Here is a 72,089-nt window from a genome sequence, read left to right on the forward strand (position 1 = left end):
CAAAGCCTACGGATTCTGCAATAAATTCAAATCTCTCCTGCACCGGTTGAAAGTACGTTCAGGCTCAGGATCGAATTCCTCAAGATTGTTTTGACTCGCAGTCCTTCGCATTCGATTTAAAGTACGTGCAATCAAGTAGCAGCTAAGATCAAGACGTTAATACTTGGATAAATAAAGCAATACAATTTACTTTGGCAAAAATAATTGATTTTTAAGTCCCCGGCAACAACGCCAAAAACTTGTTGCGTCCAAATGCACACGCAAGTGTACGTAGTCGTACAAGTAATATAGTGATTATATAAAATCGGATGTCGAACCCACAGAGACTTATGACCAATACTTTCACGAAAATAAACTATTGCTACCAATTATGCAAGTAATGAGTAAAAGCTTTGATTGTTTTGTAACTTAATGCTGAAAACTAAATAACTAACAATGTAAACTAGAATTGTACTACGAACGTCTTTGAGAGTTGCTTTTATCAAGATTTTAGAGATATTCTAGGGTCGTGGTTGGTTCACCAATCCTATTGAGTCATTCAAGCATCTTACCTTAGTAATTTTGTTCACAATTGCTAATTAACAGGATTATTAATCTCGTAGTATTCTTCCGAATCACTACTCGTCAATTTAAGATAATTCGCCTCCTATATTCCTATGGCCTTGACTTATCAAGAACGCAATAAAAGCACGATAAGTAATTGATTGCGGTAACTAATTTTGGCTCGACGTGCTTAAAATTAACGTATTGGGGGGCCCTGATTCGTTAAACAGATCAAAATACATTTTTTACACATTTTTACATTTTTTGACAATTTATTGATGATTATCCTTATTTTAGGAATTTTATCAATTTATTGTCATTTTTCAAGAATCATTATTTTGCTCATGTACAGCGTAATACTACTATTTTTTGTGCAATTAATAATTGTTTCTTAATTTTATAGCAATACATTTTCATATCTTACACATTAATATTATATTTTTATACTCACGTTATTATTTATACATTTATTAATTAACTATATTTTAGTACAGCCCGACAGTGCAGAGAAAATTGGAGCAATTAATTTTTAAATGCAGAGTAAAATTTAATCAAGTAAAGGTCTCGTCACCTTTTTTAAAAGTTGACATTTTGAGGTGATGGGTTGGGGACAAAGGGGTATGGCTTCATTTTTTTTTTTTGGACAATACATCACGCCACTTTGTTTTATAAAGAAAGAGAAGGGGGTTATTTTTTTATATAAACACATATTTACACACACACACAACACAAATTTTTTTCAAAACCTTTTTTTTGTTTTCTCCCCTCACCTTCTCTCTGCTCCTTCACCCCGCCGCCCCCAGCCCCTCCACGCCGGAGCTCGGAGCTCCGGTGAACCCCAACAATAGCTACCACACCACCACATCACCCCCCACGACACTCCAAACCACCCCCGCTGCCCCCACTTTGTCTCCCTCTCTCTATTCCCATCGCCGCCGCCCACCACCCAGTACCACCAGCCAACAACAGCCACCACCGCAACACCAACGTCCCTTCATTTTCCACCAACAACCACGAAACCAGCCCACTACGCCCTCCGTTCTTCATCCCCCACAAAACCGCCGCCTCTCCGGCGAACTCACGTCGCCGGAGCAGCCAGCAACCAAACGACACCACCAGTCGCTGCTACACCTCATTCCTTTCTCCTCGTATTTTCATTTTTGTGTTTATAATTTTTTAAAGTTTCCACCGGAAAACGTGCAATTCCGATCGGAATCAATACATGGCCGACGACTACTGTTCGTTCCATGCATTTTGTATATATGTGTTTGTGTTTTTTATGTCATTTTTTTCTCCACTGATTTACACAAAAAATGATATGGCTGGCCATAAACTCAGATCTGGTCGGAAAATGCAAAACTCCATTGTTGTTGCTCCGTATTTACCATTTTTAGCCCACCTCATATTTACGTGATTGTGATTGGTGGTTTTTGCTTTGTGGTGCTCTCCGAATTGGTTGATCTTTAGCTTCTGTGAGTATTCTGTTTGTTAGTTCCTAGAGTAGTTTGTTGTCCAAGTGATTATTTTTTTTTTTGTATGCCTTGCATTCTGCCAGTTGTATTCTTGGTTGAAAACGTGGGGTGTATGCTTGTTTGGAATGATTGACATTTTTGTGACCTGGTTGTAAAGTTTGCTTAATTTCCAATGAGTTCTGTTAGTATATGCTTGCTCAGTCATTTATCTGATTTTGCTAATGGGCTGCTTCGACATCGTTTGATTAATATTTTGTTAGTATTGCTTTTTTGGGGCTGTTTTAACATCACTTTTTCTAATAATATGATTTTATGCCCGGAAAACACTATTCTGACGGCCAACGTTACCATGTGTCGTTGACACTTTTACCCTTTTACCATTTATTTAAACTCATTTGGGCGAATACTAAACCCAAATGGCCGATGAAGAAATTTTCGTCGATTTCCAAGGCCTTCCATGTACAAAAGACGGGTTTTTTATTTTTTTATTTTTAAGTTTATTCATTGTTTATATCACATATGTTTTAAATCTTTTTTTTAATTCAAAAGCAAATCGTTCGTTAAGTGAATACCTTTATATTATATTCATTTAAAGCTAAAATTGTTAGTCATTGTAATTGTGCACTTTATTTACTTGTAAATAATCATGTAATACTTATTTTTATACATATGCAACTTACACCTTTTATTACACAAACATTCATGTTAGTTATTCTTTAGTTTAAATTCTGTTAATATTTTTATAACTAATAATCAAGCCTTTTTACACATCCCTCGTATAGTTAAAATTGGTCCAGCCGGGAACCACATTTGTGGATTCTGAAGGATGTTTAATACCTTCCCTTCGGAATAATTTGACCACTTACCTAGAATCTCACTTATTTTCGTAGACCATTTTAAGCTGCATATATTAATAACTTACAGGTACCCTAGTATACCTTAAATGCTAGGTGGCGACTCTATACATAATTAATCATTTTAGAGCTCCATAAGTTGTGCTTTGTTTAGCCTTGGTAAAAATAAGGTGCAACAACTAAGTATATTCATATCCTAGTCACAAATCCTAGCTCAACTTTAGGGATAATCAGATCACAATCTCTTTACTCCTTCTCTAACCTAACAACGTCTTTCCCAAGCACGTATATAAATTAGTAAATAGAACTCAACTGTTGCGCAGACAATCAAGTACTCAAGCACAGAAGTAAAGAAACAATAGCATACGAACAAGCTACTAAGATTAAAATACTTGTCAAACGTCAATATTCATGGCTAAACCACAACCCCAGAATTAAGGTGTTTAGTTACACATGAGTCGAGAATAGAAGCTAGAATTCATGAATAACATAGGGTTTCAACGTAAAGAAAAATAATAGAAGAGGAATAAAACCTAGAAAGAGTTTCACAAGTCTCAAAAATCGTCTTAGCCGCCTCTGTAATGTTTAAAACGACTATAGCTAGGGCAAAATATGAGATAAGTTGGCCCAATTCCAATCAAATTAGGATTACTGACGTCGCTTGTGTCGCATAGCCAACGCATGACCTTCGTTGTGTTTTGCTTGTGCGGCGCATGCTCAGCGCATGGCCTGTCTGAGATTCAGAGATGGGGTTTTTGTGTGCTGGCTGTGCAACGTATGGCCAGCGCATGAGACCCTTCAGTGGTCAGATTCTGCCTTCAAGTGCTAGAACTTCCTTCCCAACGTTCGACCAACATGCACAGCCTCGGAATCAATCAAAAACTGCTCGGAATACCCTTCATTGATCCTTGTTGTACCTATTCATACAAGCATACCAACATAAGCTCATATAACAATTTACATTAAAAACTGCGATTAAAGTGCTAAGAAGTAAAGTGCAAATGACATTAAATCTAGATATTTGTGCCAAATATCATACAGTATGTGCAATTGTCTTTTTTTATTTTATATTATCAATCTTTACATCAACATCTCCAGCAAGATACTTTCACCATTTGAACCCCTCTCGAGTTCATGACAATTTCATTATTATTTTCACTTTCAATCTTTGCTCCATATAGACTATCTCCTTCTTTAATCATTTCTTTGGCCTCCATTAAACTTTCTTTGCTATGTTCATAGCCCTCTAAACCAAATCCAAATTTAAGATCTCCAAATCTCTTCTTCTCCTCCCATTTCGAAGCCCAAGCACGAGACGAGACGAAGGGTGCCACAAACAGGTATTCCATGGTAGTTCTTGCATGTATAAATTGAGTTGGGAAAATAACTTCAATTGATTCTAACAAGGCTTGAAAATGAGCAATATTTGTTTCCAAGAATTCATTGTAGCTGCTAGTGCTTACAAATTTTTCCCAGGCATCTCCATCGCCTAAAGTAATAATGCCCTTTTCACTAGCACAACACGTTGTAGCATGTTCTAAGAAATTCTTTGCAATTGTTAGGAACTCGAAAACATCCTTTCTCCTCCTTATCCTCCCCAGATGGGGCAATGCCACCATGCAATTAAAGGCAAACCATTGTTTTTTCGCGTTCTGTTTCTTCAGGTTTTTCATTTCAATCATTAGATCATTCAATTCCTGCTCCTCCACCTTCAATTTTACACCATAAAACATTGCATGATTGATAAGTCTTCTTTTAGTATCCTCAAAACTCAACCTAGTATGAGTTGTGCAAGGATCATCGATCATGTCCTCATTAGGCCTGATTGATATTAGTCGTACTTCCCTTTGTTCGTTTCCAAGGGCATCAATCATAGTAGCCCATTGAATTCCTTCACCAATATCGAAATCAAATATGTTGATGACATCTACTTCAGCAGGCATGGCATCAAGAATTGCCTTATTAGCAACAAAATGTGCAACTATTCCATTTGGCAAAAATTGGTAAATTGCTTTGAAGGCTGAATAAAAGATTTTATGAGACTCTTGTCTAAGGTAGGCTGTTGATTGCTTGTCTAGAGATTGGAATAAATAGTACAATAAACGCTTCAAGATATTATCTGAAACAGGACTAACTTGTTCACTAATTCTCTTTGCAATAACCAATGTCAACTCCTCCAATTTGTTTCCCATGGCTTCTGCATAAAACATGAGGAGATGAATTATTCCAATTTGTGGATCGATTTGCATGTCCTGAGTTGGAAGGACAAGTGAAGCTTGAAATGAATAAGACATATCCAGGGCCGTGTCACTTGAGTTCAAAGATCGGCTCTGGTTCTGGCTCTGGCTCCATTCACCTAATTCTGTTTCAATTGGTGATTGTTGAGATTTGAGAATGAAGATTTTCTTGGTCATATTTCTCCATGGATTGTGACATGGTATTGTTTGATTCTACATTCATTAAATCCTGGATTTCACATATAAGATCATTAGGTGGTAATGAAAAATCTAGGTCATCAACAAGACTTGGAAGTTGATCCATATAATCTTCACATGACAAGTTTTCAGGACGTTTAGTACATGGAAATGAATTATCACAAGTCCATTCACTCAAATGTAAAGTAGGAGAAAGATCACAGCTTGTAATATCGATGTCCTCTATAGGGGAAGGTGAATATATGTTGTTATAAAGTAACCATGAAGATTGATATAATTCAGATTCAGTCATCTTCATGCTGTGGGCCTAGAAGAAGGCTTGAGACTTTTGCAGTTCATGTGGTTATGGTCTTAATTTAGGTGATGTCATACTTATATAAGGGAAATAGTGAGAAACTCAATAGTAAGACAAAATTACTCAGCCAGCATATTCTAATGTTCAATTTCCTCTAGGAAATTATATTGAAATTGTGCCGTTGACATAGTCGTCATGTTCACACATTATTTTTGTATGTTAAGCACATTATTTTTGTATGTTAAGAACTTACTGCTCCTTACTAATGATTAGTTGAGAGTAGAAACTATTTGCTAGACTAGAAATTTACCACTTGAGATAGAGACTATTAAGATAAGAGTTTAACTATTATGCGCGACATTATAAAAGAGAATTTATACTACCATATTACATAAAAGATAATTACACGTAATTATTTGTAAAAATAAAATTGGTAACCTAAATATAAGATACTTTGCCTGCAATAACAGATTAAAATACATTAATAAGATAAAAGAATTTACACTAGAATTTTGGGTATTAAATATCTCATCATTTGAATTAAGTAGAAGACTGTGAAATTAACTAGAATTTTGTTTATTATAACATTCCTTAATTAATTTAGAACTTAAGATTCAAAGATATTAAGTACCTTAGATAAATCATTGTCTTATTTGAACTAGGTAACATAATGGGTTGTTCCCAGGTTATGTGTGAATCATATATATTTGAACTATATAACTTCATACTGTATTTAAACTATTTTTTTACTCAAATATTTTTTGTCTATTCATTGTTCTTTTGTATAATATTTGAAAATTACACTGAATAATTAGAACAATTAACTAAAAAATTATTTGAGAGAGAGAGGTGATTTGCAAGTCACTAACACCAATGATGTGCAAACATAAAGATCCAAAAGTGAAAAGTTAAATCAAGAAAAGTTAAATCAATCTTTCTATCCTTTGAAAATAGAATCTTTTAAAGTATAGAATTATAATTATATTTAAATATTTTAAACTTGGCGCAAGAGCTAATATTAAGAATGAATAAACAAAAGTTAAATTATTTTCTTCAATATTGGGAACAAATAATTAAGTCTTTGAATGAACTATTTAGCAAAAGAATCCAAGTTAATTCTTTCCTAAATTCATTATATATGTAAAGTATTTATTACGTTGACAAAATTTAGGGTACATAAATTCAATTTCATACGAAGAGCATTAACTCATAAAATATAGCAAATTCGGTTATATTATAATATTAAGAGTCAAATTGGTAAAATTACTAAGGATAAAACAATAGAAAAGCGAAATGTATTCTAGGTAAGTTGTCATTAATTAGTTTTAATTCTTTTGCATTCATTCTAACAAATGACATGTATTTATATTTTTTATATCTTCGTCGTAAAATTTATAGAAATTTATATTGTTTTTTATCAACTTCTTCTGGAGCTAGCTGGCCAACCTTCATTTACAAATCTATAAAAGATCAAAAGATTCAAATTTTCATTTGTGTTATTTCATAAATCCATGAGGAATCATGATAAAAGTAATTTTGTGTTACTTAATTGTTTTCAATATTAGATCTATACTAACAATTTTCATAAGATATTCATATAGAATCCTTCAGAAATTATAATAAGACACCTGAAAACTTTTGTGTGGCATGATTCTCTTGAGTTAGGTATATGGATCTACATTCATCATTTTTGGGATAGTATACTTTTTTAAACAATAAATTATTTTATGTAACTCAAACACATTGTTCAATAATGTTTGTGTGATTTAAAAAAATATTTAGATGGGATAACATGTAAAACGTGTACCCAAAAACAAAGATGTTGTGTGTTAGCCTGTTTGGCCGAGTTTATGGGAAGCTAAAAATGCTTTTTTAAATGCTTATTTCATAAATTTGGAGTGTTTTGCTAAAGCTTTTTAAGAGATAAATAAGTGCTTTTTAATAGTTACAGAAACTGTAAAGTAATTTATTTATTTTTTCAAAAGCATTTTTGAAATCTTAGCCACACACAAATTGCTGCCTCATATTGCCAAAATTGTCTTTTAAATTGATTAACTAAATATAGACTATTACATTCTAAAAATATTTTTTTGAGAAGTACTTAATATAAACAATACTTTTAAAAATAAGCAAATTTTGAAGCTTGACCCAACAAATTATATATTACGTACAAGCTGGTCTTGAATGCTTTCGTCGTTCATCGTTTTCCATCAGACACGCAAGTCGTTTCAGACGTGCACGGCATTATTTTTATCAAGCAGTTAATTTAAGATGAAATCAAACAAAACTTTGGCTCCTAATTGATAATGGGGTCCTTCAATACAAAGGCGGATCCAGGATTTTACGCTTGTGGGTTCCCAGTAAAATAAATTAATATGCAATAATATTCGACAAAAAATGAGTACTGAAATACTTTATATATTTAAAACATAACAAACCACTTAAAGACAATTTTAAATAAACATTATCATTAAAATATAATGTACACGAAGACTTGCCATGTTTTGAAAATAATCAATCATCGCCTCATTAGGTACACTTTCAAATACTTCATCATCTATATAACAAGCTAAGCAATCGTCATTTAAAAATTTATCACCAATTCTGTTACGCAAATCATTTTTAATATACTTTCTCGAAGAAAAAGCAATCATTCAAAAATTCGTCACCAATTCTCCTCACTCTATCATGTAGATTAGGAGGATACTCTGAAATTTGTTTCCTTTAAGTAGGATCGGATTCAAGAGGACCCAAATTCAATATTTTAATCTTTATCTAATGGTCGATTGACATCGTCGTGAATAATTGGACATGGAGGAGAGCTTAGCGAAAGAGAATTTCACGTGGTTTGAGGCTTGACAAAATTTGTGATCATATCCGCTCTCATTTCATAAGTTCAACATATTTAAATACAAAAATACAATTTAAAATAAATAACTAAACCCCACAAATTAACTTCTAAAGTAGAATAATGAAAATCAAGGAATAAGACAATGATATCAACTATCAAGGTTGGGGGTGGGCTATCAACGGAGAAAATAAGCAATAGAATGAGGAAATTAGAATGTGGAAGACAATAGAAAAACACAAAATATTAGAGAAAAATAAACCAAAATATGTGGGAGAAGAACCTGGGTGGGGCGTGGGCCGGAAGAAGAACCAAAACAATTCTTTAACCTTAAATTTTTGTTATTTCTCACTTTTTGGGTAAAAGTAATATTTTATTGACTGATTTCTTGTTAATTGACTTTGTTTAAAAAATAAAAAATAAAAGAGTGAAAAACGTGAAGTACTCGTTATGCAATCTGCAATGAGCAATGCTATGGCTTTTAGACTAAAAAAGAGAATTAAAAAGCCACGTCCAGCAAGACTCGATCCTGAGTATACTAGACGAAGTGCTTTTCTAGGGGCCCCTCTCCGCCATTGAACTACCCATATATTTAGTTATGGGTTCCCTTCTAAATATACTTATTGGCTTCATATATTTTTCAGTGCAATTACAGCATCTACCGTAGCGGGTGGGGGTTCCCGAGAACCCACACCCGCTACTTTGGATCCGCCCCTCCTTCAATATGCTAGAATATATACAAAACAGAGGCTGATGACAATAATTATATTGGTAAAAAAAAAAAAAAAAAAAACAATAATCAAAGACAGATCATTATCAATCTTGAATGAGACTAGTCTAGCGCCTAGGAGAGGACATTGGTCAATGTCGAAATTAAAAACAAAGAATAAGATGCAGTATATATTAGTCCTAATACGACAAAGTTTCCTTGTAAGTTTGTCATATCTCATGTATGCTTCTGGATATGATTCATTATCGTATCATATGAGATGATCATTTTGACCAAAATCTATATCATGCTAATGCAAAAATAGATATGTAAATTATGTCATGTTTTGTAACTAAAAGAGTAAGATCCAAAATGACAACAAATAGGATATTTGAGAGAGATCAGATCCAACTGTTTGGAAAGCAGTCAAGTTATAGAAAATTAGCACAAAAGATTGTCCATTTCTTCAGCTATTGCCTATCGAATTGTATGCGGCGTTGGAGCTATTAAAACAGAATGATACACATTTCTATATTCTAAAACTTTTTAACTCTAAATTTCTCATTTTACTCTTGATGACATCCTCTTATACTCCCACTGTCTCATTTTATGTGATGTGATTGACTTGGAAAGGAGTTTAATATGAAAAGAAAATCACTTTTGAAACTTGTGGTTTAAAACAAACCATAGATATTTGTGTAACTATAAATCATCTCATTAAAGGTAAATGAAAATTTTTAATTTAAAAATAAAAAAGTGTCATTTTTTTTAAAATTGACTAAGAATAAAAAGTGTCACATAAAGAGAAACGGGAGTAACTTTTACTATGACCTGCTTACCGCTGCAAATTTTAACAGTATTTCAATTTTTTTCATCTCAAATGAACCTGGAGCAGAATAGGGAGAAAGCACGAAAAGAAAAGAACAAAAAGAACAACAAAAAAGGGAGGGGTAATATGGTCAAACTAAACATATGGTTACTCAACTAAATTCGATGTATTATATGTATAATTCTGAAAATATATGTAATATTACCTGAACGAACACATGGTCAAACCAGGTCGAGTGGAGCACTGTTAGGGATTGAATTTATTTTCTCAATGTCTCGGAATTGAACCCAAGCTCCCGCATGTTTTATGTTTTTTGTAAGGCAGCCTTTTAACTTTTCTTTTTATTTATATTATTCTAAATCTTTTTTCTTCTATAATTCTAATTACCCAAAAGTAAAAAACGTGTTTCTTTTTTTATATTACATCTAATGACTTTTTTTCCCTTTATTTCTAATTACTCAAGCCTTTTTTAATTACTCAAGTCCCAAAAGGCAAAAGAAATCAAAAAAACCCCATAGCTAATGGTGAACCCATCCTCTTGAAATCCTGGATTCGTCTTTGCTTACACGGCTTGTGGAGTAGAGGATGAGTTTGTGCTGCATGTTTTGCGTGATTGTATTTATGTTAAGACTATGTGGATTCACATTCATGATGCAGAGGATATGTCTATTCTTTGCTCATGATATTCATGGTTGGCCTATTGATAATTTAATGTCCAAATTTAAAGGAGTTACACATGATGATTGGATCTTTAGATACACTTAATTAAAATTTTGGATTTACCGTAATAATACTCTTTTCCAAAATATGTATTTTTCGATTAACAAAAAGGAAGCAACACTTGTTAGCATGGTTAGAACTTGTGTTACTTCTTGGCTTTCATTGAAGAATATTGGGAAGGTGTCTAACAGCAAGTAGTAGTCTCTTTCGGTTGGTCACCTCCTAGCGTTCGGTGTGTAGCTTTAAACATAGATGGAGCTCTTTGAAGGAGTATTTTAATGGGGACTTCAGGTAGTGGCTTGGAGGTTTTTCAGTCAAGTAAATCATTTAGAGCAAAACTCTGGGGAGTTCTCACTGACCTTCAAGAAGCCTGGGATTGGGGATGGTGCCGAGTTGCCTTGCAAATTGATGGTGCTAGTGTACTAGTTGATGTGCTGTTGTCTAGAAGAACTGTGCCTCATCGGAATTGTGGTATTATTCACCTAGGAATTGGGTGGTCTCTATTGCCCACGTTTACAGGGAGACTAATTCGGTAGGTGACGATTCAGCCAATTTTGACCTTTAATATGAAATCTCGCTTTGAAAAATATTTACATATGACTTCTATTATTTTTTCGCGTGGTGCAGAAGATGTTGATGGGGTCTCATTCCCTCTGCAATTTCAGACTAGTTTCTTATTGTTTTAGTTATCTTAAAAGAGATATTTAATCAAAAGAAGTTTAGATTCTCTCTATCTTAGGAAATCGTGTTGAGGAAAACCATGAAGATTGGATTGACCAACCTTATTGCAACTTCATAAGAAAAAAGGGATAAGACGAAGAGAAAAGACAAAAAGGAAAACAAATGTCTACTATTCTTGAAATTCAAAGGCAATTGAAACGAAAAAGAATGTTTAGCTCCGATGATGGATAATTTCAATTCGACCCATTAATATATATATATATATATATATATATATATATATATATATATATATATATAACAAATCGTAAACTACCTCTAAAGCTCAACAAACTACATTATAAATCCTTTCTACTTGCCGTTAGTTATACGACTTGATAAAGATTAGAGAGAAGGGAAGTTCAATATTAATTTGGATTTAAGAAAAGCCACCAAAAAAAAGGGGGTAGAACGGTATGTGACTGTAATTTTTTTCTTCAAATTCGGTTTTTTTTTTTTTTTTTTTTTTTTTTTTTTTTTTTTTTTGAAGAGAGAATTAAGATTGTGAATAAAAGTCGAGGTTCATCTCTGATAAAATCCTAACTAAGTTATTTGAAATAGATCTCCATCAAATTACTTGTTAAAACAAGAAAGGTAATCTAATTAAGTAAAAATTCATTATATTGACGGGGTATATAATATAAATTCTATGATGCAATATCCGGTTATTCCTTTCCACTTCTTATAGTTAGTTCAAACAATTTTTGGCAATGAACACAATCTATTTAATTATGGAAAACTAAAGAATAAGTAAGATCTTACAATAATAAATGATATAAGATCACGGTCAAAAGTTGCTAAATATTACTCTATGCATCAGACAATGAAAACTAATTAAATTGTATTTTATTTACATGTTGAATGGTAAATTTACTTTCTTTTACTGCAAATTTGTACACACTTACTGGATGCTTATTTGCGGTGGTAGAGACGTCTCTTCTTTGAAAACTATATTTTATCCTAACATTTTGTTTTCTTTCTAGGAAAAATATTCTTATGATAATTCTAATAAATCCAAACCAGTGTTAGTCTGAGTTCAACTTGCTGAAACTTCATGACAAGCTAAATGTTGTTAAATTATTGATAAGAATGAACTTAATTATCTTCATTAGTCGTAACATAATTATCTTAAAGACTTATTATCTACTACCTCCTACTTTTGTATTTACTGCTTTTGAAAATACTGTATTGGTACTGTGTATCAACATGAAGTTAGTAGTCTATCCTTAGTACGAACAAAAGTATCTTCTCTACCAAAAAAAAAAAATTATATTCATTAGATTAAGGACAAATATCCAATAGATTACAAAATTACGGCTAATGACCCTTTATATCTCTAAACTAGCAATAGAAGACAAATCTTCTCAAGATTTGCAAATCTTTAATATAGCATGATCCTATTATAGGATAGTTTATCAGAAAGGAAGAAAAACATAAAAAGAAGAAGACAAGCAAATGGTCTTAAATTTGTAGGATCTAATCAAGTTATCTTCCGAGTTGTTGGGGTCTCCCGACTGTCTTCTTTGGTAAAAACTTACCCGTACCGGGTGTAGAGTAAATCAATATCCGGCAGCGACATGTCCAATCCCTCTCGGGCATGCGACGATGTTCAAAATCCAATGATAATAATCTACTGTCTTAATAAAATCAGGGTCGGCTGGAGGGGGAAGCAACTAAAGCAATTGCTTTAGGCCCCCCAAAAATTTTTATTTTATATATTATAAAAATTATGAATAAAAGAGATTATATTTTATACTTCTTTTCTTGAAATGTGATAGAGCTTATTGAAATAAATAATTTCAATTTTATACTCTTTCCGTCCCCATTTATGTGACATTCTTTCCCTTTTAGTTAGCAAAAAGAATGACATCTTTTCATATTTGATAAAAATCTAATTTATAATTTTCATTCTACCCTTTATGAGATGTTATAGCCACAAAATTTCTGTGGCGTGTTTTAAATCAAAAATTCTTTGTAAAAAAAAAAAACTTTTTCTCTTATACTTCGTGTTCAGTCAAACACATTCACATAAATTAGAGAGTAATAAACATTATGCAATATATAAAAGTGAACAAACTCATGACGACTTTGAAAATTTTAAGAAGATGAAGTCTCTTATAGAATTGATCATTTCTTATTAATAGTGGATTAAACCTTTTTTTTTTTGCTTCAAAATAGAATTGAATTGTTTTCAATGTATGAAATTATTTGACATCTACTCAGTGATACAAAATTGAAATTATTAGATTATGAGAAGTTATAAAAATATTATTGTAACCATCTATATATGTTTCTGATACAAATATTTATTTAAATTTTAGTGAATAGAGCTACTAAATATTTCTAATAGTGGAAGCTAGCATGTAACTGAGTGAATAATCAAATTAGGTACAAGATGGTTTGTATACCATCTTCACAAAAAAAAAAAAATAGAATAAATATATATATAATTTTATTAGGTAAATTTAACGCCTCTTATAGAGGTTTGGCTTTAGGGCACGGATTTCGTTGAGCCGCCCCTGAATAAAATCAGTATAATAATAATAATTAGATAGTTGAAGAGAGGATGAGTGGACAAGAAACATGTCTTCCAGTGAAATTTTGATGAGGTATCACGTAATCCGAATACAACTTCTAAGTGAGATGATCTCGAATTATCCATATAAAAATTGGTCTGATCACTCTCTTATATATTGTAAGTGCAAGCACTGTTTTGTTTTCATAGTGTTAGAATATAGGGATTTAAAAAGTTAGATAAGAGGTATGACCAATTTGTCCAATAAATATAACTTTTAACAATTCAATTATATAAATAATAAATTAATAATCATTACTACGCCTCAATCCCAAACAAATCGGTTCAGCTATAAAAATCCTCAATGGTCATGTCACTCCATTTAAGTTTTGAAAAAGCAAGACAAATCTATATATAATATAAAGCTAGGCATAGACAAGGTGATGTGGCACCTCTCTATGGCCTAGAATGCTATTTATCTTTTTTGTCATTTTTTTGAGTTCTTTTCTATTCCCTCCCCCCCCCCCCCCCCCCCCCCATCTCCCCTTTTCCAATAATTATTTACTCCTATTTATTATTGTAATAGATGAGGCATTGAAGAATTGTGAGGGGCAACGAAGAGTCACGGTAAAAGGGTAGCAAAGAGTCATACTTTATCCCCCAAAAGTATTTCTTTTCCTATGACAATTGATCTGAAGAGGTGTAAAAGAACATTAAAATCTGCCCATTTGCATTCAGCTCATAATTTCCATTAAATGCAAAAGTAAAGACAAACTCTTTCTCTAACGTTAAAGTTCATGTATAAAATGAAAAAGTATCCCAGAAAAACAAGGACAACACAAAACCCTTCCAGTCCTTCTCTTTCTGGATACTATCAGGTAATGCTTCCATTGTTAATCATATTTTTTGTTTTGTCTAGTAAGTCTAAAATGCTTCATATAATAAAGTTCTTATGAGCTTGGTATGGTAAACTTCTCTGGTTCTTTTTATGCTAGCTTGATAAAATGCTACGATGTTGTATTGTATTAAGTATGTCAATTGTTAGTTCTTTTCCTATTGATGGTAGCAATTTCTTTTTTGTCAGGTTGTTTAGTTTGTGATAAAATATACGATAATTTTGATTGTTAGTTAATTTTGTATATATTGATATGTGGTTTAATCGGTTTACAAACTAAAATTTGCTCCTTCACTATGTTGATCATTGAGATGTAATAATATTTTATTTGACTTACGTGTCAGAAACTTTTTTTTTTCTTAATTTTGCCTCTAATTAAATGTGACAAATATATTGGAACGGAGACCGACAACTCGACAAGGAACAGTAGGACAGAGCAGCTTTGTAGTCATATAAAGTGACTAACTGGTTAAGCATCATAAATGCATTTGATCAAACTAAAACTACATAAGATATTCCAATATAAGTGTAACAAATGAAAAATCAGAAGTAAGCAAATAAATATCCCAAGTCACAATATCAATTATTACATTGAATTTATACCTCTATGCTTCGTGAAAATTCCGTACTTCCAAATTACCCAATTGATCCAAATTCTGCTATATTTATTTCTGCGTTTATTTTCATTTACCTTAAAATACATTTAATATGATTAAAACGTTTTTTTTTTTTTTGACAAAGCTTATCAAAGAGTTCAACAACCAGTACCACTACTAAGGGAAAGCTCAATTATTCCACATTAATGGAGGCACTAACATCCTCTGGAAAATTAATCAAGTTGTCCATGAAGATAAACTACTATACTTGTGATTTATCAAGTTATAAAATTAATTTTTGTATGTACGTACATATTTTATCTCCTTGATCTTGGCTACATCCACAAAAATATTTTATAAATTTAGTTTGTTGCTTTTATAACCGCGCGAAGCGCGGTCACGTACACTAGTATATGAAGTAAGTTTGCACTCAGCAAGATGATTCAGGATCCTCCACTTTTCATCTCCACTTTTCATCTAACATCTCAATCCGACCTTTTTCTATCCAAGCAAGTGTTAAACAGGTTAAATTATGACATGTCCATTAAATTAACCAATTTTAGTCACCAACCAACCTCTAGCTTCAAGTAAACAATAACAATTATGCCTCAATCTCAAACCTGTCAACAACTTATTTTAATTTGATTCAATAAGTTCTAAAGGAATTACTTGAAACTCTAGGGACAAAGCCAGATGCCAATCGAAGTGCGCGCAAGACATATCATGACAAAAGAGGAAAAAAGAAATAATATCTGAAAGTACTATTGTTGTTTAGAAAAATAACAGACCTTTCAAAAATATTTAATGTCAAGAATGCTTTGTCCTACAGTAGTGATGCTGAACGAAAAAGAGAGCGAAATCAAGACTATTACCACTAATCTGGATTTATTCTTGATTATAATATATCAATAGTGACATCATGTCAACTTTCAGTAATGATTTCACAACCTTGAAATAAAATAAATCAGCTTGTGAATGAAGCAAAAGCTGTTGTTCTGTATTTGTAGTAAATAGTCGAATAACGATATTGAGTCATAATCCATAAACAAACCATATGTTGTTCTTTCAATCTGAAGAAGACTTGTGGTCTATTATCCAAATTGTTATTTAATTACAGTCAGGACAAAATTGTGGCAATATGAAAAGTATTGATTATTTCCTATAATGATAACTGATATGACATGGAATTTAAAAAATCACTTAGAACATTCCAAGAAAAGAAGATGACTCAACATGGAACTTGAAAAGAAAATACTCTGTAGAAACAGTTGGTTAGGTTAGTCTTTTGTCTTTTGCTTATTGGTTTTTCAAAGAAAAAGATCATTTCTTTAAGAGTTTAACTACATTGATAGTGTAATAAAAAAATTAGCATTATTAAATCATACGAAAGATAATTACAAAAACTTGTCTGTAGTAAGATTAAACTCTAAAAATAAGATAAATAACCATTATAACGGGGGAAATGGAAGAAAATATCTATGCAGGTGATATCAATTAGTTGGGAATTATGTGCTAGACATATTAGTGAGTTACTTTACGTCATATATTTTCTAGGAGTCTTCTAGTTTTGTATGAGATATAGAAAATATAGAGCACTTCGAGCTTTTGTTTTATTTGTATAGCATCGGTCTAAGATGATGAGCTTAAAGGGAGTACATTGCCGGTGAAGATTTGTATAATCGAACCCCAACTTGCTGGAGATTAAAGGATAATTATTGTTAAAATAGGTTAAATTAAGATGACAATATAAAAATTCTTTACATAGTCATGTCAGTTTATACAAGTTAAATCCACTCTGTATGTGAAGCTTAACTTTATTGAGATTAATAGTCTTCAAGTTGAAATTTCAAATGTTATGACTACCCTTTTTGAGAATTCTTCTTAAAAAAGAAATTACTTTAAAATTTCCTCCAGGATATTATATATACCAACACCAATCATTCAGATCAAACAGTGAAACACAAACCTACCAAAAAAAAAAATCTTCTCACCCTGTAACAAAGCATCAAGAAGATGATGCAATCAGAGCTTCTTCACAATTGTTGGTCTTCAATTTACCATCAAACTGAATTTTGTGGCATCCAAATTGATCCTTATGAAAATCAAAAGCATAGTCTTTCTTATTCTTCACTCAACTCAAAGAATCAAGATTCCTTTTCAGATTTCACATCCCTTTTCCCTGATGATGTTCTTACTGATTTTCCCATGGATGATTTGGAGTTTGATGATGTATGCAGATGGTTAAATGATAGTGAAAGTGAAGGAAATGGAAATATGAACATCTCTTGTAAGATGCAAAAAGATGGAGATTTATGGAGTCCTGCACTTTCAGGAGTATCCAGTGAGCCCTCAATTGCAATACCATCAACAAATAGTGCTATATATAATTCTATTTCACTTGTAATTCCAGGAAATAGTAGAGAAATGGATACCGAAATGCGCCTTCATCATTTATTAGCAGCTTATGGAGAGGCCATGGAAAATGATCACAAAGAACTAGCAGAAGTGATCATAAGAAGCATAAAGGGGAAAATAAATCCTTTAGGCGAATCACTGGAACGCATTGCTTCCAATTTGTTCCAGCAAATGAAGGATCAAGGACATTACTTGAAACAAGAATCAAGCAAGATTTTTGAAGCAGCATTCAAGGCCTTCTACCAAATTTTCCCATTAGGGAAATTTGCTCATTTTGCTGCTAACTCAGCAATTATAGAAGCTATGCCAAATGATGCAGAAACCATTCATATAATAGATTTTGACATGGGAGAAGGGATTCAATGGCCTCGGATTATCGAAGCCATAGGACAAAAAAGAAAGGCTTTGAGATTCACATCCATAAAGAAAACAGAAGAAGAATCAGCCAGTGATCAGTGGAGATTTGAGGAAACACAAAGAAGACTTCTTGATTATGCAAAGCCTTTTTTCGGTCCAAGATTACAAATTGATGAAATGACAATTGAAGAATTGGCAAGTGAAATGAGGAGAATCAAGAAAATAGGTAAAGGGAGTAAATGGTTGGTTTTTAACTGTATGTTTAAAATCCCACACATGGGGAAAAGAAGAAGTAGAATCCAAGCCTTGGAGTTTCTAAAACTAGCAAAAGAATTGTTATCAACTCACAAAGGACTTGTCACTTTTGGTGATGGAGAAGCAATGGACAATAGTCTCAATACTAATACTTTTTCTGCATTCTTCAACAAGAATTTGATATATTACCAATCGATTTTCGAGTCATTGGAGTTGTATTTTCCAGCTCATCTTGCAGAAGCAAGACTCGCCGTGGAATCCCTTTTTCTAGCACCTCAAGTTTGTTCATTTTCTTGGTTACAGAACTGGGAAGAGATGATAAGTGTTTGTGATTCTTTTGGAGAAATTGGGTTGCAAGGCAAGAGAATAAGCAAAGAAAATTTATTACAAGCCAAAGAATTGGTAAATGAAAGAGCAACTCCATTAAAGGTGAGGATTGAAGAACAAAGACAACATGAGATGGTTTTGGAATGGAAAGGGACACCATTGGTGAGAGTATCAACTTGGATGCAATAGCTGAAAACAACATAGAGACACCTCTACAACTTTTTTCTCACTGTCATTTTATTTTCCATTATTTTACCTGTGTTTTTCCTATGAAGTCCAAAAGTGTATAGGTTAAGAGGCAATACTAATATTAGCCTGTCAGTGTATTTACATTGTTTATATTTGTTAAAAAAGCAGAGATGTAAATGACAATTATATACCGTTGAGTACTGGACAATGGACATGTCCACATTATTGTGTTTCTTATGAACAATAAACAATCAAAAACGCTAATCAACAAAAAGATTGAAAACGGGATGCTATGTCTTACATACAAAATCACAAGTGATGTAAAGATTTAAATTGCTATCTATTTCTCTCTTTGTTTTTTTTTTTTTCTCCTCTCATTTTTCTGGTGAGAGGACTTAAGTTGGTACTTTATTCCCAACTGAATTAGCTCTTTTTAAAGTTAGCTTGGAAGGTAGATAAATGAACTTCTTTTTCACTTTTAGACGCAGCTAGTACACCTAATGTCCTAGTGTATCTGATACACTTCCTTCTTAGTAGAAAGAATTTAACTTTAATCTTCTCATTTTATCTTTAACAAAATGATCTATAACCACATAAACATCTATGAAATTGTTTTAGATCACAAAATTCAAAATATTTCTTTTTCATACTCCGTGTTAAATCAAAGTGCATCACATAAAAATGAGACTAGTACAGTAATATTATCTTGTTTTCAGTGAAAATTTTCACTTTAAATGGTCAAAACCAATTTAAAGTGATTTTCTTCCATAATTAAGATACCTGTTTCTTCCATAATTAAGATACCAGACGGATAACAAAGGGGCCAAAAAAACCCAGAAAAGGGGGATTATCAGCATTTGACTATTGGGTGCCATGGATCAGTTAACTTACCGCTCTTCAAAGTAGTATTATCTCATCACTTTGCAAAATAAATCCGTACAATTTGTTACACATTTATTTTCAAAATTTTCCATGGTTGTAGTACATCATATAGATCAATAATTCAGCTCAAATCCCACCGAAAAGAACCACTTAACTGTTAGTGTAAATATCACAGCAGCAGCAATTTAGGAATTACGGTACCGAAGCAAATGGATAGTTCAAAACTTCGAATCCACCAACCAACATCAACTATATTCTTCAAAGATCAAATACATTTCATCAAATAGTTGAGCAAGAAAATGGAGACGTCACAAATCAGAGTAAGAAGAAGTTCCAACAGTCATCATATTTTTACTACTAAACCGGTAAGAGGTTCTGACTTTGTACGCAGGCTGGCTAGTACAGAAAAGAATATATCTAGCTTTGCCAACAAGAAAGACCAAACATAGCATGACGAAAATAAACTGTAACCTATGATTTCAGGCTATTCTTGTGAGTGGTCGGTTACAGGATAGAACAAACAATCTACCTGAAATAAATGGACATTTGAGGGATATCAACGTCATTGTCTTCATCATCCTCACAAGCCACTACCACGTCAAAATGTTTCCTGTATGGAGGCAAATCTGCCTTGGCCACTTCCTTAGCCAGATCAACCATTTTCCGATCCATCCGCTCTTTATGCTTAGGAAACATGCTGTTATAAAGTAAGCAGCTCCCATACGAGATGCTATAAGCGTTCAGACCTTTGTTTGAAAGCCACTGAAGAAGCTCCCTCAAAGTTGGATTGTCTTTCAAAATCCACCTATCCCACACAGTCCAGTTCATGTCCTGATGCTTGATCACCTTTGGTGGAACTGGTTCAGCCATGGAAAATAAAGGAAGAGCCAAGTTGGCGAAAGTGTTGCGATAGTCCTCCACCTTATGACCTCCATCCAAAACCTTGTAAAGCTCTAGACAAACAAGACCAGTGGCCATAGCAGTAGAAGTAGCAATTGCTGGTATGATCCTCCCTGCTATGAATTTGGCCTTCAGTTTATCCACTTCAGGGATGCTATAGTTTCTCGCCCTCATGTTTGCAAGTCCAGCAATAAAGTCCATATGATAGTTGGTGTCATCGTCCTGTAATTCAGACAAACTTATTTGAGAGAGCAGATTGAAGAAATAAACACATCATAAATTGAACAACTACCCTGGAATAGAAGTTTCATTATCTTCCCTCATAAATGCTTGTTAAAACATCATGTGGTTCTTCAAGTTCAGTACAAGTCTGTATATACATGTCAGATCCTTCTCTTTTCTTCCTCCCAGAAAACACATTTATGAAAACAAATGATCGCTTTTAAAAGATGCCTTAAACATCTGCAACATGCACAAGAGAGAGAGAGAGAGAGAGAGAGAACCTTTTCAAATTGAATGGGGTTCATCTTGTAACCTGAAGGTAAATTCTGACGACACGTTTCCAACTTCATCACCAACTCATTGATGACTACAGCATCATCTATGGATGAAGCCGAGATGCTGGTTGCTTTCTCATCTGTCACAATTTTCACATCTTTCTTTGGCTGGAAATCCGGGACAATCACTTTATCAACAGCTTCAGCTAACTTTTGAGGAGACTTAACCCAATCTGGAATGGGGATGCCAAATGTTTCTGCTCGTAACATAGAGGCTGCCAGGAGAAATTGAAGGTTACTGGCATCGTCAACAGAAAATTGCAATGGCCGAGGGAAACGCTTTGGTGCTGACCAAAATGGAGCACCACTACTAGTAGTAGCATCCTCAGGGAAAGTATATGTCAACTGCTTCACACGGTCTGCAAAGTAATCTTCAAACCTGGTTACAAAGAAAAGCAAATGGTTAGAAGCATACTCAAAAGGGTAGACATTTAGTTGGTTTTTAGATGGTTGTACCTCAGGCGAGCCCAAGTTATGCAGTCTTGAAATGTATCACATCTCTCCTTATCGAGGCATTCAAGAACACGATCCAAAGTGTCCCTGGCCTGTGCATCACCAGCCTTTTGCATAGCAGATATGTAGTCGCTAGGATTGATCAGATAAGCATTAACTTCAGTTGGCGTCTTCTCAAGCAAACCCTCAAATTCTGACCGCGCCCATGTTAAGCAATGGTCGATGTTGTGTGGGAAAGAGTGAACTGTACACATAGGCGCTTGTTTTTCTGGTGGATCCCTTGACGCACCATAATTCTCTGTAAGGTGAGGAATTACCATCTGAGTGTTGCACTTGGCACCCAGGGTTCCAGACTCCAATAACGGTTTTTGAAAATACAAACATCTCTGATCAATGTAAAGCCTGGCATTCACGTTATCTAGTGCATTAACCACAACACTCAAATTCTCCCAGAATGTATCATCAAATACACTTTCTGTTTCAGGGCTTGCACGGTTTTGCAGTGCTTCAATGTGAATGCGAGGGTTGATCAAAGAAGCAGCGGCAGCAGCAACAGTAGACTTGGCTTGACCAATGTTCCAGTCACGGAAGAGGAATTGCCTGCTAAGATTGCTCTTCTCAATGACATCATCATCTGTAATTGTTAGCTTTCCTTTATCACCACAACAAACCCCCATGAGAGCTAAATTCTTCAAGAACTCACACCCAAGCGCCCCAGACCCAACAACAAAAGTTTGTGCCTCTTCCAGCTTCTTCTGTAGCTTGTTTCCAAAAACTGAGATTTGAGCATCATAACGACTATTCAAGGGCTTCAAATCATTTGGATCCAAGGGTTCAGTTGGAAGAGATTCAACAGAGTCAAAGTAGAAAAACTGTAACAAAAGAAAATGAAAAGAAGTGCTTCAGTGACGGAACATTCCAAGTCTATTAACAAGCTAGCATAAATTACAACTAATTTAATCGAAAAATCAAGTAACAGTTACCACAGTGCCAAAGATACATAGAATACCTATATAGACAGACGAGAAGATACAAACATGACACCTCATACTCACAGCATCATGCTTCAGAGGAAATATAATGTTCAGATAGAGTGTCCTTGCACTCCGTTCTAATTGGTGTTAAAAATCTGGAAACAAGTCCCATATGATCTACTATGAACTTGTTCAAACAAGGCAGCAACAAGTTAAACAGATAATCCTGACTAAAAACTGCATGCAATTTAAGAGTTCTTCTGACGCAGGTATAAGAATTCATTTACTGACCTGGTAAAGTGGATGGAACTTCCCAGAGCAAGCCTTCACAACTTCTTGCCCAACAATACCACCAAACATAGCCGCCATTGGGTTTAGCACAGCCCTTGCACCAAATGTGAAGTTCCGAATAAGTGTCTGGTCAATCTCCTCGAGTTTTCCATCAGAGAGACTATTGTTCAGGTCAGTCACAAATGATATTAGCCTCTGAGCATCTTCCTCAGATCCAGCAACAGGGAAACGCCCTGATACAGACACAAATCTATCTAGTGCCTGAAAGGCCAAGTGTAAAATAGGTGGCCGGTCAAACTTGGAGAAGTCACTCAGAAGAAAGTCACCAGGATCCTTAATTGCTTCTCGCAGTGGCTTGAATTTTAACACTTTAGGCTCCTTGACCTGAGTGACAATACCCCCTCTTTCATATGCTGCATAGTTTGTGGTGTCCTCTTCAATAGTAAATGAATATGGCCTTGCACTTTTTATTTTTCTAGGCTTCCCATCATTCAGCTCTGTCATACCCCTCACTTCAGAAAATATAACCAAGTCCCCGTCCTGAAACTCAAGCCTCTCATCATCAATACATGCCACAAGAGCAGGGTTGTCATTGCTTATAGACGCAATGATTCCTGTGTGGGGATCCTCACCATCAACATCAGCAACTGTAAATTCAGGGCCAAAGTCACAAAACACACTACCAAAAAGGCCTCGAACTTCAGCTTTGATGAAAGCAATTGGAGGCTGGTGCTTATGACAGTAATCATCAAATTCAACAGCCTTCTCTAAGCTGATATCTGTAAAAACAACGGCCTGCAGATAAAGTATAGTGCATTAAGGATGTTACTGCCCCCACAACCATGTCAGGATGTTAGTAACATAATTTTCATATCACTAACACCAATTGCTAGCATTGAACCAAATGCTTCACCGCCAAAACAGTAGGACACTCAAATAAATTGCCATTGACATAGTTAAGACAATTCATCCTTGAGAAGTCGTAATGACTGTCACTTTCCACAATAAATGTGAACACAGGTCGCTTCTGTTCTATGAAAACGTAATCATTATCAGTGTATCGTGGAAAGCAACTACAATTCTATTTAACTAGTATTTTATTTTATTTAAATTAGATCTCAGTTTGGCTGGTATTTGGCCATTTCCTTTTTGCATTATAGTAGCAATTTTTACAAATTTAGGAGCTTTTTTTAGATAGGTAAAATTTTCCAAGAGCTTTAACCTTGACAAATCAAATAAATTGGAGATGTTCTTTTTATATAGGGAAATAAATTAGAGATATACGCAGTTAATCAGAACATAGGTCATTTCTGTTCTGGGAAATGTTTCTGAGTAAGGTAGCAGTAATTTATGCTCTGGAAAATTTCAAAATGATCACTTTCGAATGGAAAATCTCATCGACTGTCACTTTCCATAATTAATTCGAACAAAGGTCGTTTCCTTTCTTATAAAATGTTAACCATTATCACTATTACAGGGAAAGCAACCACAACTTCGTTTAACTATGCTTATAGTTAAATTAGATCTTGGTTTGATTAGAGACTTGTATGTCAATATAGGGGTAAGCACGAGATCTAGAGCTCCTATCTTGTCCTAACCGAATAGAGCAGAATCGATTTAGACAATTTTTATTGGCAACCCCAACTAATTTGGGACCGACTTAAAACTACTGTATCAACAGTTGTACAATCAGTAAGTCATTGAGACACAAAATACATGCATAATTGTTCAAATCAATAACACCAGGCACATGTCTACTTGCCTGAAAATTAGAAAGCTGTTCTGTAGTCAACGCATTCGTCAACGTAGAGATAATGACAGCATTGTTTAGCTCTTGCAATTTCTGGATGGAAGCAAGTGCCCTATTCTTCCCAACGTCCTCCTCTGTGAAGATAAAATTGCTAGATAGATCCCACAATTCCACATTTCCTTCATCGTGCAAAGTAACGGACTTCACACCCGCAAGAATAAGATTCTTGGCTGCAATAAGGAAGCACAATTCTGTTATATCACAGATTTTTAACAGGAATTGTTCAGAATTGTTGTCACATTCAGCACTTGGACGACTCTCAATCAATTATTCCTCTTGTTATCAGTTATCGCTATCTCGAAAATGAACAAAGGGTCACTGAAAGAGCACATACAAAACATCTATAATCAATCAACTAAGCATCATTATCCGTTCTACTGAAAGCATCATTATCCGTTCTACTGTATTCAGGCCCATTTCAATCCAATGCTAAATTATTTTTAAAAAAAACTACTATTACGTAAACAAAAAAAGATACAGGGAAAGAACAGTCACTATTAATCTCTCTGGAACATTATATTTAAAAAGATCACCAAGAATGCACACCAATTTAATGCAATAAGGAAACACGATTCTGTTATATCAGATTTTAAGAGAAAGTGTTCTTTGCTGCAATAAAGAAACACGATTCAGCACATTGATGACTCACAATCAAGTATTCCTCTCATTATCAGTTATCACTATCTCGAAAATCTACAAAACTAGGTCACCATAAGAGCACATGCAAAACATACATTATCATTCGACTAGGCATCATTATCCATTCTACTGTATTAAGGCCTATTTCATTCTAATGCTAAATTATTTGTAAAAAGTAAAAACCCTACTACTGATTAGATAAACAAAAATAAAATACATGAAAAGAGCCATCACCAATACAGTCTCTGGGATATTATTTTGGGAAACTTACCTAAATGTACCCTTCAGCCATCTAGTTTACCAAACATGACCGAAGTATACAATACCTATACACTTCAGCTGTATCGTTAGTGTATAGGTATGTTCATAATATGTATAGGTATGTATTGTTTTTTGATAAGTATGTATACGTATGTATAGTATATGTATATTTAGTATAAACTATACACTACCTACACACTGTGTACATATTTTGTAAACTAGATAACCAAATGGTATTTGGCTATAATATTCCCAATGCACTGCGCAAAATTGGAAATGAAAACTTTACAAAGAAGAAAGTAAATCATACTTCATTATAATCTCCTTTGGCGCCAATTTCGAGCTTACAATCCCAGGACAGTAAATATCAAAAGGAAAAAGGAAACACAATACTTTTATATCAGAGACTTCAACAGAAAGTGTTCAATATTGGTGTCCTATTCAGCACATTGAGGACTCGCAATCAAGTATTCCCCTTGTTATCAGTTATCACTATCTCGAAAATCTACAAAACTAGGTCACTGAAAGAGCACATACATTATCAATCAACTAGGCATCATTGTCCATTCTACTGCATTCATTCAATGCTAAATTTCAAAAAAAAAAAAAAAAACTACTATTATATAAACAAAATATTACAGGAAAAAACAATCACTATTAATCTCTATGGAACATTATATTTTTTTTGAAAAAAATGCAAATGCAGAACATACATTATCAATCAACTAGGCGTTATTATCCATTCTACTGTATCCCGGCCTATTTCATTCCAATGCTAAATTATTTGTAATAAAACACAGTATTAGCTAAACAAAATAAAATACATGAAAAGAACCGTCACCAATAAACTTTCTGGAACATTATTTTGGGAAACTTACATAAATATACCCTTCGGCCATCTAGTCTATCAAATAAGGCCGAAGTATACACTACCTATACACTTTGATTGTATAGGTACTGTATAGGTATGCACAGTACATGTATATTTAGTATAAACTATACACTACCTATACACTGTGTACATATTTTGTAAACTAGATAGAACGAATAGTATTTGGCTGTAATTTTCTCAATGCACACCAATTTCATGCGCAAAAATTGGAAATGAAAACTTCACAAAGAAGAAAACGAATCATACATCAGTATGTTCTCCTTCGATGCCAGATTTCAAGCTTAGAATTCCAGCACAGTCAATATCATGAGGAATAAATACAGAAAAAACAAGAAATACATACCGATTATTTGTAAAAAAAAATACAATTAGATAAACAAAAATAAAATACAGGAAAAGAATCATCACTAATAATTACTGGAACATTATATTTAAGAGAATGCACACCAATTTCATGCGCGAAAATTGGAAATGAAAACTTAACAAAGAAGAAAATAAATCATACTTAGTATATTCTTCTTTGATGCCAGATTTCAAGCTTGCAAAACATAAATTATCAATCAACTAGGCATCATTATCCATTCTACCATACTTAGGCCTGTTTCATTCCAATTTTCAACCTTGTATAAAGTGTATATAATAGTGCATAAAAGGTGTTTATACACAAATATGGGCTAAATCGTGTAACAAACTCAAAACACGGGTAGACATAGAGCGTAATTTTCCCGAACATAAATCATTACTTCAGTATAAATACCAGATTTGAAGCTTACAATTCCAGCACAGTAAATAGCAAATGAATAAATAAAAAAAGGTATACCGATTTCAGCGCCAAGTCCTTGTAAGCCAGAAAGGAGAACATTAGAAGCAAAAAGCCTCCGCATAGTTTCACGTCCATAAACGGCGAGTTGACGGCTATGAAGATCCTCATCTATATCACCAGACGACATCGGTGATTTGCCGTTAGTCGCCGCAGCGGCGTTACCGTTAACTCCCATGGATGACGAATCACCAGTAACGGCGTCGGACTTGTGTTTCTTCGTCGTTAAGGGATCCACTGAAACAGCGTCGTCAGATGACCTCTTCACAGGAAGCATAAAGTCCTGTGAACTGTTCCATTTTTCAATCATAATTAAATCAACACAAAAAAAAAAAACAAAAAAAATTGTAAATTGAGAGATATGGATGTGAGAAGGGTACCGTACCAGAAATGTGAGAATATGAAGGGAGTGAGATGTGCGTGATGATGATTAGGGTTTGTGTGTTGTTTGATGTGAGCTTAGAGAGAAAGTAGAGGTGTGCTTTTTGTGTGTGGGTTTCGTATTGAACGATAATGGGAAAATGAAGGAAGATTCTTTTGGGTGGGCCGAAATGGAATGCAAATCTCTGAATTCCTTTTGGGCTTTTTGGATCTTTATAGAGAACGGGTCGGGTATGGGTTAAACGGGCGGGTTTCCGAAAGAATTGGGTAATTTCATGATGAGCTTGCCCTCCGTCAAAATTAAGGGCAAATTTGTGTAACGGGAAAGGGGTATATTTGGATCGAAACTCAAACAAAGGGTTTATTTAAACTATTTTTATAATACTTGGGTATATATTGACCCCTTTACGAATTGACACCACATGGTCGTTCGACTGAGTGCCAAGAAATTATATCTAATGGCTTTGAAGATGGGCGGTCTTGAACTTTTGATCCCCACTTGTTCTATGGGAAAATCTTCAAGGTCAAAAGCCAAAATTTGTTGAACTTAAAGTTTTGCTCATAAGGCAAGCGAGATCAAAAGTTCAAGACCACCCACCTTCGGCACTATCCTCGTAAATCAATGGCACAAAAATAGTTGAACTTTCGACTTATTTCCCGTCTTAGTTAATTGTTTACAGTAAAGCCAAAACAAGTTTTCTGCCATCAAACCATCTTCTTCCTCGGCCATTTGTTTCACGTTGTTAACCATCATCCTGACTCAACGTAACTTCTTTTTTGTTAGAAAATTTCTTCTTTAATTTTCTCTGCATGCCACTGTCAACCACCACCGGTACCTCTTTTTGCACTCCACTACTTCCACTATTCAATGTTTCCTCCAGCAAGATTACCTGAAGAAACTACTTTTAGAGATTTAAAATTTTAAAACGAATTTGAGATTTCAGATAGATTTGAAATTTTAGACAAATAACACTGAAGAACTTTTCTATTTAAATTAAAATCCACACTCTAGACTCTTCATCAACCATTTTTTAAAGTCCTTGACTAATACTGTCTACTGCGACTATTCCAACCATTTCTGTGCCTACCTCACGTGCCTTTGTGGATATGGCCGGTGGTTATGATGAGCTTGCCTTCCAACAAAATTAAGGGCATATTTGTGTAACGGGAAAGGGGTATATTTGGATCGAAACTCAAACGAAGGGTTTATTTAAACTAGTTTTTATATTACATGGCTATATTTGACCCCTTTACGAATTGACACCACATGGTCGTTCGACTGAGTACAGGAAATTATATCTAATAGCTTTGAAAATGGACGTTTTTGAACTTTTGATTCCTACCTGTTCCATGGGCAAATCTTCAAGGTCAAAAGGCAAAATTTGTTGAACTTAAAGTTTTCCTCATAAGGCAAGCGAGATCAAAAGTTCAAGACCATCCACCTTCAGGGCTATCCTTGTAAATCAATGGCACACAAATAGTTGAACTCCCGACTTATTGCCCGTCTCAGCTATTTGTTTCACGTTGTTAACCATCATCCTGACTCAACGTAACTTCTTTTTTTCGTTAGAAAATTTCTTCTTTAATTTTCTCTGCATGCCACTGCCAACCACCACCAGTACCTCTTTTTTCACTCCATTACTTCCACTATTCAATGTTTCCTCCAACAAGCTCACCTAAAGAAACTACTTTTAGAGATTTAAAATTTTAAAACGAATTTGAGATTTCAGATAAATTTGACATTTTAGACAAATAACACTGAAGAACTTTTCTATTTAAATTAAAATCCACAGTCTAGACTCTTCATCAACCATTTTTTAAAGTCCTTGACTAATACTGTCTACTGCGACTATTCCAACTATTTTTACGCTTACCTCACTTGCATTTGTGGATATGGCTGGTGGTTATGATGTTTTACTGTGGTGTTGCGGCAGAGAATATATGAAAATGAGGGGAAATGGATTTTTGTGGCAGTAGAGGATGATGTCTTCTTCTTTTATATGTAACATGTATATCATTGTATCGATGAATATCACTATATATATGTTCATATCAATGTGTAATATTGTATATATTGATTGTATATCCTTCTCTTCTTCTATATATATATATATATATATATATATATATATATATTATATTATGTTTTCTCAAAAAAAATTCTTTTAATTAAAACGAGCTTAATAGAATAATCTAATGGCCTTGAAGTACATGTGGGCCTACATGAGGGTAACGGAGTCGTCGGGATACTTGAAATTACCATAGCACAAGTTGGAAGGCCTAAATAAAGTGAGCAAATGCTAACTTAAAGATCAAAAAGGGATCTTGACTGTCCTTATGCCAAGGCACTGTAGATATGGATGCTAGACTAGTTGAGACATCAAACATCAATTGGGAACTGGTCATTTGAGATTACATGGATAAACATGAAAGCTAGAAGGAAATTTGGACATTAGGCTATTTTTACCTGTGTATTTGGCATGTTGGTGTATCCGATTTGGAGTAGAAATGTGATCAGATTCCAAAAAAGGTCGGGACTACTTTAGCAGACAGATTGTGTAGAGAAATTGCTCAGCATATACACATCAGAGGCAGGACTATCTCCAGCTAGTAGAGACCTCTTATTGCTTTACATTCTTATCCTTAGGTCTTGTTAGGAGAACTCGTGTATTTCTAGCCATTTTCTTTGTATTTATTTTTCTTGTTGAGCTGTAGTGTGTATAGGATTTTGTTTTGTTAATAGGAGTGTAGATGGTTGATTTGTACAAAACATTTTTTGATGAATAGAATGAACAATTTACCCCAAAAAAAATGCTGACTTAAAGATATTAAACTAATGATGAACTTGGGAATAATAGAAGCAAACCTAGCCCACCAATCATAGGGATGGTTCAACCACGTCTATTTCTAGAAAGAAAAGAAAATTGAAGTTTCAAAGACAAGGGCCAACTTTCCATGATTGGCCATCACTGGTTACGCTTTACTGAAACGAAATGAGGAAAGAAAGGGAGAAATCAACTCTGGGTGCAACTAGGGGTGTCAATTAAGGCTAAAAAATTAATGACTCATTCAACACGTAGAATTTCACATTTAGGCATAAGATAATTTAGCCATGGGATAAATATTAACTCGCCTAACATCATCTATTTAGTCATGGGCAAAAAAAGAAAATATAAGTTGAATTGAAATGCAAATCAGGAGTACATGAACAAGGTTGGTGCACCGCATGGCTATAGCAGCAAAGTAGGGTAAGGTATGATGAAGAATTACGTGTCAAAACAGTGAAGTAAACAAAATCTAATTAGGCGTGGAAAAAAAATGAACAAAAGAAAATGAAAAAAAAAATCTGTGGGAAGAGTATGGATGAAGTGGGAGGGAGAGAAATTAGATGGAAGGTGATGTCACATTGTTAGAAGGTGAGATTTGGACCGCTCTCATTTTTGTTTTTCTCCCAAATGGGGACCTCTTCTCTCTTCTCTAAACTCAATTCTTCCTATTCTACAGGATTGGAGCTTGGAATCCATTAATGGATTGTTGAATAGTTTAGCTCAACTTGTGTAATCCATATTTCTTATCAATAATACAATTTGTCCTACTTTCTCTAACCATTCTCGGTTACAATTGTGTTATATTTACAAGTCCATTACAGCTATGGCGTCAGAGACTGGTACAGTTGAACTAGAAGTGTGTCGTAATGCAGAAGAAATTGAAGGTGAGAAGTTTCCCACAGAATTGTGTAATGATATTTTAACCAAGATTCTCCTCTTCCTCCCAGCAAGACCTCTTTTCAGGTTCACACTTTTTTTTTCAAAAGATGGCTTGCTCTCATCTATGAACCCTATACTTCTTCCCGTTGGATCCTCAAGGCTCCCCAAGTGCCCTAATTCTGCAAAATGTGTATCTTCCCCCAAACCCTTTTAGCATTTCCCTCAAAGATGACGAAATCCATCCTGGAGTCATCGATTTTGTTGAAGATGATTCCAGTGACTCTGTCGTATTTGAAATTAACCATTCTTGTGATGGTTTAATTGTTTGTCGCTATTTTAAAAAAGTAAGTAAGCCCGAAACTCCTGAGACGAACATTGTCTGTAACTCAACCACAGAGCAATTTCCTACTCTTCCATCCCCAAGTGTGAGTTTCCACTAGACCTGAGTTTGACCGTTGACCATTCAATATCACCTCATTACAAAGTTATTAATATAGGATTTTTACGTACTGAGATATACTCTTCAGAGACAAACTCCTGGAGGTAAAGAGGAACTCGGTTATCAAAACAATTTAAAGACAAAGGGGATTGTGGTAAGACAGTTTACTTCAATGGAGCAATCTTCTGGGTATTATTTTGATATTAAGAGAGAAGTTTTTCATTCTCACCCACTGTCAAAAAAGGATGTAGAATACTACTGCGGGTGTGTCGGTGAACAATTGTGTCTGGTTGGCTCTTCAGCCAGCGAGCAGGCCCAGTGTTTTCAAAAACAGTTTCAGAACTCGTCCTGAGGCTCGGGCGAGGCACTAGCAAAATGCCCCGGGGCTCAAGTGTGGGGCTTAGTTCCTATGACGCTTATGCTTAAGCGCCCGACTGTACGCCCTAAACACGCCTAATGCCTAAGGTTTGGGGCTAGCCTAACAGTTCTTACACAAATTTTATGTTAAATTCTTTAATTAAAATCGTTGACCCTCATAATTCTTTAACAAATGAATGATACTTGATAGTTTTTCATCTATATAAATAAAAAGATTAGGTGTAACTCAAATAACAAGTCGTGGTATTGCATATTTACTATTTGAGAACATCGTGGGGGTGAATATTACTTAATATTTCTTTTAAAATACATAGTCGATTTGTATATTTTCATCCGTCATTTGTCTTTTGTCCTATCACCTATGTATCAGAATTATCATATTTTATTATTTCACTATTTAAAAGTAAATTTAATTTTATTCATGAAGGAGTTACGTTTTAATTATGATACTAATAAAGTTTATTGATATAAAATGAACAGTATGATTGTAATATTGTTTTAAGAAATTGTGGTTTTTCATTGTTTAAAAGTTAAGATGTTAGAGTTGATTTTGTATTTCATAATAGCTTTTATTTCATTGTATTATTTATACTTATAAAATTATGTTATATATAATTACAAATTGTAAGCTGGGTGGCTAGAGGGTGAGGCTAGTAAAGCTTTTGCTTTAGGCCCTCAAACTTTTGACGCCCCAAATTTTTTTACCGATGAATTTAATGGTATAAGTTTCTCTTAGATAATATTGAAAATTGTAAAAAAAAGTACAAAATATATAACAAAAGAAAGAAAAAACACTATCTACTTTTTAAGACCAATATTTTAGAACTTTGAACTAAACTACTCAAATCTTCATATTATTAAATAAAGTTTTTACAATAACATCCTAGGTAATATCTTTAAAACACATGGCTAATATCTTTATTGACTTGAATTGATCCCCACTAACATAAATACTAATGTTACTATATGAAGTAAAAGACAACAAGTATGAAAAGTAAAAAAGGCAACTTTTACAGTTTTCTTCTATTTTTTATGTAATTTTGTTTATTTAAAAATATTTATTGTAATTATATTATTTTACGAAATACTAAAAATCAAATACCCGTGTCTCGGGCCTTACGCCTCGCCGAGGCAAATGTGAAACACCTCGTCTTATGCCCCCGCCTTTTAAAATACTGATCAAAACAATTTAAAGACAAAGGGAATCGTGGTAAGACAGTTTACTTCAATGGCGCAATCTTTTGCGTATTAAGTTTGTTAGGTACCTTTTACTATTTTGATATTAAGAGTGAAGTTTTGCATTCTCATCCACAGCCAAAAAGGGATGTAGAATACTCCTGCGGGTGTGTGGGTGAACATTTGTATCTGGTTGGCTCTTCAGCCAGCGAGTAGTCGGAGCAGCCTCAACTTGACATTCTTGAATTAAGAAATGACTGTTTATCTTGAAGCATAAAACATCACATTGATCTACGTGACATTACAGATGTTTAACAATTGGAATTTAATGTGCTTTCTGCTATTGCAAGAGAAAGGAATCAGGAACCCTATTTGGTCATCCGCGTACAGCACCGAGTCGTATTAATCAGCTTTAAAGATAATCATCGCATTAGGAAATGCAAGTTGCCGGAGTATTCTTATGGTGAAGGGTTGCCATTGAAATATTAGACAATTAGAGCTTATCCTCTGATTGAGAACCCATTCTGGATAGGAGGTAACCGAGTAGCATAAGCCTGTAGTGATATAGGAAATGTGTTGGACATTTTTTGTTGCTCTATCTTATGTAAAATGAGTCAGAATTTAGCCCAAAAAAAAAAAAACATTATCAGAAGATTACATGGTTAAAAGATTATAATGTAGTATCGACAGCAGAAAGCGAACTTGCACAAGCAAAACCTAATAGTTTAAAACTTCTTAGGATTACTTAAACACATTGACGCTACCAAAGGAAATCTTCTTAATGTCTTAAAATAAGAGAAGGAATGGAGTTGGTTGAGGATTACTGGACACATTGACACTAATATTAGTTAATAACGATGATCTTATTATACATGAGGATATGTCACACTACTAGAAAATCATTGTTTCCCACTGAAAATTCTCGCTGACAAATATTCAGTGGCTATTCCCACAGATATTTTCATTAAATCAGTGAGAAAATAAAATCTACATATATTTTATGTGTGTGTGTGTGTGTGTGTATATATATATTCCACCAAAAATCAGTGACAATATTTGGCACAAAAAATCACATAACTATTACACACTAACGTGCGTGGGAAAAAACTTCAAGAAGATATTTAATTATATATTAAATGGTTTCCCCCTGACACGGTGGAAATTTTATGGACCGGGTAAGAGGAGTTATAGAATTGTTATATTGAGTCTAGAATCCTTTAATTTTTGTGTTTTGCACTTGAGTCCATTATTCTTTACACGTGAGTCGATCGTTGTAATGGAATTTGCTCGTTTTTCCTCTTCTTCTCTTTAGCATGCTTCTTCTTCCTCTTTCGGTTAGTATTAAAACCACATTCTTCTTAGATATTTCATCAAAGCAAACATGAGCATCATCCAATTTATCACATTTAACATAAAACTCAAGTAAAGCACTACCGTCATATACATTAGATTCAAGCTTTCTCTGAATTACTTTCGCATGGATGGACTCCCCGAGTAATCGAAACTGCTGGCTGGTGAAGCAATGTAGCGCACTCACATAAGTCGTATCAGTAGGTGAGACATATACATCAATTTCATCTCTTCTCATTTATGCGATTTTAATCTTCAGTTGAAGTATCAATTAATTAGTCACTTTGATTTTTGCTCTAATTTCTTATTTTTCTGGTTGCTACTTCATTATCTCGACGAAAAGGTCAAAAGGCCTTCGCTTACATATCTCCGCCTCATGATTCCTTTAATCATTTGTCCAGATTTGTAAAAAAGAAATAATTCGTATAATGAAATTTATAGTAATTAGTATGTTCATTATATTAGTATTTTTATTTCTGTTAGTCTCTAATACTTCAAATTGTAAACAATTCTTCAAATAATTCGTACAATGAAATTTATAATTGTTAGGTTTTTAGGTTTTCCCTTCCTATGTGGAATTGGATTAATAAAACTCAATCCAATTTGGACCAGGCCACTTTTGCCCAAAATTTCCTCTCTATATAGGATTAATTTAGGTCTTATTTTTAGAACATAAGAGTGAATTCATAGCAGCAATATAGAGAGAAAAACGTGAGAGAGAAAGTAGATTTTCGTCCAGAAATCTTTTGCTACAGTAGTCCGCTTTAAATTGCGTTTTCCGATTTGTTAATCGTTGGATCGTGCTGAAATTTGAACTGGGGGTTTTCAACATCTGGTTCTTCGATTTCAACGGTGGAGATCAGATTTTCTGGTCTGTAGCTCCAGTTTTCGAGTACGAACAATAGCTTGTTTTTGGGGGTAATTTCTCTCCTTTCTTCACTAGTTTTGGTGCTATCTTTTATGTATTGTTGCTCCGTGCTTTGCTTTGTTGTTTTAGCCATTTGGAGAACATTGTTGTAACTCTTGTTGATTATAGTGGAGCTTTGTGGGCCGGAGGTCCCGTGGATGTTTCCTCTTCACCTTGAAGGGGTTTTACCATGTAAATTCGGTGTCTCTTGCATTCAATTTATTTTGCTTGCTTTGATATTTTATTGTTAGCATAGCTGCTGCCCGGATTTCCATTTGTGCTAGTGTTTATTGTCTTCTCTTGGTTCAAATAGTGTGGGAAGTTTTGACTTGGGTATTTCTTCCGCTATTACCTCGTCGTGCAATTTGGTTATTGCTTGTTGCTTTCCAACAAAGTGGTATCAGAGCTTGTGGTTGTATTTGGTTGCGTTGATTGTCTATTTGAATGATGGAGGCAAATATGAGCAAGATGTTTTGTTTAAATGGCGGTAATTACCATATTTAGAAAATCAAGATGAAAGAAATTGCATTTACCTGTGTTTGCTTCTAAGAAATCCGAGTCTATTGAAGATAAATAGTGGGAATTTGAGCACTTACAAGTTTGTGGCTATATTAGGCAATGGGTTGAAGATAATGTTCGAAATCATATTGTGAATGAGACAAATGCTAAAAGCTTGAGACGCTTTATGCTTCGAAGACTGGAAATAATAAGTTGTTCCTACTGAAACAATTGATGAATATTAGATACAAAGAAGGAAGTCCTATTTCTGATCATATCAATGATTTTCAGGGTGTCCTTGATCAGCTGTCTGGAATGAGTGTCAAGTTTGATGAAGAAATACAGGGACTTTGGCTTCTTAATACTTTGCCAGACTCTTGGGAAACCCTTAGAGTTTCTTTGACTAATTCTGCTCCCAGTGATGGTGTAACTATGGAATATGTTAAGAGTGGTGTTTTGAATGAAGAGATGAGAAGAAGATCTCAAGCTTCGTCTTCTTCAGCTTCGCAATCCGATGTTTTGGTTACTTAAGACAGAGGGAGAAGCAGTTTCAGAGGTCAAAATGATAGAGGTAAAAGTACAAGCAAGTCAAGAACCTCCAGGTGCAACAATCTTACATGTGACTATTGTCACTTGAAAGGGCACATCAAGAAACATTGCTACAAGTTTAAAAGAGACCAGAAAATGCAAAAGAAAGAAGGCGATAATGAAAATCGTGTTGCTGTTGTTGCTGAAAATGATCTTCTTGTTGCTTGTGGTAAAAATAATATTAATCATGTTTGTAATGAGTCTACTTGGTTTGTGGATTCAGGTGCCACTTCTCATGTCACGCCAAAGAAGGAATTATTTTCTTCTTATACTCCGGGTAATTTTGGAATGTTACGAATGGGCAATGATAGTGAGGTTAAGGTATTTGGCATTGGCACAGCTTTCTTGAAAAGTAAGAACGGTTCGAGGTTGGTTCTTAACAATGTCAAGCATGCTCCAAATGTTCGTCTGAATTTAATTTCTGTAGGAAAGCTTGATGATAATGGTTATGATCAAACCATTGGTGGTGGCCAGTGGAAGCTTCTTAGAGGTTCAATGATTGTGGCTCGAGGTAACAAGATGTCTGACTTGTACTTATTTCAGGGCTCCATTTGTGGTGACTCAGTAAATTTGGTGGAGAATGATACTTCATCAGAGTTATGGTATAGAAGGCTGAGTCATATGAGCGAGAAGGGGATTGATAATTTGGCTAAGAAGAATTTGCTTTCTGGAGTGAAACAAGCAGAGTTAAAGAGATGTGTTCATTGCTTAGCTGGGAAACAGAAAAAAGTTTCCTTTTAGAGTCATTCGCCTTCAAGAAAGCTTGATTTGCTGGAGTTGGTACATTCTGATTTATGTGGTCCTTTTAAGGTAAGCTCTCGTGGTGGTACACTTTACGTTGTGACCTTTATTGATGATCATTCTCGCAAACTCTGGGTATTTCCTTTAAAGTCCAAGAATCAAGTACTTGATGTGTTCAAAACTTTTCAGGCCTTGGTTGAGAGACAGATAGGGAAGAAACTAAAATGCATCCGCTCAGACAATGGTGGTGAATACATTGGTCCCTTTGATAATTATTATAGACAGCAGGGTATTCAACATCAAAAAACTCCTCCAAATACTCCTCGGTTAAATGGTCTAGCAAAGAGGATGAACAGAACTCTAGTTGAGAGGGTTAGATGTTGCTTTTAGATGCTAAGCTGCCAGATTCATTTTGGGCAGAAGCACTCAATACTGCTACTTATATTATCAATTTATCTCCTACTGTTGCTTTGGATGGTGATGTCCCTGACAGAGTTTGGTTTGGTAAGGATGTCTCTTATACTCATCTGAGAGTCTTTAGGTGTAAGGCTTTTGTGCATGTTCCTAAGGATGAGGGGTCAAAGCTGGAAGTTAAAACTAGGCAATGTATCTTCATTGGTTATGGTCATGACTAATTTGGCTATCGTTTCTATGATCCAGTTGAGAAGAAACTTGTTAGAAGCCGTGATGTTGTGTTCTTTGAAGACCAGGCAATTGAAGATATTGACAAAGCTAAGAAGGTTGATTCTCAGAGCAATGAAAGCTTAGTTGATGTTGATCCAGTTCCTGTGACTGTTGCACCTGAAGAAAATCTTCAAATAATGAAGATCAAGTTGATAATGAAGATAGTGATCATGTTCAGAATGACCAGCATGATGTTGTTGATGCTTCAAGGGAAGATGATGTGGTTGGCCAGCAACCGGCTGCTATTGATGTTCCAGAGAATTCTCTCAGAAGATCTATTAGAGAGAAAATACCTTCATCTCGTTATTTTCCCAATGAGTTTGTACTCTTGACTGATGGGGGAGAACCTGAAAGTTTTGATGAAGCCATGGACAGTGAAGAAAAAAGAAAGGTAGTTTGATGCTATGCAAGATGAGATTAAATCCTTGCATGATAATCATACATTTGATCTGGTTAAGCTTCCTAGAGACAGAAAAGCTTTGAAAAATAGGTGGGTTTTCAGGGTGAAACATAAAGATGGTAACCCAGTTCCACGGTACAAGGCTAGATTGGTTGTCAAGGGCTTTAATTAAAAATATATACCCGTGGGGCTTACGCCTCGTCGGGGCAAATGTAAAACGCCTGCCTTACGCCCCCGCCTTTTAAAACACTGCTCCAGTTGTAAAGATGTCATCCATTCAGGTTGTTCTGGGCTTGGCTGCAAGTCTAGATTTAGAGTGTTGTTGCTTGATCGCGGGGATGGCGATTTTCTCCACATAGTCGGGAGGGGGAGAATTGTTAGGTTTTTGGGTTTTCCCTTCTTATGTGGAATTAGATTAATAAAACTCAATCCAATTTGGACCAGGCCACTTTTGCCAAAATTTCCTCTATATATAGGATCAATTTAGGTCTTATTTTTAGAACACAAAAGTGAATTCATAGCAGCCGTATAGAGAGAAAAACGTGAGAGAGAAAGTAGATTTTCGTCCAGAAATTTTCTGCTACAGCGGTCCGCTTTAATTTACGTTTTCCGATTCGTTAACCGTTGGATCGTACTGAAATTTGAACTGGGGGTTCTCAACATCTGGTTCTTCGATTTGAATGGTGGAGATCGGATTTTCTGATCTGTAGCTCTAGTTTTCGAGTAAGAATAGTAGCTTTTTTTTGGGGAGGGGGGGTGATTTCTCTCCTTTCTTCACTTATTTTGGTGCTATCTTTTATGTATTGTTGCTCGTGCTTGGCTTTGTTGTTGTAGCCATTTGGAGAACATTATTGTAACTCTTGTTGATTATAGTGGAGCTTTTGTGGGCCGGAGGTCCCGTGGATGTTTCTTCTTCACCTTGAAGGGGTTTTACCACGTAAATTCAGTGTCTCTTGCATTCAATTTATTTTTGCTTGCTTTGCTATTTTATTGTTAGTATAGCTGCTGCCCGGATTTCCATTTGTGCTAGTGTTTATTGTCTTCTCTTGGTTCAAATAGTGTGGAAAGTTTTGACTTGGGTATTTCTTCCGCTGTTACCTCGTCGTGCAATTTGATTATTACTTGTTTCTTCCCAACAATAATTATTATGTTCATTATATTACTATTTTTATATTTGTTAGTCTCTATTACTTCAGATCTGTAAAAAAATTCTATGAGCTTTTACCTAAATTTTTTTTTCTCGCAGAAGTTTTTTTTCCCGACTAGAGCTTATTATCAAGATAGAGAGAGAAAATTTATAATTCGTATTTTAATTTTCGTGAAATATCTATTACTTCATATCTAAAATTTGTCTATGAGTTCTAATCTAAAATTGTAATGATATTTTAAAGAATTATTGATACATGGCTTGACCAAGAGTCTAAAATATAGAAAGAGTAGCAATTGGAAAAGATACATGACAATTTTGCATGAAAAATTTATTGACGATAAGGAATCCACTTGTCATTATTTTGAAGAGTTTTATTGCCTGTAAATAGGCACTTTACGTGGAATGAAAATGCTATCATCAGAAAGCCTTCAAATCCTTTTGTAACTCCCATGTTCTCTCTCTACCATTTGCATCTTTTTTTATTTTATTTTATTGTCCTCTTCTTGTTTTTACTTTTAATTTTTCCTTCTAAAAAACTTTCTGGTTGTTACGGTTCATTTTTACGCGAGGCATAAAAGCTAATAATTCATAGTTGTGGACTCTTTTTGAATTTATTTATTTTTTAGAGCTCGCCACCTAATTTGTTTATGCAAATTAGGAAAACCAATTTAAAAGCTTTTATTCAAACAAAACAAAAGATAAAATCTTTAAATATCAGAGTTCGGGTTAGGGTCCATGTGATTTCCCGAGAAAGGTATTAGACACCCGGCATTAAGAATCCGCAAAATGTAATTGACCTTCGAGTTTCATAGTGTGATTTTTGTATTATTTGCTTAAAATGTGTTTAAAGTTGTATATAAAGTCATGGCATATCAAAATGGTTTCATAAAAGTGAAAGTCCTTTTATTTCTTTTTCAAAAGAGTTGAGTCTTCCCGGAAGAAAATACGTATAAGGTTTTTAAATAGTTATTTCACTTTTCGCATCAAAACACACTCAATATTTCCCTTAAGTAGAGTTCAACTTAATTTAGTCCCAAGTGGCATAATCTATTTGTCCTTATAAGTTTTGAAAAAATGTTCAAGTACATGTCTTTTAAATGTGTCATAAAATTTATATAACTTTACCAAAATCTTTATTCTTTTTGTTTATAAGCTATAAAAATCCTCCTTTTCCTTTTTTACTTAAGTGAAGTTCAGCCACATTCTTTGTTATGAAATCCCTTCTTAAACTTGGACTAAATTGAAATCCTTTTGTTTATTCAACTTTATGTGGGCTAGGCCCAAAAGACTTTAAAAGGAAAAACATTTAATCATTTTGAATCCCTTTTTGCAAATAAACTTCTTTTTTAGAAATGAAATCCTTTCTCCAAATTTTCTTTCGAAAACAATCCTAAGCTGAAGAAAAAATGATTTGTTTTGAAATATGCTACTATTTCGTTTCCATTTTTTAAAGGAAAAAACTTTATGTCACGACCCATTTCGCGAGTCATGATGACACCCACACCATTCCCTGGTGGGCGAACCATTCCCTTAGTCACATCATTTTTTTTTTAAAAAAAAGACATGTAGAAATGAATACGAAATTTATATTAAAAAGACTTCCTTTACGCGTATAACAATGCAGAAATATTTGAAAATGTTACAACCCTAAAACCTGGTCTTAACTAGTACAAGAGTTTCTAAAATGAAATACATTATCTGAATACTGAAATTATAAGTCAGTAAGTAATGGAATAAGATACAACTTGTAGAAAAGGAAATAGACATAATAACATAAGAAGCGATCCAGGGCTGCAGGTCCGGCTAGTAACTCACCCTAAGTCTCTGATGGATACCCTCAGGATCAGTCACGAGGTCTCGAACAAAACTTGGATCAACTCTGTACTGTACAAGGACTGCAGCAAGAGTATCATGAGTACAACACTAGTACTCTAAGGCATCATCGACCGACAATGATTAGATAATGCATATAATACGAAGAAATCGACAAGTAGAGCAAACAAAATAATTAAGTACAGTCACGAAATCAATGCTTCAAGTAAAAGTGTAGAATGAGTATGTAAATCACCAAGTAAGCAGTCATGAAATAATGAATGAATGTAATGCAATGTAGTGCCACACATGCCAACTCTCCACTCTCGTACACACATGCTAAGGGCTATGCCTCAAAGTCATGACCCATGGGGGATAGTCCATGTACCAATTGCCACATAGGCCATCATTCTTACCAATTGCCCCACAAGCTATCATTCTTATCAATTGCCACAAATGCTATCATTCTGACCAATTGCCACACAGGCCATCGCTCTTGCTCTTCGACAAAGACCTCGGAGGCTATCAATCATTTTCTCACCATCGTAACCAATCATGTATGTAAATGGAAGGCATGTCAATGCATGGAATCAAATTCAACAACATTGCAAATCATAGAACCAATAAATGCATGTCATGAATGCTGAACACAACTCAAGTTGTTAATATTATCCTTTTATTTTCATGAGATAAGTGAGATATCAAGTGACACGGTAAATGTCACGACCCAACCCGCCATGACTGACACCCACACTACTCCTAGTGGGCGAACCAATACGCCTAACCATCTACTCATTCAAGTCCATTCTTAGTTAACCAATTCATAACAGTTAAAAACAAGATAAATGAATAAATAGTCATGCCATAAAATAATAACGTAAATGCGGAAGTCCTAACTATTACAACCCCAAAATCCGAAAGTCACCGTACAAAGACTCTAACCCAAAACATGTCTATGGAATGTATACTGTCTGAAATAAATAACCATCAATGTCTGGAATGGAAATAGACATTAGAAAAAGAGAAGATCTTCGGGCGGCCTTGATACAAGCCGAGTTGCCTCAAAGATGTTGTCATGGGTCGTCTCGGGAAGTCAAAGGGTGGATGATAGCATGGGAGGACTGATTGGAGATGGATGCACATTGAAGGGGCCAAACGAGCGAGGAAGGCTATGTATGCAAGAGGCCACATTCGCAAATTCAAGATTTCTATCTCCACAAGACTAACCAAACAAGGCTCTTGCCTCATTAATGGCATTTATGTAATAATAGGGTCTTATATTATTTAGTTAGTATAAATAACTAGTCTTTTATTTCATTAGGGAGCTTTTGATGAATTGATGAATATATTGAGTGTTTTAGGGTTATCTCTAGAGAGAGAAACTTGTGAGAGGCCTTTGGTAGGCTCATGTTGAATCTTGTATTGTTGAGAGGTTGGTTGCTTGGGAATTCAATTCCCTTGAGGTCAACTTAAGAATTTGGTGTTTCTTTTGATGATAATTTAGAGGTCTTAGTTTTATATAACTTTGGTTGTGTCAAATTATCTATCTTTTCTTTTCCTTTTGTTTATCTTCTTAATTTCTCGTTTCCGCGTATCCGTTCTTGTATCAGGCCTGACATGAATAAAATTCACTGTCAATCTATCAACGAACGGCCTCAACGCTAAATATGAGGTCGGGTAGCAGTCTCTGGATCACAACCTGCACTCAAAAGAATGCAGCAAGGTAGTATCAGTATAAACACTATGTACCGGTAGATATCATAGGCGGACTAAGATTAGTATCATGCATAAATCATAAAATCAATAAAATAGACAGACCAGTCAACAACACATAATCAAATAGCCCAATAATAAGTCAACCAATGATATTAACAATCAAGTCACCCAATGATATCAAAAACCAAGTCAACGGAAGTAAACAACGGAAATAAGTCTACCAACAACATTCTCATTACTCAGCCTCTGACCACTCGTGTACACACATGCTATTTGGTGTCATCGCCCAATAGTCATGACCTGCAGAGGACCCATGGTGTCCATGTACCACTCGTTCTTAAACGAACCTCGGACCATGAGCCTATAATCTAGGTCACATCCTAACTCCCGGGCAAATGTGTCTTTTCATGTCTGGGTCTCATCTTCACTCCTGGTCAAATGAGCCTTTCTATATATATATATATATATATATTTCTTGCCACATCACTTTCAACAATCGATTAACAATTTGTATCTCAATTTCATCAAGAAGATCATAATAACTTCTCATCAGAATTATCATCAAACGGTAGGTCACAACACAACAAATAGTGGCACTAAGCCCACATAATCACCCAATCAATAACATATAGGAATTCAACCACACATATTATGCCTGAAGACTAGACATGCTTTCTCCTATCAATTTCATAACACATACAATCAAATAATCAAAGTCTAACTCAAGTAGACCGTAACCTACCTCAACTGCAGAGCTGGAACAATGCGAATCACTCCGTTATAGCCTTTCCCTTCCGTAAAGCCTCGGAACGCTCAAAGTCAATTAAGATGTTAAATGAGTCACAAACACTCTAGTCAACAATATCAATACAATGAACACCCTTCCACCTTACCCCTTTCTAATGGGTGAATGATTACTAGGCGTAAATCATCCTAACGTTGGCCTTAGCAACCACAACTATCAATTTATAAGATTATTCAACCAAGTTATCTCTTACAAGCTGTTTCTATAGTCAAGCTACAATTTTTATGAAACTATAAGTCTCAATTCACTTACTTCATGTCTCTAATGGTTCAATTCTTTATTAGAAAGTGATAACCCCAAGCCTTTAAATGATAATCCCACAACAACAATCATAAACCACCAACTATTGAAAGTCTATTGAGTTCTAGGATTATTATTCCCAATTCGCCGGAATTGAGAAGACTTACCTCTCAAGGATATTCTTGCCCTGGCTTAGAATTTCTCCCTAGGTGCTCTTTGGAAACTGTTTTGAAGTTTTATGAATAAAGAATTCAAAATTAAGTGTTTAAAACTTGGGATTCTATCCCCGTCGACCGCTGCGGCGGTCAAACCGTCGCTGCGGCGGTCAAACTATAGCGGGCAAATGCCCGCTGTAGCGGACCAACTCTAAAACTTTCCTCCGTTGTGGCGGGCATGTTTCTGCTATAGCGCTATCGCTACCGCGGTCTAGTGCCCGCCATAGCGCACACCCAAACCTGACTGACTGCGGCTGCGAGAGGTCCATCACTATGGCGGTCCCGCCGCAGCTGTAATTCGTCCGCTGCAGCAGTACCACTGAACCAGTGAGCTCACTAATTTTACACTTTTTAACTCTACCACCCAACACTTCATTCGAGACCTCACAAACACAAATAAAACATGTACATTGATAAAAAAAACACCATACGGACTCACCCGTGGCCTCGGAATCCCCAACGGAGACCCCCCCTCCAATGGACTCAACACAATCAAACAATGATCACATCAAGTTTTCAGTTCGTAGACTTATACATTCGAGTTTCTATTAGCTCGTTCTACCCTTGGGAAGGTTCTATTTGGTCGGGTGATCCTAGATCTTCCATAATGACTGGAAGGGTCGTTACTGTAAATCAATCAATAATCACAACTAGGGGTGGGCATAGTACGGTATTTGAAAATTCGGTGCTGTAATTTCGATTTTTAGTTTCTAAAAATACTATACCATTGCCATACCAAATTAATTCGGTATGGTTCGGTATTTTTAAGTTTGGTTTTGTTATTTTGCGGTACGGTATATCGGTAGTTGTTCGACTTTGACTTACATATACTCAAATCGTAGTGAATTATCACTTCGGCAACTCAAGAAATGTCTCAATTATATTGTACTAACCCCTTACACATGTAAAAGTATTCAAAATAAAGTACAAGCAATCTACTTCATAAATCAATTACACAAAAAGGACATTTAAATCAAGATAAAGTAGTCAAAGTTCCAACATTTAAACAATTAATTTTCTAATAATACTAGTTCATATATTTGTTAGTATTATAATACTAAGATTTATGAATTGTATATGTAACTATATACTTCGGTATGGTATTCAGTATTTCGGTATTTTCTTTATGAATACCGAATACTGTACCGAATACCGAACTTTTTTAAATGGCATACCATATAACATATCAAATACCATAATACCGAAACTGTGGTATAAAAAATGTCGGTTTCGGTATGGTAATCGGTATCTACCATACCATGCCCACCCCTAATCACAACATACCAACATACGTGGCGACAAGCCCTCATAACAACATCCATACCAAGCAAGTGAATTTATCACTACAACCATGCTTGAAGGCCTATCACGCTTTCCCCATCAACAACTACAAACTACATACGATTCTCTAATCGTAGTCTAACAAAGGTAAGCCTTAACCTATCTCGAAGCCAAGCAGGAGCCATGAACCCGAACCTTCCCCTTCCCCTTCCAAAGTGTCTCCGAATGGTTAAAATCCTTATCCGGACGAAGATTAAGAGACGAAGATTTAGTCTTCCGGAAGCTATACTACATCCAAATTCGCCAAATGAGTTCAATCTAGTCAGAATAGTATTCTACAAGGTTAAAAGAGTCTAACGATACCCATATTGTTATACTTCTATTCGAAACCCCAAAAAGAACTCAAAATAGTCAAACCCGATCCCCAAGGGAAAAACTAGAATTTTATTGCAAAATTAGGTTTAATATAGTCAAAACAGTAGTCTACGAGTTTAAACTAGTCCAATGATACCCATATTTCCATACTTTGATTCGGAACCCAAAAAGGCAACCCCGAGCCCCCAAGGAAAAAACTAAAATTTTATTGTAAAATTGATTTACCCATCGCTTAATTAGTATAAATCCAGAAAACCCATTCAAAAAGCCTTCATCTTGAACCTCATATCCATGATTTACCACTTTTTAACTTTTGGGTTCAAAACCTCAATTTTCCCCAACCAAACACGGATAAAATCGATAACCAATGGAAATAATATTGGAAACATCAAAATAAAGGTTAGATAATTACCCCCTTGATGCGACGAGAACAACGCCGCAAAAACCACCTCAAACGGAGCTCTAGAACTTAAGATATGCTCAAAATACGAAATGGACGAAGTTTGAATTTTAAATACTCAACGATTTCCACTTCCGCGGCCAAATCGTTGCACCTGCAGCCTATCACATGTCATTTCTACACCTTCCAGGTCGCAGGTGTGGACTCCACTTCGAGGGTGCGCGCTACTAGCTCCAGCAATCCTCTCCGATACTAAAATGGGCATAACTCCCTCATACGACGTCAAAATTTGATGATTCTTTTTGTTATGGCTTCGTAATTAGGATACTGATTTAATGGTTCAATAGAAATGCAAAAAAAGGTCATTTGATCAATATGGTATCCTTTATGGACAAAGAAATGACGTTGAAACTTCAAACAAGAGCGCGACACAACTCAAATGCATCCAAAACTCATCAGAACCTCACCAAAATAGCAGATAAGTCCAAAATCATCATACAAACTTGTTGGAACTTTCAAAACATCGACACGACCCGATGTTGACCTCGGTCAGCTCCAATTCCTTAACCTAACTAGTTTCTCAACCAATGACTCAAATCACACCCGAACCCTTCGGGAACCGAACCAATGAGTTCACTAAGTCATAAATCACATTCCGAATCTAATGGAATCGACAAAACTTCAAAAAAGACTTATTTACCCTCAGGTGTTGACTTTGGTCCAACGTCTTCATTTCTTAACTTAAGGATTTCCAAAATATCCTTTTCCTTACCCAAAATTCATTTGGAAGCCTCGGGAATTGCGCCACCATTCCCCCCAAGTCATAAACATTAATACAAAGCTAATGGAACCAATAAATTTCGGATCTGGGTGTTATTTCTTCCCGTGACCATCTTTCACCATGAATAGGCATATTAAATATTAAAACTAACTTAATTTTCAAAAACCAACCAAACGAACTTTAAAAGTAGCTCTGTCAATTTCTAAAGGTCATAAATAATATTTCAAATCTAACGAAATCTTTATATCGCCAATCAGAGCACGTTTTCCCAAAATAAACAATTTATCCAGATAATCGAATGCCGAAATTTCCAAAGTGAAATCTTGTCCCAAAGTGAATCAAATGATATCTGTTTGACCTCGAATTTGGAAAGCAAGTCAAAATAATTGTTACAGAGCTTCTGGAATAGACGATACGCAAAATAGAGCATCTGTTCTGGAAACGACCGACCGAGTCATTACACTTTAGTTCCATTTTTTTTAATTTCATGAACAAACAGTTTTTATAATTTTTTCATCGGGTCCGAGTTAAAACATGTTCGGGTTCCTATCCATTCTTATGATATTAGTATCATTGCCTATTTCATCTAAGTTCCAACCACGGGCTTCAATATTTACCGAAGCATTCTTTACAAGTACATATATATAAGCATAATTTAAAGGAAAGCAAGCGGGTTAGTAGGTTTACTAAGCCCACCAACCATAATTTATGTCATTTTCACCAATGACTGGGCCTTCAAGGTGCGGTCTGACTCGATGTGCGATGTCTTGGGCCTCAGGCCCAACAGAAGCGGCGTTGGTGCAAGACTTGGGCCGAACAAGCCCACACGATGTGTGTTCATGCTAAGGAGAGGGGTGAAAAGGAAAAATGCGGTTAGAAGGCATTTATACTTAAAAATTAATTATCCAAAAAAGTTTAAACACAAAACACACCACTTAAACACCATTACACAGTCAAATATATATATTGGACATGTAAACATTATTCAGAACAGATATGGGTCTCCGTAGCATTATATTGAGCCCAACAATGAAGAATGCTCATCACGGTGCTCGTCACAGGCCTATCTTATCAAGGTTTTGCACATAGGAAAACAACATTTGAGCCACAGGTAAGCTATTTTTACATGGAAAAAAAAAACAAAGTATGAGGGACAAGGCCCAGCCTAACAGTAGTCCAGCCAGTCTAATGGGTCATGATATACATGGGGTATACATGATATACACTCTTATATACCAAAAGCATATACGAGGGTTTGTATATCCTCTATATCTGATGGTATATCATATCAGATTACTTTATGAAAAAGAAGAAGAAGAAGAAGAAGAAGAAGAAGAAGAAGAAGAAGAAGAAGAAGATGCAAGCAATCAGATAGGCAATATTGTGCACAAGGTTCATTTTTTACTGAATAGTCTCGATAAGGTATACAAGTATACAAACAGGCCCAAGTCTATGTATATCTCAGATTTGCAACTGGCAATATCAATAGGCATACACTGAGGAAGTCAAATGCAGAAAAATCAATTCTAACACATCATTTTGTCAAGTTACACATATGACAAGCCAGGGTTCTCAACATGTCAATTCGCAATTTAATCACAAGTGTACATAGATCCAAATAATTTCATGTTCAATCAGTACATAGACTATGTGGGAAAAGGCAAAGAGAAGAAGTTCATATCTAAATCATAAACAGATTCACATACAAGAAGAAACTAATGATACTCAGGTGGGATCCTTTGGTTACAGTAGGGCATAAACAACATACATACATTCAATCTTGCCATAATTTAGTCTTAGGGATGATGAAATAAGAGATGATGTGATGCAATGCCGCCTCCACGCAAGCCCTCGGTCATCGAGCCGACCTCGTTCGCTCGAAAGGACACAACCTTGGCCAGCCTTCCGAGTTCTACCCCTGCTACCACAAATATCACAGCTCATACACCGCTCCAAGTAGGAATAGATTCTATGAGTCGTGATTCAGTGTTGATAGGGGGAATTTCTAGCATTGAAAATCCCTATTCTTATTAAATGGAAGCCGAGACCCCTCTGTGACGTGGTCTTAGACTGGTTAATCACGATGGACCAGTATTTCGAACTAAAAGAGATTTCGGACCCGGAGCAGGTACGTTTCATTACCACGAAGTTGAAGAATAATTTAGTCTTAGGGATGATGAAATAAGAAATGGTGTGAAAATACATGGGAGTTGCTACCTTAGGCTTCATAACCTCAAAGTAAGTTATCTAGTCAAAACTTAAAGGAAAAAGGGGATAAAGAGGATCATGATATCAAACAAACATCTTTATGTCATTGGTTTATACCCTATCCATATGCAGAGATCATGCTTAAGTATCCCAAACAGACTCAAACGGAAAACTTCACATTTTAGCATAATAGGAACGACAAAGGCTCAAATATGCCCCTAACGTTTGCGAAGTTGTACACATTTGCCCGTCGTTAAAAGGTTGGTGCAAAGATGCCCCTAACGTTTTTTTTGCCATACATGCCCTTGAGTTAACGGAAAATACGAGTATTGCTGTGTTATTTGCCCGTCTAAACAATCTCATGCTCATAATTTAAGAAATAAAATCAGCGGAAGTCTGTAATAAATAGATTGTTAAAGCGTAGCAATACCCATGAGAGTTGAACAACGACTCAACCAATACCCACAAAACAACATCTATCTATGGAGCCTCTAAGATAATTAATAAACGTCTAACTCATCGGAACGCAGCCCGAAAGCTAAAAACAACAAATAAAATAGAGGGTGTCCCAAGAATTAAGTTGCGTGCTCACCAAAAGTCTGAAAAGCAGCAAGTACTCATAATCCGCGAGATCTGTCTGCACCTGTTCTTCTTCGTTACCTAACATATCATCAAAAACAACAATGGTATGCCTAAGTAGTGGGTACTCAGTGAGTGTCTAAGGGGCAATAGTTAGCAAAATCAAAGTGGTCATAAAACAATAGAACAACAACTACAACAACCCAGTGAAATCCCACAACGTGGTAGTCATTAAACAATAATAATCAGTAAAATAATATTAAATGAAACAATTCGAAACCCGAAAATGGAGTAAGCCATTAACTCAGAGAAATCATCAGAGAATCCAATAATGAAGAATATATCAAGTTTAACTCGTTACCGTTTACCATGTCAAGTATGTCACTTATGACCAAGATACCAAAACAAGCCACTCACAGGCAAATCAATCAATCGATAATCGGGGCTAGAAAACCACGGAGGTTAATCATCCTCTAGACTGACACAACAATAGATGCATCGGGCTATACGCCGCGGAGGTCAATCGTCCTCTGGATTGACGCAGCAATACTCGTAGCGATATGTTAGGATCTATAACGGCTAATCGTCCTCTGGACTAGCACAACTTGCCCATATAGGCCCAAACATAAACAAAGATACAAATCATAGCATATCAGCAATCATCAATCATGGCTTAGAGCCGTATATCACTTCTCAAGTCATCATCTCAGAATAGAGGTATTTCAAGTCATAACCAATTTAGAAATATTATTCAACTTTCTTATTCAATTTCTTGTTCAAGAAACCCATAAATATTATTCAACTTTCTTATTCAATTTCTTGTTCAAAAAACCCATTCAACAGCAAAACAAGTTTAAGGTCCTACCTTTAGAAAAATCAGTTCAATCATCCAATAATGGAAAAAACGAGTTTCACAAAGTAGTATAGTTCGTATAAGGTTCGATGCGGGCTTGACCCTACACACGCATGACCTTGTCTAAAAGAAATTATTTTTAATTCGGAAATAACTTCCACCAAACAAGAGTTTCAATCATGTTCATATTCCAAAGAAGGATTTCAAGCCACGAACAATCATCTACACATTTCAAACAAGATAACATACTTCAAAAAGAAGGCTTTTGAAAAGTAGACATACCTCAATTCCCGCTAAAAGCTAGAGAATGGATTCTTCCAAGTTCAATAGTCATTCTACAATGGTTATTAATATCAAAGTTTAGAACTTTAACCAATTCTAAAGAGTTCTACCCTTATTAAAAAATTTGTTCTTGAATCCTTATGTGAATCATTAGTGAATTCTAATCTTATAATATGTTCTATACTAGTGCAAACCTCATTAATAATCCCAAAAAAATCAGAAATTTTACCTTTTAGACAAAATTCCACACACCCCTTCTTTCTTGAGCTTTCAAGAATCTAGGGATTGGGAAGATAAACTAGTGCCAATTTAATGTTAGAATGATGAAGTAATGATTAAAATTGATCAAGAACTTACCTTAAATGTTTTGGGAAAGTTTTAGGTTGTTTCCTCTCAAAAGGTCGGCCAAAACGAAGTGGGAATGAATATAACGAAGTGGAAAACTTACAAAATTCGGAACCAGAAAAATAATGGGCCACAACACCCTTGCGTCGCGGAACCATCGCGGATGAGACCATCTACTGTACCCCTACGACGCAGTGGTGTCGCACAAGGCAAATATCTGGTCAAAACAATGTTTTGATCGCAACACCCTTGCGACGCGACTGCCGACCTTTGCTCGGTAAAACATTCATAACATTTTATACATAGCTGTGTTTGAGCATGGATAACTATCTCTGGAAAGGTATTTCAAATATCTAAAACTTTGATGTTTTGAGTTTTCTCAGATTATCAACGCAACTATCCGAAAAATGGAAAATAGTAAGAAGTCCTCCAGACTTAGATGAATTTAGAAACCCTTAAGAACTTCATTATTTGGTTTGACTTCAAAACGACTATTTTCCATCCGAACTCGTTCTGAAGGACTGCATATGAACAAATTCCATCTTAATACTAATTTTACACATGTACATCTAACCCGGATTGTCCCCCTCTCAGGATCATTCGTCCCTGAATGAAAGTCAGGGCCTAAGATTTTTTTTACTAATGTCACGATTGAAGTGGCCGTGAGTGCCACCCATATTATTTTCCCCTAGTGGGCGAACCATCCCTTAAACCCAATTACTTAATCATTTAAGAAATCACAAATAAATAGCTAGAAGTAAATCATACTCTGTCTAATCATGCTATAAATAAATAAACTGCGGAAAATCCTAACTATTACAATCCCAAAATCCAAAAGTCATCGTACAAGGACTCTAAAACATAACTGTCTAAAGAATGAACAACTGTCTGAGATGAACATAAATGTCTGAAATGAAATAGCCATCCAAAATGAGAAAGATCTTCAGGCGGCCTGCATGGATAGGAGCTCATCCTCAAATCTGTTGGAAATTGGCCTCACGCTAAATATGAGGTCTAGTAGATGTCTTTAGATCACAATTTGCACCAAAAAGAATGCAGTAAGGTAGTATCAATATAAACAATATTTATCGATAGATATCATAGGCTTACTAAGATTAGTATCATGAATAAAATCACAAAATCAATAGAATAGACAGATAGGCACAACAACACATAACCACATGAAATTATCAACAAGAATCATCCAACACTGAAATAAGATAAGCCCACACAAACAGTAATCAATACAAGTAACTCAACCCGTGTCATTACCAACACAACCATAACTCACAAAATATCTCAACTCTGTCACATATCCGTACACACATGCTAAATGGTATTGCTTGCCCAAATAGTCATGACATGTAAGGGACCCATGGTGTTCATGTACCACTCGCTCCGAAACTAACCTCGGATCGCAAGCCCATAACTAGGCCACATCCTCACCCCTGTCAAATGTGCCTTTTCATATTTATATTGCCTTTCTCGTCACAATGTATTTCCGTTCCACAATCAATTGGGAATGTGAACAATCAATGCATCAATATCAAAGAACATAAATCAGGTCATATCAATACTCAAGAACAATTCATCAAAAGCATGAACAAGGGATTACTCCAAGTCAACAAGAAGAGTATTCATTAACTCCTTCTTTATCATATCATAATAGTTAATCACATAATCAATCAATCAATATCACACTTAGAAATTTCCAACCACACTTTATGTCTGAAGCCCTAATTATGCTTCTCCTATCAGTTTCATAACATATACAATCAATTAATCAAAGTCTAACTCAAGTAGACCGTAACCTACCTCAAGGCCGAACCGGAACAATATCGCTCGGCAATAGCTTTCCCTTTTCGCAAAGCTTTAGAACGTTCATAGTCTAGAAATCATAACGCTAAGTGAGTAATGGGTCATCTACTCAAACAAACAACAATTGGAGAAGATAACTCAACCATTCCTACCCTTTTCAATCAGTTTTTTGGCTAAAGCTTCCATTTTTATTGGAACCGTAAGTCTCAATCAACAATTTCCACCATTAATAATCAAAATTCTCATCCTAGGAAGTGATAATTTATTCTCTTAAATGATTAAACAACAAATAAATCCACAACCCATTTATTATTCAAGGGTTTCATAAATTCTAGGGTTCTAACCTTTCAATTCACCATTAAGGAACTTTAGACCAATCATGAAACTTGATAAGATGATGGAATGAACAAGTAAAGGGTTGACACTTACCTTTCAAGAGTGTTTTAGCCTTAGCCTTAGAATTTCGCCACAAGAGTTCTTGAAAACTATTTTGGAGTTATATGGGGAATGGGTTCGTAATAAAGAATATAAAACACTGATTTTGCCTCCCGTCGACAGCTACAACGGTCTATGTCTCGCTGCAGCGGTCTCACTATAGCGGGAAACCTCCCGCTATGGCGAACCTCATTAATTCTCGACTCCCCGTGGCGGCGAGCCTCACCCCTCGATGACATACCTGCTACAACGGTCCCACAACCGCTGCAGCGGTCCATTTTGACAAGTAGCTCGGGTTTTTCCACCAGTTTTTCACCCAAAAATCCTAACACCAATCCGAGGCCCTACAGACACAAACAAAACATGCACATATACATAAAAACACGCTGCGGACCCACCTGCGGCCTCGGAATTCCCAACAGAGGTCTAGTTTTCTAAGTCACCCCCATAACGACCTGACCGGTCGTTACAACTAAGCCTCCAAATTTTCAGAATTTCTAGAGTTCTTTTGTATTGCAAGTTGTCTTCAAACGAATCTCAACTAATACTTTAACAATAACCATGTGGTTCTCACAGAGACTCCCACAACTATACCAGACAAGCCTAATATTCAACTGCTTAAACCATCTTATGGATCAGAATAAAACAGAGACGGGAACACAAACCAAGTCCTCATGCTAGGGGTTCATTTATGTTAAGTAGATTTTCATACCACCTAGAGACATTTATCAAATGCATAAGACACGAAGCAACAAACAAATCGCAACTCAGCAGGCAAAAGAAGTGTCATTTTGAAATCTCATTTGTTAGGAAAGACCTTGTGGGTTATGTGAAGGCAATTTAACAGACTAATGCATAATTCAGTTGTAGGGGTTAAATATCGTGTTTCACACATCTATGAGAGTTCATGCATTTCACATATATATAGCATTATGGGGTTGGAAAAGCCGACAACTCATTCATGATATAACTGACCAAAAGGGAGATGAGAGTTTGAATCCTCTTATCATAAGCTAAAGTTGGAATTCTTTTAACAAACATATACTTTAAAAGATTGCTCAAAACCTTTAAAATGGACTGCCTAGACTTCTATATATTTACCCCCTTTTAGTTTTAGTTTAAACTAGTTATGACTAAGTGTTCTTCTAGGATTATGAGGATTCATGTGATCTATTCAATTTCACACAACTTCATCTATATCGAGGTCACAAGAGGTTGTAAGGAACTAACCCATGTCTTGACTTAAGCTAGAAGGCATTAGGCCATGATCACATGACTAACCTTGTTCAGACTTATTACTACATTACACAATTGCATCCTATTCACACTAATTAACTAAACAGAGTTACGACTGAATTAAGCAATTTGATCTAAAACTAAGCTATTTAATCTAAACTCAACTGAAACAAAGCATATAAACACATACAAACAGATACTTATTATAGTTCCAGCTATCTAACAAATGCAAGACATTTAAATACACATGAACATATAGCTAGTAGACACATACTAATCTACTGCATACTAATTAGAATTAAACTAATTAATACAACCACTCTAACTTAAACTAAACTGTCACACGTTAACACAGGCTCATAAATTAAGCTAACCTAACTAACTCACATGCTAACATAGATGAACTAAACTAATCTAAGCAAAAGCAGATATAAACATTTACCAATACTAACAGTCATTAAATTAACATAAGTAAAGCTTGGGGTGTTCATGGTCCGGTTTGACTCGGTTTTTGATTAAAACCAAACCAAATCAATTAAATTGGGTTTTTTTTTTATATTCAAACCAAACCAAACCACTATAGTGTAAATTCAATCGTTTTCGGTTTTGTCGGTTTTGTCGGTTTTATCGGGTTGATTCGGATTTTGCGGTTTTTAAGGAAGTATTTTATAATGCAAAGAAATTGATACAAGTAAGGTGAAAAAAATGAAAATAAGATACAACAACTATGGTGAAAGCAATATCACATTCACATCAGTGCTAAAACATTCATTCCCTATCATCTTTGTTTAAGGACTTCAAGTTACGCGCAAAGATTTTGTTTTTATTCCCTCTCGTAGCAGCAGAGATATAACCGAAAATGTAAGCAAATACTACACAAATTTGTCTCATCATCTCTTTGTAAAAAGAAAAAGGAAAAAAAAACTTTTAGCTTCATTCCCCTAAGAATGTGGGGGAAATAGAATAAGAACACCACCCAAGAAAAAGGGCTAGACTCTTCTTTCTAATTATTTGAATTAGTATTGGACTTGAAATGAACCAAAATTATAAAGAAGATACATAATTTTTTTAATTAATATGCAAGATATATATATATATATATATATATATATATATATATATATATATATATATATATATCGGTTTGATTCGTTTTTTTTAGGTGTAACACCAAACCAAACCAAATGTTAATTTGTTTTTTAAAATTTAAAACCAAATCAAACCAAACCGAGCCGGTTTTCGGTTCATTAAGTCGGTTTGACTCGGTTTACCGGTTCAGATCCGTTTTTCGGTCTCATTTGAACACCCCTAATTAAAGCACATAAAATAAATAACAAATTACTAACACACAACAATTTATTAAAAATAAGCAAAAGGGAAAAGAATTTATCTTTTCTTTGCGCAACCTTGATCGAGAATGGAATTGGGGAAAGCCTCCTAGCTCCTCAACCACACGAACTCAGCCGAAAAAACAGAAAATAAAACTTTAGACTGAAAACCCTAATTTTCTCAATTAGTTAAAGGTTTCAGCAAAATGCTAAATCCCTAGTTAAATCGAAATTTAGGTATTTTTTGCTCTATCGATACTTGTGTGTGTGTAAACGTTAGGGATAGGGTTCTTTATACTTGTGGAGAGAGAGGGAAAACATTGAATGCTTGCAAACGGTTGAACCATAGCTGCAAAAAGTAGGAGTACGTTGTGCCTTTACCATAATTTTCAGGCCGATGACGTAGAGAGAGAGAGAGAGATGAAATAGCGGCGGCTAAGTTTTTTAAACCCTTTCAACAGAGAAATGAGAAATGGGTGTGTTTGGTATGGTCTCGTGGAGTTTTGGGCTAAAATAATCCCTTATCTATGGGAGTAGGTTCATTTTGGTCCCTTAAATATAACCCTCAGCATATTTTATCCCTTATCTATGAGAGTAGGTTCATTTTGGTCCCTCAAATATAACCCTGAGCATATTTAATCCCTTAACTATGCTAAATTAGAGCATTTTTGGTCTTCCTAACAGAACCCGTTCAAAAAGTAACAGTGCTAAACCTTTGTGACACTCATGTGACTCGTAAGAGGCTAAATCCATCAGACAAAAATACTAAACTATTTCGCCTTTTCCCCAAACTTCATATGAAGAAATGCTTCACCGGAAAAAGCCCTAGCCTCGCCGTAGAAAGGTTTAATTGGTTGGAACAAGACGAAGCTGATCTTTTAAAACACGCAGAAACTTTATCTAATGTATTTACACTTGCATTCACATGCTTCCGAATAAATTTGGGCGGTTCCACCAATTATTTTAAGATAATTTATAATAGCTAAAAAAAAATTAAGTTTTTTAATATTTAACCAAATATATATATATATATATTTCCATGCTTTCAAAATAAGTGGAACGGTTCCATGTGTGCTGCCAGATTGCCATTTAAGAGTTGATTACCAAACATACGATCCAAATATTACGAGTTGCTTTGCTAATATTTTATATGAGTTGCATTTTTTAGAGAAATGTCATTACTCTGCTTTGCTTTTTGTCTGATGGATTTCGCCTCTTATGAGTCACGTGAGTGTCATAGTGGTTTAGCACCGTTACTTTTTGAACGGATTATGTTAGGAGACCAAAAGGGCTCCACTTTAGCATAGTTAAGGGATTAAATATGCTCAGGGTTATATTTGAGGGACCAAAATGAACTTACTCTCATAGATAAGGGATTAAATATGCTCAGGGTTATATTTGAGGGACCAAAATAAACCTGCTCCGATAGATAAGGGATTATTCTAGCCCCAAACTCGTTCTCGTGAATACAAGGGGAATTGGGCCAGATCTGGTCCGCTTTGGACTGGGCCTGGTTGAATTAAAAGGGTCTTTGGCCCAAAATATTTTCTTCTGTGATATATAACATAATAATGGCTAATTTTCCCAAATGTGTATTAATTAAAATCAAAGCTAGCCAAAGTAATTTCAATTGTGACCCAAATTGATGCCAAATAAAATTGAAACGTTTCAATTGCAGCCATAACTGATGTAGAAGTCTAGCAATTTCATATGTAACCAATTTTGAAAATAATTGCAATTAAAGCTAAATAAATAGTAAAACTGTAGTGCAACTATTTCAATAAAAGGGAGCTCGGCGTACGTTAGTGCCAACGTAAACCGGCTGCCGGAATGGCTCGAGGACGCCCTAAGAAGGATAAGACTGACAATAAGATGGAAGTTCTCGCTCAGAAGACACTCAATCCAAAGGGAGCACGAGTTGAACCGCAAAAACCTGAACAATGGCCTTTGTTGCCACAGAAAATCAGCGTCACACCACCAGTGATGAGGGATGCGAGTGGTGGAAAGAAAATTTCCACTGCTATGAATGCTCAAGTTGTGACGGAATCACTGGTAAGGGTGGTACCATAAGTGAATGTAGAAGGGCAAAGGATACAGGAATTGGGGATGCCAGGTGTTCGACAAAATGGTCAAGTGAATACTAAGGCTACTCCAGGAGTGGTGTTCACTCCTTGTGGACAAGAGCAGGAACAAATGATAAAGAGTGCTCGAACTCAGTTGGTATTTGGCTCAACACAGGTAGTGGATGCAGAGGGAAGGACCCATGCTCAGAACAAACAAGGAGTTTTTGGGGGTCAAGGTATAACGCCATACAAGTCGGAGCAATTAGCTCAGCTTGTTGCAGAAGGGACATTAACAAATAGACTATTTGGTGAGGCTAAGGAACCAGTTCAGGAGAAGAAACAATGGAATACACTGTTTAAAGGGAACAAAATGGCTGCAAAAGGGATAAGTCTAAAATACATTGCCCCTACTATAAGGGCAGGAGAGAAAATTGCTGAACTATGTAAGGAGGACTTGGAAAGGGAAACGACAAAGTGGAATAAAGCAGTGATATTCTATGTGGTGGGTATCTCACCTACTATAGGAGCTGTGGAGAGATTCATAGCTGCACAATGGAATTTTGCTGCCAAACCAAGGGTTTACTACCATAATGATGGGTATTTCCTAGTCAAGTTCACCTGTGAAGAGGATAGGGACACCGTACTATACTCAGGCCCATATACCATGAGTAACAAACCAGTCATAGTGAAAAAATGGTCGGATGAGTTTGATTTCCATTCAGAAGTATTGCAGACCATACCTCTTTGGATAAAACTACCAAATCTGCCTGTTAACTGTTGGAGCATGGATGCACTAAGCAGGATTGGGAGCAGTTTAGGAGTACCAGTGTATGCAGATGAGTGCACATCACTGGTGGATAGAGTATCTTATGCTAAGAAACTAGTCGAAATGGACATCACAAAGAACTTTCCTCAAACTGCTAAGGTCATGGACCCATTGGGGAGGGTGTTTGAGCAGAAAGTTCAATATGATTGGATTCCAAAATATTGCCCCGTTTGTATGCAAGTTGGGCATGTCTGTCAAGCTAAGGAACAAGGCACAAAGGAAGCTGCTAAGTATACAACTAAGGAAGTTGGGAAACAAGGTGACAAGGCTGATATTCAGGGTGAGGAGGATGCTAGAAGGGGGAAGAAAAGAACAGGGGCTTACAAGAAGATGAAAACAACTTGGCAAGCCAGGTCTGACTTAGCTGATCTAGATGGTGCTATATCTATTTAGCAGGAAAATGCAAGTATAGAGGATCCACAGGAAGGTAATGGTCTGACTCATCCTAAAGAAAATTCTGAATGGACTGAGGTTAGAGGGAAAGGGGTTGCTACCAATACAACCATCCCTCCAGGAAACATGGTAACAATACTGAATGGATTCAACCCATTGGAACCTGGTACATATCAGAATGAGCTGCACACCAGTGAGGTGGGGCAAAGTAGTGGTGGGGCGCAGATACTAGAACCCCTCTCCATTTCCCAATGAATATTGTCACTTGGAATGTGAGGGGGTTGAACCAGGGGTTCAGACAGAGGACTTGATGGCATATATAGCAAATAATAATGTTGGTCTCATTGTTGTTATTGAGACTAGAGTAAAATAACATAATGTTGAAGCTATTAGGAGAAAGCTTGCTAAAGGGTAGAAATGGGTTGATAATTATAGTAAGAGCCCAAGAGGTAGATTATGGGTTGGGTGGAACCCTCAACTGATGGACTATGAAGATATACAGTTGCATTCTCAGTATATCCATGGGGCAGTAAAACTAAGACACAATAATATGGAGTTTTCTTTTACTGCAATATATGGGTTGCATACTATAGAGGACAGGAAAAAACTCTGGGATGAACTCAGAAGGTTGCATGCACAACTGTCAACTCCATGGCTTGCTATGGGTGATTATAATGCAATTAGAGAGGTTGATGATATGATGCATGGTAGTACTGTACAAGAAGGAGAAATAAGGAATTTCATGACTTTATGATGGATACTGGTATGGCTGAGATGAAGACCATGGGCTGTCACGACCCGACTAGGGGGCCGCGACGAGCACCCGGTGCTAGCCCACCCGGGCACCCCCTTCTTTATACCCTTATGCTTACATTTAGGTGAACCACGTAATTTAACATACATTTCCTTTTACCCGTAAAACTAGTCCCATTTGGACAACATCATCTATATATCATCATAGGCATTTATGCCACATCAACGTACATGAGCCGACAAGGCTATCAAAAATGATGTACAAAAGATAGGCCGACAAGGCCGGACACGTCTAATCATACACACGTGACTACGAGCCTCTAAGAAGGTATAGCACATCACATGAGCGGGACAGGACCCCGCTATGCCCATAATTATATACACAAAATAATAAGTACCCAAAAGCTATGGCTCCGAAGGAAATGGAGCTCTGCTATGCAATCTCTGATTAAGCAGCTATGGATCAAGTCTGTCTCCCTGTGCACCTGCGGGCATGACGCAGCGTCCACAACAAAAGGACGTCAGTACGAAGAATGTACTGAGTATGTAAAGCATGATCAACATCAATAAGAAGCGTAATAGACAGCATAAACGATAACATAAGATGAGAGATAATAATATCATTGTCATAACACTTACTTGCTTTCCATAGGAACATTCCATTTCCATCGTGTATCCGTATACAAAATCTTGTTCATTCGTATTCACATTCCTATTCATATTGTCTACATTTCATATACTTTGCTTATACATAGCCTTTGCACAACATTTACATATCCTTAGCATATTCGTACTCATATTGATGTCGTACATATATATATATATATATATATATATATATATATATATATATATATATATATATATATACGTACATACTTATAGCCTCTATATAGCTTTTGTATAGCGTACCCGACCATAAAGGATCGGTGTTTCATACATACTTGGCAAACTAAGGCTCAAGGTCATACATACCTGGCCCTACCAAGGCTTCAGGGTTATCCGTACCTTCCGCAGAAGTGTGCGCGCGTTTCGTAACCATATGCATACTTTATACATATTCATATACATATATTCTTACCCGGCAGCTCGGGGTATTATTATAGCCCTTCATAGGCACACATACATATCATAGCTCGTAAGCATCTTTAGCATCATTTTATTCTCATTATTATTACCATCATTATCACTATCTTCGTTGTTATCTTTACATCTATCTTATAGGCCTACTCGTCATACGAGGAACTTAGTACTATCGTAGCACATCAAGCATCGTGAGCTTATTAGCTCGGAGGGTCAATCATTTGAAGAAATCATAGACTTATAGAAGATTTAGACGTTAGGCCAAAGAACCATGCCTTATGAAAGAAGGGTTAGCCTTACATACCTTTCCGTCGCACTATTCTACACTTGCGCGTTCCCCTCCAATGTTAGCGTTTCTACCTTCATTAAAGTCATACTATCATTAGAATCGATAATTAGCACACATGGCTAAAACTAGGGGAAAATCGAACAACATTTCCTTCACGTCATAATTCAACTCCCAAACGTCAACAATACATTCACAATATCTTAACAATGGCCATTAGTCATTCACATTATCCTCATTCCTCAATTTACTTTCATTTGCCCATATCTATGGCTATACACATGATTTCGTCCATTCACATACAATGTCTATTTCATGGTCTTTCTACGTCATTTATAACACATTCATGTCACAATATAACAATAATCATGATTCGATTCCAACTAATTCTCTAAATGGCACTATTCATCATTCATGACCCATTTTTCCATATTCTTCCACACTCCAAGTATTTCAACTCTCCAATATCTTAAACAACCTATAAACATCATGAATGTTACCTTAGATGTTGTAGGAACAAGCTTTAGTTGATGATACTCCACTTTGAGCAAAACCCTAGTTTATCTCCATTTGGATTTCTTGACCTTGGATGATCTTTGATAGTTTTCTTACTCTTGATTTACTTGTTTTATGTTGTTGATGACTTATAACCCTTGAAAACTTGCATAATAAATGTAGAGAGATGTTTTAGAGAGAAGGGGTGTGATGTAGAAGTGAAATGAAATAAGCCTTGGTCCCCTTATTTAATGACTTGAAAATCTGATTTGAAGTGCACAGTGGTCGTAAACATGGTTTACGGTCCGTATTCCAGTTTACGGACCGTCCTTCGTGGTCGTCTTTAACCATTTATAGAACCAGAAACTCAGGCTGCAACTTGGTGATTTACGACTATGGTTTATGGGCCGTAAATCACTTTACGGTCCGTATTCCAGGTCGTATTTAACCATTTCATCAACTGGCAGAAAGTTGAAGTTTTGAATGCAATTTACGACATGCCAGTCTACGGACCGTATACCATTTTACGGTCCGTATCTCACTTTACGACCAGCTGGTCAGTTCGTAAACCTGCAACTTTCCACATTTCTTAGACTTTGCATTCTAATCATCCACATCCATTTACATGCATTGCTCACCTCATACCTTGCCTTAGCTTAGCCATCTTCCTAGTCTTACATCGGATGCCTTTGAAATCTCGCCTAAGGTCGTCAAACGTCATTTCTCATTCATGGAACATCATACACTCGTACTCATCGCTAGTTCATTCACTTGCGTACCAACGGAAACTTTTTTGAGGTGTAACATGGGCAGACATTATACCTGGACAAATGGAAATGTGCTCAACAAGATTGATAGAGCATTAGTAAATGATCATTGGATGCTGTTATACCCACTTATGGAAGTTATTGTACAGGATCCTGGTTACTATGACCATTCACCAATGTCTATACATGTTGTTGATAATAGAGGGCACAAAGCTAAACCATTTAAATTTCTCAATTATTTAGCAGATCATAGGGATTTCTTAAAGATAGTGGAGGAGGCCTGGTGTAAACCAGTACTGGGCTCAAATATGGCTATGATATGGAGGAAACTCAAGCATGTGAAGCAGGCTCTAAAGAAACTAAATCAACAAGAGTACATGGGGATTGATAATAAAGTACAGGAGTTAAAACAACAGCTGCAGAACATACAGGCTAAAATGAGGAATCCATCACTGGTTCCCTTACTATATGCAGAGGAGAAAGAGGTCAAGAGGAAACTTGAACACTGGTTAGGCATTGAGGAAAATATTCTGAGACAAAAATCTAGAGTACAATGGTTGCAGTTGGGGGATTCAAATAATACCTTTTTCTACGTAAGTTTGAAGGGTCGAGTTGCCTCAAATAGCATTAGTAGTCTGATAAACAGGGATGGAGATATTTTACAGACGCATGCTGATATTGAGGATGAGGTGACTGATTTCTATCAAACCTTGCTAGGAACACATGTTGAGCAGTTACCAGCAGTTGATCTCACCATTATGCAGTTGGGAAAATCCCTAACTAGGGGGCAACAACTGGAGCTCATGAAGGAAGTTACTAGGGAGGAGGTATTCATGGCTTTGAATGATATGGATGATCTGAAGGCACCAGGTTGTGATGGGTTTACTGCAAGATTCTTTAAAAAAGAATGGGTTGTAGTGGGGCAACAAGTGACAGATGTTGTGCTACATTTCTTTGCAACAGGAAATCTGTACTTTCCCATTAACTGCACCAACATTACCCTAATCCTAAAAGTTCAGAATCCAACTAAGATCTCAGAATATAGGCCAATCTCTTGCTGCTCAGTACTGTATAAACTCATATCCAAGATCCTCACAAAAAGAATGGAGCAGGTCATGAATGATTTGGTGGATAAAAATCAGGTAGCTTTTGTACCAGGAAGGGTGATCACAGATAATATCATCCTTAGCCATGAATTGGTTAAAGGATATACAAGGAAAGGCATTTCTCCAAGGGTCATGTTGAAGATAGATATGAGGAAAGTATATGACTCAGTTGAATGGGCATATTTGGAACAAATCTTGGTTTGTCTAAAATTCCCTGAGCAGTTTGTACAATGGATAATGAAGTGTATCAGGTCTGTATCATACTCATTACTGCTTAATGGTGAACCTACAAAGCCATTCCAAGCACAAAAAGGATTGAGGCAAGGGGACCCCCTATCCCCATTCCTTTTTGTCTTGGCCATGGAGTACCTGTTAAGAATTTTGAAAACTCTAAAGCATCAGCAATCTTTTAAATTCCACCCAAGATGTGCTAAAATGAACCTTATCCAACTTAGCTTTGCAGATGATTTACTCTTATTCTGCAAGGGTGATCCTACTTCTGTGACTGAGCTATTCCATGGATTTTAAAGATTTTCCCATGCCTCTGGACTGAGTGATAATTTAGAGAAAAGCTCCATATATTTTGGAGGAGTCAAGCCAGATACGCAGAATGATATACTACAAGTTTTGGGGTTTGTTAAAGGAGAATTGCCCTTTAGGTATTTAGGAGTTCCATTAAGTACTAAGAGGGTATCAATTGTCCAATGCAAAACACTGGTGGACAAGATATTGAGTAGAGTGAAATCTTGGACTGCAAAATTCTTGTCCTATGCTGGAAGGGTACAGCTGATCAAAATAGTATTATTCTCCATACAGGTCTTTTGGTCCCTAGTTTTTGTTTTGCCAAAGAAGGTAGTGAAGATGATCGAAGCTACTTGCAGAGCTTTCCTATGGACAGGGCAGACTGATACATCAAAAAAGGCATTAATTTCCTGGGATAAACTGTGTTGCCCAAAGGTGTCTGGGGGATTAAATATACTTGATATCCAAGTGTGGAACAAAGCTGCAATTTCCAAGCTGTTATGGACACTAAGTAAGAAGAAGTATAAGCTTTGGGTGGTGTGAGTTCACACCTATTATGTCAAAGGAGGGAGTATATGGGATGCCAACTGCAAACAAGCATCCTGGATAGTCCAAAGAATCCTAAAGGCTCAGAAGTACTTTGACATGGCAGGATATGATGAAGCTGATGTACTTGGCATGAGATCCTTCTCAATAAAGATGCTATATAGCAAGCTGAGAGGTGTGATGCCCAAGGTGGATTGGAGAAGGATAGTGTGCAATAATCAGGGGGCTCCTAAATGGAATTTCATTTTGTACGTGGCAGTTTCAAGGAGACTTCTTACTATAACTAGGCTAGCAAAATGGGGAATGATTACTGAGGTAAAATGTCCTCTTTGTGAGAGGGTGGATGAGGATATAGACCATTTGCTATTTGAATGCTCTTTCTCTGCAACTATGTGGGAGAAGGTGTTGGCATGGCAAGGTATACAAAGGAGAGCAATGCCTTGGCAACAGGAAGTGTTTTGGGCAATCTGCCATGCCAAGGGAAAAACTGGCAGAGCTGAGGTATACCGAATGGCACTGGCAAGTAGTGTTTATCATATTTGGCAGGAGAGAAACTGGAGAGTATTTCAAAAGAGATCAAGGAGTGCAGTTGAACTTACTAGATTGATCATTCAAGAAGTGCATTGTAGAAGAGGCAAGAAAGGGGAAACAGCTAGAGCCTTAGACAATTTAAATTTTTATCCCTCCTAGCTGTGTAGGATGCATTGAGTTGTAGTGGTTGATGCTGATAGCAGCTGCTGGTTTGTTAGAGCTGCTGTCTTTTTTGTACATATTTGCTACTTGGTAAATAAAATATCTTTACTTACCAAAAAAAAAATAGTAAAACTGAGATGTAGTAGATTATTATTCAATTAATCAAATTTCTTGATCTCAACGGAGTAAAATATTTATCAATTGACCATCAATAGCTTAAATAATTAATTAAATAATTGATTTCACTATTTAGCATTTAAATTTTGATAAATATGTTTGAAAATTCTTAAAATATAAAAAATATGCAAGATGATATACAATAATATACTTGATGATATTTTGCCAAATGAAATGGCAAAATGTCACTGAAATAATTTTGTAAAATCATTTTCGACTTGTAATACTTCCCTCCGTTTGTGACTCAGAAATTTTGAATAATTAAAGAAAATTATTGGAGGAAAAAAATTAGGTGTCAACACTGGTAATGTTAATTAAGAACAGTTGATTCATGTATCCTCTAATTAATTAAAGAAGGCCTTTTTTTTGGGTGAAATGGGTAACTTTTTAAAAGAGGGGCTTGTTTAATCATGAGAAAACATTTCATATTGCTGAAATATTTTCTTAGGATAGTGCTTAACACAACTCAAGCTAATTCGTGCATTTAGTAAACATATTATCGAAGTAATATTTATTTTTTCAAGTGCTGTTATTTTACTCAGTGTTTTCAGAGGCATTTTCGGGGCGAGTCCCGGTGCTGGGTGGGGCGTACCAAAATCGCTCTGGATCGTAAATGAAAGGCGTACGCCCTAGAATTTGGGGCGGAAGTCTCGGGCGTAAAAGCGTAAGCCCCGGGCGTAAAGACGTACCCCGGGGCGTTAAATTTGATTTTTATTGTTTTAAAAGTATTTGTTCTATAAATTATGATTTTTATTATTGGTATAATGATATTTATACTTTATGTTATCATGTTTTCATGTTATACTGATTTTTCCTAAAATATATAAATAAAAAAAAGCAACTCGCATAGAAAATAACACTGCCATAAATAGTTTTTTTTTTTAGTTGATTATGCTTGATTGATATGATAGAGATTTCATAGCACTTTGTTCCTGAAGCAACTTTATCCATTTGTTGTCATTGCTCTTAAACTTTTTGCTCTTGTCCTTCTTTGGATATACAAATAAAAGTCAATGCAAATATTAGTTGAGGTCGGGAAAGACTAATAGATATGGAGATTGATGATGAAGTGAATGAAGATTTCATTTTAAAGATTATCTAGGCTATTATCATTTTATGTGTTGTTATCTTTCTCAAATAATATTTATAATAATTCTTTTTATATTACTGTTGATTTATATTTGATATTGGCAAAATTTAATGAAAACTTTAATTTTGCTTATTTTTTAGTAATTAAATTATAAAATTGAAGATACATGAGACATAAGCCCCGTAGATCCATGAGACTTACACCCCATGTCTCAGGGCTTACGCCTCACCCCGTGCTGCGTAAAATGCCTCGCCTTGCGCCCCCGCCTTTTAAAACACTAATTTTACTTTGCTAATAAACAATTTTATTACTGTGATTTTATTTTGGTTACTGTTGAAATACTACTAATGCTACCAATACCACTGCTGCTCCCCCTAATCCAACTCCACTCGTACTATCATATGCCAAATCATTCCGGATGTGTCAAATATTGAAATTTTAGCAAATGAAAATTTCAGGTGTTGGTAGGAACATGTTTTCTAAATACATGATGTTCGTGGTGTTGCACATACGCTGTTGCATCCACAACCTAGTGTAGATGCCGATAATAAAATATAGGAATCATGACAATACGCCAACAAGGTACGCCATACTATATGACAAACTATCTCTAATGAACTGTTTGATGTGTATTGTAGTTGAAAGGAAGCAAAAGTCATCCGGGAAGCCTTAATTAAGAAATTCTCAGTCGAAGATGCCACTAAACAAAAGTTTGTAGTCAGAAGATTTTACCAATAGCAGATGAGTGACATGAAGAAGATGAAAGTCCAAATCAATGAATATCAAAAATTACTTGAAGACTTGAAGGCTGAGATGATAACTCTTCTAGAAAAATTTGCTGATGGGGTACTAATCGAGAAGTTGCCTGACTCATGGAATGATTATAAAAATACCATAAAGTATAAGCAGATAAATTTCACCAGTGAGGAGATAGTGACTCATATCCTTATTGAAGATACCAACATAAAGGAGTCATTCAAAGCTAAGGGGATAGTTATCAGGACAAATCTTGTGCAAGGTCTAAGCATCAGCAAAAGGGATGACAATAAGTCTAAAGGTTACAACCCCAATAATCCTAATTTTAAGAAAACTAAAGGCCCTTGTTTTGTATGTGAAAAATCTGGTCATCATACCTCACAGTGCAGGAAAAAAGTGAACAACGACAAAGAAAAAGGTTATCCTCCCCAAGCTATCTTAGTTGAAGGAGATAATATTATTGCAGCTGTCATTTCTCAAGCAAACATTATAGCACATGTAAACAAATGGTTGGTAGACTGTGGGGCTACTTGACATATTTGTGCAAACCGAGAAGCATTTATGTTACACCTCGGAAAATTTTTTCGTTGGTACGTAAGTGAACGAACTAGTGATAAGTATGGGTGTATGATGTCCATGAGCAAGAAACGACGTTTGATGACCTTAGGCGAGATTTCAAAGGAATCCGATGTAAGACGAGAAAGTTGGCTAAGATAAGGCAAGGTGAGGTGAGCAATGCATGTACATGGATATGGGTGATTAAAATGAGAAGTCTAAGAAATATGGAAAGTTGCAGAATTACAATCTGCCCAGTGGTCGTAAAGTGCAAATACGGACCGTAAACTGGTATACGGTCCGTAAACTGCCAGGTCGTAAACTGGCATGCAAGCCTTCAACTTTCTGCCAGTTGAGGAAATGGTAAAATAGGATCTGGTTTACGGACCGTAAAGTGATTTACGGCCCGTAAACGATGGTCGTAAATCACCATGCAAGCAGCCAAAGTTTCTGATTTTTGAAAAGGTTAAAGACGACCGCAATGGACGAACCGTAAAATGGAATACGTGGTCGTAAACTGAGTTTACGACCACTGTTCACCGCAGCACAGATTTTGCAATTCATTAAATAAAGGGACCAACACTTGTTTTATTTCATTTCCACATTACACGCCTTCTCTCTAAAACCTCTCTCTACATTTATTATCCAAGCTTTCAAGGATCATAAGTCATCAACAAATAAAACAAAGTGAATCAAGAGTAAGAACATCATCAAAGGTCATCCAAGTCAAGAAATCCAAATGGAGAAAAACTAGGGTTTTGCTCAAAGTGGAGTATTATCAACTAAAGCTTATTCATACAACTTCTAAGGTAAGATTCATGATATTTATATGATGTTTAAGATATTGGAGAGTTGAAATGCATGGATTGTAGAAAATATGGTCAACTAGGTCATGAATGATGAATAGTGACATTTTGAGGAATAGTTTGAATTGAATCACGAATGTTGTTGTGTTGTGATATGAATGTGTTATAAATGGTATTAAGATCATGAACTAGACACTTTAGACGGATGGACGAAGTTGGGTGTTATGACCTTGAATATGGATGAATTAGAAGCAAGTTGAGAAATCTAGATAATGTGGATAATGTGAATGACTAATGGCCATTGTTATGATATTAATGAAGGTAGAAACGCTAACATTGGAAGGGGACGTGCAAGTGTAGAATAGTCCGACAAAAAGGTATGTAAGGCTAACCCTTCTTTCATAAGGCATGGTTCGTTGGCCAAATTCCTAAATCCTCTATACGAGTATGTTGTCTCCAAATGATTGATCTCCGAGCTCATAAGCTCACAATCCTCGATATGTATTACGTTTGTACTACGCTCCTCATATAACGAGTAAGCCTATGATATAGATGTAACGATAATGATGATGATAGTCATGATAATGATAATAATAATGATGCTAAAGGTGCCTACGGGCTATTAGATGTATGTGTGCCTATAAAGGGCTATAATGAAACCCCGAGCCTATGGTGCCGGGTAGAGTATATGTTTATATATATATATATATATATATATATATATATATATATGTATATGATTACGTAACGCGCGCACACATCTGCAGATTGTACGGATAACCCTGAAGCCTTGGTAGGGCCAGGTAGATATAACATTGAGCCTTGGTTGGCCAAGTATGTATGAAACACCGAACCTTATGGTCGGGTACGCTACGTATGTATGTATATAAGTGTATGGCTATGTATATAATATGAATATGAATGTGAAAAGACTATGTATATGAATGCGAACAGGGGCATGTATACTAATATGAGCACTATTATTAAATACGCATGAGAAATGGGAATTTCCTATGAAAGGTAGGTAAGTGCCATGATGATGACATTATTGTCTTCCCCTCCTATGCTACTTCACATGTTGTTTACTATGCTTATATATCGATGTTGATCATGCTTTACATACTCAGTACATTCTTCGTACTGACGTCCTTTTGTTTGTGGACGCTGCGTCATGCCCGCAGGTGCACAGGGAGATAGACTTGATCCATAGCTGCTTATTCAGAGATTGCATAGCAGAGCTCCTTTTCTTCCGGAGCCATAGCTTTTGGGTACTTATTCTTTTGTGTGTATAATTATGGGCATAGCGGGGTCCTGTCCCGCTCATATGTTCTGTTATACTCTTAGAGGCTCGTAGTCACGTGTATACGATTAGATATGTCTGGCCTTGTCGGCCTATATTTTGTACACCTTATGGTAGCCTTGTCGGCTTATGTACATCTGATGTGGCATAAATGCCAATGATTATTTAAAGATGTGATTGTCCGATGGGACTAGTTTGATGAATGAAAGAAAATGCATGTCTAATTATGTGGCTCACCTAGATGTAAGCATAAGTATGAGTCAAGGGGTGCCCGGGTGGGCTAGCACCGGGTGCTCGTCGCGGCCCCCTAGGCGGGTCGTGACAAAAGTGGTATCAGAGCAGTTCAGTCCTAGGGTGTGTCTACGAGCCATGTCTAGTAGAGTCTTGGTTATGGGTGTGTTGCGCGCCACACTTATGAACAAGTGGCTGCGGACATTTTAGGAATAAATGACCTTTTTCTTCATAAGAATCGTGCGATAGAGCTATGATGTAAGAAATTCTTGCTCCTTAATCGTGTGTTGTGCATTTCAGAGATGCCTAAGAAGAAAAAGACTACAGCAGCCCAAAAGGGCAAGACGGTGGCAGAAAAGCGGGCTAAAAGAGCACCGCCACCGGTAGTAGAGGAAAGTGAGTCCCAGAGTGCGGCTCAATCTCAGTCCTCCCAGACAGTGTCTGTTTCTGAGGAGCGTGAGGGGGCCTCAGCCCCAGCTCCAGCACCTCCAGCTCCTCCGCCGGATGCTTCTGGCCAAGATGTAAAAGAGGCCATTAATTTGTTGACTCAATTGGTTGCGGCCCAGACTCAGAGGCAAAGTTCAGGGCATAGTGATAGGGCTGTTAGTGCAAGGGCCCGTGATTTTATTACTTTAAAACCTCTGGAATTCTTTGGGTCAAAGTCGGAGGAGGATCCTCAGGATTTCATCGATGGTATGCTAAGGACGCTTCGGTTGATACATGTTTTGGACACCGAGTCGGTGGAACTAGCGTCATATAGATTGAGAGATGTCTCGATCCAGTGGTATACGATATGGATGGCTTCACGGGGGGCCAATGCACCTCCACCGGTATGGCAAGAGTTTGTCTATGCTTTTCTCCGTCATTATATGCCCCCAGAAGTTCGGCGAGCCAGGGCTGATAAATTCTTGAATTTAAGGAAAGGTAGTATGAGTGCCCTAGAGTATAGCCTCCGCTTTAACTCTTTAGCTAGGTATGCTTCGGCCATGGTAGCGGATATGGGCGACCGGGTACACCGATTTGTAAAGGGCCTAGGGCCACACTTGATGGATAAATGCTTGACTGCGTCCCTTAAGGACG

At 35.9% G+C, this 72,089-nt stretch overlaps 4 protein-coding genes across 4 annotated transcripts; 2 read left to right on the top strand and 2 right to left on the bottom strand.

The window, feature by feature from the left end:
• Window positions 1-3,954: 3,954 nt before the first annotated feature.
• On the bottom strand, window positions 3,955-5,283 carry LOC132630634 (protein NODULATION SIGNALING PATHWAY 2-like). Its single transcript, XM_060346196.1, has one exon. The coding sequence runs from the start codon at window positions 5,281-5,283 to the stop codon at window positions 3,955-3,957; it is 1,329 nt and encodes a 442-aa protein (XP_060202179.1).
• A 12,083-nt stretch (window positions 5,284-17,366) lies between these two features.
• On the top strand, window positions 17,367-19,182 carry LOC132630910 (protein NODULATION SIGNALING PATHWAY 2-like). The gene has a single exon (XM_060346492.1). The coding sequence runs from the start codon at window positions 17,445-17,447 to the stop codon at window positions 18,972-18,974; it is 1,530 nt and encodes a 509-aa protein (XP_060202475.1). The 5' UTR covers window positions 17,367-17,444; the 3' UTR covers window positions 18,975-19,182.
• Window positions 19,183-20,070: 888 nt separating this feature from the next.
• LOC132630911 (ubiquitin-activating enzyme E1 1-like) lies at window positions 20,071-28,007 on the bottom strand. The gene is made up of 7 exons (XM_060346493.1): window positions 27,839-28,007; window positions 27,454-27,743; window positions 24,794-25,011; window positions 23,032-23,826; window positions 21,770-22,638; window positions 21,260-21,692; window positions 20,071-20,978 (listed from the first exon to the last, which is right to left on the bottom strand). Exons 2-7 carry the CDS (start codon window positions 27,728-27,730, stop codon window positions 20,382-20,384), a joined length of 3,189 nt encoding a protein of 1,062 aa, XP_060202476.1. The 5' UTR covers window positions 27,731-27,743; window positions 27,839-28,007; the 3' UTR covers window positions 20,071-20,381.
• A 37,493-nt stretch (window positions 28,008-65,500) lies between these two features.
• Window positions 65,501-68,651, top strand: LOC132630635 (uncharacterized). Its single transcript, XM_060346197.1, has 3 exons — window positions 65,501-66,035; window positions 66,117-66,184; window positions 68,103-68,651. The coding sequence occupies exons 1-3, from the start codon at window positions 65,501-65,503 to the stop codon at window positions 68,649-68,651; spliced, it is 1,152 nt and encodes a 383-aa protein (XP_060202180.1).
• The last annotated feature ends 3,438 nt before the right edge of the window (window positions 68,652-72,089 follow it).

The sequence above is a fragment of the Lycium barbarum genome, chromosome 3, assembly GCF_019175385.1.
Source record: "Lycium barbarum isolate Lr01 chromosome 3, ASM1917538v2, whole genome shotgun sequence".
NCBI classification, from domain to species: Eukaryota; Viridiplantae; Streptophyta; class Magnoliopsida; order Solanales; family Solanaceae; genus Lycium; species Lycium barbarum.

Coding starts and splice junctions, on each gene's coding strand:
- LOC132630634 (XM_060346196.1), bottom strand. CDS start 5,283: ATGACCAAGAAAATCTTCATTCTCAAATCTCAACAATCACCAATTGAA.
- LOC132630911 (XM_060346493.1), bottom strand. CDS start 27,730: ATGCTTCCTGTGAAGAGGTCATCTGACGACGCTGTTTCAGTGGATCCC. Junction 25,012..27,453: donor AGGACTTGGCGCTGAAATCG/GTATACCTTTTT, acceptor TCCTTATTGCAG/CCAAGAATCTTATTCTTGCG. Junction 20,979..21,259: donor ACCCCATTCAATTTGAAAAG/GTTCTCTCTCTC, acceptor TCTGAATTACAG/GACGATGACACCAACTATCA.
- LOC132630635 (XM_060346197.1), top strand. CDS start 65,501: ATGGCAGGATATGATGAAGCTGATGTACTTGGCATGAGATCCTTCTCA. Junction 66,036..66,116: donor AGAAGTGCATTGTAGAAGAG/GCAAGAAAGGGG, acceptor ATTGAGTTGTAG/TGGTTGATGCTGATAGCAGC. Junction 66,185..68,102: donor TTGTACATATTTGCTACTTG/GTAAATAAAATA, acceptor TACCAATAGCAG/ATGAGTGACATGAAGAAGAT.
- LOC132630910 (XM_060346492.1), top strand. CDS start 17,445: ATGATGCAATCAGAGCTTCTTCACAATTGTTGGTCTTCAATTTACCAT.